Source organism: Mytilus edulis, chromosome 11 (genome assembly GCF_963676685.1).
Source record: "Mytilus edulis chromosome 11, xbMytEdul2.2, whole genome shotgun sequence".
NCBI lineage: Eukaryota > Metazoa > Mollusca > Bivalvia > Mytilida > Mytilidae > Mytilus > Mytilus edulis.
In genome coordinates this window covers 45,952,838-46,017,136 of record NC_092354.1, presented here as the reverse complement: position 1 = coordinate 46,017,136, position 64,299 = coordinate 45,952,838, and the positions used below count along the sequence as shown (strand labels likewise).

The following is a 64,299-nucleotide window of genomic DNA, read 5'->3' as shown; positions in this document are numbered from 1 at the left end:
GTACAATGATAATGGACGTCATACTAAAATCCGAATTATACACAAGAAACTAAATTTAAAAATAATACAAGACTAACAGAGGCCAGAGGCTCCTGACTTGGGACAGGTGCAAAAATTGCGGGGGGGGAGGGGGTTAAACATGTTATTTGAGATCTTAAACCTCCCCCTATACCGCTAGCCAGCTCCAGACTCCAACTAAACTGATTCAAAGAGTATGTTTTCGTCATAAGAATTTCAGGCACATCACGATATAATAAACGAGACGTTTTTTTCAAACACAACCATGACAGCATTTTGTCCAATCACGGAAAGGATTTTCGAGCATGCGTATTCTGTTGCCATAGATAAGCGTCCTTAAGTTCAAAGGGTACAAACCGAAATTATACCGACTACGTCGGAAAAAAAGTCGAAGTACTTGCCATTACCATTCTCACGAGAGGTGTTTTCACCGACCCCTCCTATTACAACGAGTTGAATTTATTGATTTGCAAGCCAACAAAACAGCCTATTTTGACGATTAAAAAAGATTACAGCACGATTCCTCTTTTTAACTTGGCTTTTGGTTAAAATCGTAGCTGATGTCCCTTAAGTTCCTCCACATAATAAATAAATTAGAACTGAAAGAAATGCAGGAAAATATTAATATGTAACCTATATTAGAATTTTGGCATGGATTTTTTTTTACATTGCTACATGTTTATCATGTAGAGTGGAGATCACTTCTAACCTCTTATCAAATTTGTCAGAACCTGCCAGAAGAACTGTTCTAGGACAGTGTGTAGAACTGCCAGCCTGACACCTTTTAGAAAGTTCTACCCTAGAACAGTTTTAGACAGTTCTACATACATCTACCAAATCATTGGTCAGTTCCACTTCTAGAACAGTTTTGCGATTAGAAATGAGTTGGTCAGTTCTACGGCTAGAATTGATTTATAAGTTTTAAGAACCCTTTGTCTTAGATATAAGGCCGTGGCTATTTTGCTCAAATAAGACCGGAAAAATAGCAAAACTCTATATAAATCGCTATTTTGCTGAACCCGGCAAAATAGCGCCAAGGAAGCAATTTTGCTGGGTTCAGCAAAATAGCGATTTATATAGAGTTTTGCTATTTTGCCGGTCTTATTTTAGATTTTTAATCAAGACAAAATGTTTAACCCCGCCATATTCTGTATGTATGTGCCTGTCCCAAGTCAGGAGCCTGCAATTCAGTGGTTGTCCTTTGTTGATGTGTTCATGACATATTTTTTTTTCGTACATTTTTTGTACATAAATTAGGCCGTTAGTTTTCTCGTTTGAATTGTTTTACATTTGTCATTAAGGAAGTCAGGTAGCTCGTAAAACAATTTTTTTTGACCTCATTAACCAAATGCAATCCACTGTAAATAAATATGTTTAAACTAAAACTGACCATATTTGCACTTCATCGTGTAAATTTATATACACGAGGCTGCACAGTATTACAGTTATATTTTTTTGGCCAGTATGGACTGTAGTATACAAATTACACCAATATTGGAAATCAATGACTACAAAATTTTGTTTGCATCAATTTATAATCCCAGCATGTTCTTTTTTATTCACAATATTGAATCGTAAACAAATATCAGTAGTTTTCATACCTCAGACTGACTCGTGTAACAATTTGCAGGAGTTTTCATACCTCAGACTGACTCGTGTAACAATCTTTTTAAGACACAATGACTTACTAAATTTTGTTCGCATCAATTGAGAGTGGTACCATGTCCTCTTTTTTATTCAAATATTGCATCATAAACAAATATCAGAAGTGTTCATACCTCCGACTACCAACATTATTTGACCGCATGATACCTTAATCTGAATTATCTGCCCTTGCATTTGAGTTGCCTTCCAATATGTAGCAAAGTTGGAAAAACATTAATCAAACAAAAGTTTTCTGTTTTTTGTAAAATACAACCATAAATATAATAAAATATGTCATTTTTTATATTGAAGTGAAAGTTCTTACACATGAATCACCCACTACTCTAAAACTTAGCACATTTTATGAAGATCTAGAACTTGTTTTCTTGTATTTCCAAATCCAAGATGGAGGAAGACACCCTATCTACCTTAATATCATGTAAATATATGGCCTCATTGTACATCAATAACATCTCTATGTCAGGATGGATCGTATGATAAAGATGACACCAATTTTGGAAAACAATGACTACCATGACTACAAAAGAGTTGTCCACATCAATTTAGAGTGCAAGTATGTCCTCTCTGTATCCATAACAATGAATCGTCACTAAAGTCATTGGTTCATGAGTTTGTTTTTTTAAACAAAACTATTTAAATGAATCATTCAAAACTCACATGACTGATTCATATACTTTAAAATGAAAAGTACATGCATGAGATATTCTATTCTTTGAATGGTAAACTGTTAATATATTTTGTAGAATGATTGATTTTGTTTGCAGCCTAACGTCCAGGGGCAAATATTTCATTCATGTTCAGATCGAGTATATTTTTTCGGACGTCCCAGACTCCCAGATATCATTGATAATCGTTATTGATAAGTCTGTCTAAATTGACGAAATAGTAAAAATGTACATACTTATACAACACTTATTTCATTAATATCCCTATATATACACTGTACAGTTTTCGTTTGAACATTTGGAAAAACAGAATCTTAGATCATAAATGTAAATCCAAGGCAAAACAAGGTAATTTACGATTAAAATTCCATGTATTAAATGCATAGAGTTATATTTAGGAAGAGACTATTAAAACGGGGAACGAAGCAACGTAAACCATGATGTTTATATCCAATCATATTGTGTTAGGATGAACTGTTCTATGACAGTTTAGAACAGTTCTATGACAGATTATTCTGACAGTTCTTATGAGAGATTAGAAGTGATCTCCACTGTATTTGTATTAAAGTTTTAGTTGCATAAAATCCTTCCTAATGTTAACATGTATCCTGGCAGTATTTTGATCATACCTGGTTTTTTTTAAATATTGCAGATATATATTTGGTGTACAAAAACCATTTGAGTTATTTTGCTGTGACGATTTACAAGAGAAATTAGGAATTTGCAAAGGTACTAATTTTCTAATCCTAAATGCCACTTTTAATTCAACAAATTCTGTGAAGGTATAAAACCACTAAGTCATAGCCCAATTGCTTTCTATGTTAAATTCTGCAATTTTAAGCATTAGTTGCTACTTTATCTTAAGTTCAAATAAAGTGGCAGTTATTTCATGTGAAAACTGTACCTTATCCTGGCTTGTGCTGAAAATATTAACATACCGTTAATTGCATATTAGAGCGTACTGGTTCCCGGAAGTTTGATAGTACAAAAACAGGAACTTCAGTTCTGAACAACAGGCCAAATGTGCCCTCCTATCATAATTTCATTAACTTCTTTATTATTTAAAAAAAATCTTTTAACAAGGGTTCTACAGTGATCCCAAGTCACCAAGATTTCATTTGATACAAAAACTACCCAAATATATCCGCTATTGACAGAGATACAGCTATGCGTAGAAACTATATTGTTTAACATATGTACTACTTTCATGTATTGTTTTTCCGACCGGGCCTGAATTAGTGGTACTATACCTGAAATGATCAATGTAATCAAGTTATCAAATTAAATGACCTGTGCTTTTAGCATATCAAAAGGTAATGCTTGGGTTTATAGTAAACAAACAAGTATCATTTTGCATATTTCGCTAGCATAGGGAGAAATATAGATTATATCACTACAACAAGTATGTTACAATATTTTTTCACTCGAGACAGTTCTATTTTTATATTTAAAGCGCGAGGCTTGTTATGCTGTTTAAATAATTGAAATTTAACCGTTAAGAGAGACGAAATATCATCATACACGAAATATTATGGTGGAATCTGTTCTTCTTGATTTTTATCCTTCCAGTTCAAAGATCTGCAGAAATCTGCGTTCTTTATATAATAAAATTAACGGTACTAATTTTCTTGCACCATATGCGCATGTGACGACATCAGGCATGGTTGCATTTTTCATGACGTCACAATGGAAAATTCATAAGAAACCGAGAAAATTAGACGTCATACTTACATTCCGACCAATCATTTACTGAGACCAGATATTTCACTAGTGCTATTATTGAGGGAGGGTAGGAGGGGTCCTGATCCCGAAATCCCGGGCTTAAAAACACGACATCCCGAAATCCCGGGCTTAAAAAACACGAAATCCCGAGGTCCCGAAGTTCGAAGAAAGAATTCCCGGATCCCGAAAGGGTCATCCCGAAATCCCGAGCTTAAAAACACCCGATCCCGGAGTCCCGATAAAGGTCCTATCCCCCCTCATTATTGGATGAGCGTCACTGATGAGTCGTATGAAGACGAAACTCGCGTCTGGCGTACTAAATAGTCCGTTTAAAAATTTTGAAATTATCAAGAAACTAAAGTTACAACTTCAGAAAAGCGCTTTGGACGCAAGGAATTATTAAACGCGTTGTTTTTAATTTTTTACATCACTGGGTCGATACTGCTGCTGGTGGACTATCAGTCCCCGAGGGTATCATCAGTTCAGTAGTCAGTACTTCGGTACTGACATGATCTACCAAACTGGACTGAAATTGAGAAAGGAAATGGGGAATGTGTCAAAGCGACAACAACCCGACCATAGACTAGACAACAGTCAAAGGCCACCAATGGGTCTTCAATGTAGCGAGAAACACCCACACCCTTAGACGTCTTTCAGCTGGCCCCTTAGAAAATATGTATACTAGTTTAGTGATAATGGACGTCATACTAAACTCCGAAATATACACAAGAAACTAAAATTAAAAACATAAAAGACTAACAAAGGCCAGATGCTCCTGACTTGGGACAGGCGCAAAATTGCGACGGGGTTAAACATGTTATTTGAGATCTTAACCCTACTTTTGTCCGTTTTAAAATTTTTGAAATTATTAAGAAACTAAAGTTTCAAATCCCTCAGACAAAGATGGCTTTTGATGAATTTGGCTATTTATTTTAGGTATTGTTGACATATAGCTCTTTAACGGTTTCGGTACTTATACATCTTTGGATTTCAAATATTTGGCTTTGAGAGTTCCTGATGAAGTTAAATCCAGAAAAGCGCTACGGACGCAAGAAAATATTAAACGTGTTATTTTTAATGTCATTTTAAATCGTTTCTCCTGATAACTCTGTTGGAGCAGTGCCTGGGTAAGGAGCACACTCCTGTAAATGAAGTCAGTATAGTGTAGGTATGCACTACATTGTAGCATAACGTTTAAGTTGAGATTTGTGAACATTACGGAGCCGAGTTTGTCAAAACACAAAGCTTAATTATTCAATACTAGTATTTTGCAAAAGAGTAATTTATAAAATCAATTACAGCTATGATTCATGGTACTTAAAACTTTCATTGTAGAATGTTATCCTGGCTTTAAATCACGGAGAAAGAAATATGAGTACAGATGTATGAACTGGCGGTGTATTTGCAAGGATAATCAACGGTACATGTATATTAACTATCTATTTTCTAAACAATCCAACTAGAATAGATAATTTCGCATGTTGTATCTTTGTTTATTTTCCAGTATACTTACAAATGTAATTGTTTAAAATTATATAGAATTGATTGGATTTAAAATGTACTATGATCAAGGTGGAAAAAGTTCAACATAATTAAAAAAATGAAATTCGTTATTCATATTATTATAAACAAAAATTTCTTATTGAAATATTGGGTAATTGTGTACTTGTGGAGTTGATTTCATTATAAAAAAAACTTCTGCTGCAACAATTCATATACACCTCCTTAAGCTTCAATAGACTTGAAGAAAGTTGAAATAAAGCCATAGAAAAAACCTTGTCACAGTTTGTTAGTCATTACTAATGGCTATTCAATGTTAACGTCATGATTTATTGTGTGACACAACAGTAACCGTGTATAACGCCACATGCGGGGTGTCGGCTTTGAAGCAAAGAAAAACGATCAAGGTAAGTACAAGTATCAATATTTATTTTTATATAATTGTTAGTACCATAGTATGAATTGCGCAGAAGGAACAGAAACATGATATATTTCCTGCAAGCAGAAGCAGACGTTTTCAATGCTCTGTTTTCTCATACACTTTTCTCTAGTTTTCCGGGTTGTAGATTTTGAGGCTTCATATACTAATTTCTGGATAAATAAAAAATCATATCATGTGTCAAACTTTGCGTCTCAAGGGGCAGAGCCATTTTTTGAAAACTTTTGCTTATCGATCGACCTTCATCTGGTTCGTTGTTATTGAAACACACATACTCTGTTATTTTAATATGGATTACAAACTTAATGTATTTAATGTTGCATATATGTTTCTGTCTTTTAAGTAATGTATGTTTTTAATGTTGGAAAAAGAGAAAATAGCCTTAAATAGACAAATAATGGTATATGGAGAGATGTAAAATGTTACTTATTTTTGTTTTATACCTTTTCAGTACAAAACGTTTGAAAATACACGTATATACGCAAAAAAGGTGTACCCGATACATAATCAGATTATTACTTTTTAAATTAGCTTGCATAGAAAGAAATTCTAGTTAATGCTATGAACAGACCAATCTTTTATATTTCCGTGACTTTTTTCAATGTTGTTAATGCAAATGTAAATTTAAGATCAGAAATGATTTGCACATATATCTTTAATCTCAATATACCATATTTGTTTTGTATTTTTCGAGATCGTAAATGATTTGCACATATAACTTTCAGCTCAAAATTCCAAATTTTTTGGTATGTTTCGAGATAGTAAATGATTTGCACATATATCTTTAAACTCAATACATCATAATTCATTCATATTTTGAAATTGTTAAAAATAGATCTGTCATCGTTTTCAAGTTTTTTTCAGCTGTACTGTCATTTGATGATAAAGATGTCGGTTAGTATTTCTGTGGAGAGAGTAATAGAATTAATTTTTGGAGTGAGTGCATTTTGCGGCGTGCTCGAATGTTTTTTTTTTAGGAATCACATGATGAATTTGATAGGGTTTGACTGTTGGTGGCTTCATGCAAATCTTATATGGAGGCATCTGCTTCTTATTACAGGAACAATTTTATGTTTCGATTTCTTTCGTGTAATACGAGATATGGTTCTAACAATTCTCAAAAAGAAATTTTTATTCAAACATAGCCGATAACCCGCATGTTGTGTTATGAACTGTGAAAATGCCGAAGGAATTGTTATTATTGTATGACATCAATAGTTAAATGTGTCGCAGGATCTGAAATAGCAATTCGGTTTTATGGAGAAAAAATTATATAACATGCAAAAAGTATCGAGAATCGGAAATAATAATGATTGCAAAAACATGAAGGACATAAATTATAAAAAAAAACTGATGATAAAAGCTTGAATTAAAAAGGGTAGTTTAAAACAAAACAGTAAAAGAAATGCATAAGAGGCGTTAAACTGATTAGCCTGATAACATAAACATACTTACATATATATCCCGTTTCTGAGGGGGATAGAAAGATTGTTCACTCGACAAAATTCATATTCACAGGAGCTATGCACGAGTGATGTAGGACTATTCGATGGTCAAGTAGTCTTCATATTTCATGAAGCAAAGGGGAGGATTATTTTGTTCCTCTGCATTTAGTTTAACTTGTGTTTCCTCAACTTTCAAAACGTTAAATACATAAACCGCGCTAAAAGTTAAACGAGGAAGTCACGATGATCCGGGATTGGGGGGGGGGGGGGGGGGGGGGGGGGGGGGGGGGAGGGGGGGTATGCTTCTTCGAGGTGAATTTGAGGTTCTGTGGAATATGGTGATTAATAGTTTCAAATAATCAAATGTTTATGAAGCTATTTAAATGGGGATACAGTGGAAACACACTTATTTCTCAATTTCTCAGAAGGCTTATAGTATTTGAAAGCAAGTACAACTAATTATTTATAGCTGATGTAAAAATGTCAATTTATAAGATATATCTACATATGATATAACACGGCATGCACAGTGCAGGTAGACAACGCCCAAATAAACATCCTTAATATCTGTTTTCAAAGTTACATTGAAACACAATGGTCATAATTATTAATTCATATTTCAAACTACAAATGCGCACACCAATGGTCCACTAAGATTGTTTCGTTTGTCTTATTTTAACTTTCATGTGAAAAATATCACGCGACAGTTAAACGAGAAAATAAATAATTGAACTATAGCAAAGAACAATCCCGACGGTATTCATTTCGAATAATGATATCAAAGTTTAAACATTTCGCCACAAATCATTGTAGTTTTATAACGATTTGAAATTTTAAAATCAAGTGTTGTACTTGCGTCAAACAATGACAACATTAGGAACTTAAATTATGTTTCATATTATGTTGAACATTTTTGATTTTAAAATATATTTGTCTACAGTTGCCACAATGAGCATGGATGTATAGACGTTAAGCCATTGTACACAGAAGTTGACAGCAAACATGGTAAAGTTAATAAATCCTTTATTTAAACTTTATTCGAAGCAACATTAAAAACAAATGTTTATGATATGTTGTATAGTATGTTGTTTTTATATTTGTATTCTATATTATGAGGGCTTAATGAGAACAGAATTGGTGTGTCTCTTCCTCAAATCTGTAAGAATACTTGTAAATTTGCAGATAACAAGACTGAAAGTTGAAGACAATTACCTGTCCAAATGATCTAGGAATTAAAATTAGGTTAATCTTATTGTGCGAAAGATTGTAAATGTAAATATTGAGTTGTCTCATGTATGTCCTAAAACTTTTTTCAAACATTTATTATTGTTTTCTTTTGGTTTTCATCAATTACATATTATATTTGTATCATCAAATATCTTTTGCACATGTTTAACTAAGGCACATCACTTATGACTATGACATTCTAAGTTATATTAATGTCTTCTTTATCATAGCAATATTTTTATATTATAGAGATATAAACAACTGTATATATACTTGTACCTAAATATTAAATTGTAACTTTCTAGATTTGTTCAATCCAAAGACCTTATCAGAATGTATATACGTACCTGTACCAATAGCGTTCAAAACCAAACATTGATGAGAATGCATAACTACTCAAATATATGAATAGTGATATGATAAAAAAAAGGCCTTAAGCAAATAACTTGATCACAACAACCTTATAAATAAAGGCAACATTAGTATACCACTGTTCAAAAGTCATAAATCGATTGAGAGAAAACAAATCCGGGTCCAAACTAAAACCGAGGGAACATATCAACTATAAGAGGAAAAAAACGAAACACCAGATACACTGGAGTACAAAAAAAATAATAACGAAAATGCGACACACACATCAACTCAGGAGGCAATCTATAACATTAGACATGATTTTTTAAATCCGGAAGTTGTCTTTTATTACACTTTGATATAATGTAAAAAAATGTAAGGGTTCCACAGAATCCAGTGTCTGGCCTACTTTTGCTGTTAATCGCAGGCTCAACAAAAATGAGGGGAAAAAATTGATAATATTCCTCTTGATAGTATCTTTTGATTGAAGGAAGCTTCTGTCCAAGTTTGGTAAACATCCAGGATAGTTTAAGAATCTTTTAAATGTTTTTTTTTTAAACTTTATTAACTGCAGACTGCATGTAATGTTAACTGCAAGAAAAACTAAGTCCATTTATAAGTCATACAGGGAAAAATGGAATCCAGGATAGTTTAAGAAAGTTATTAAAATTTCAAAAACTTTAACTAAAGAGTGAATATTTGTGGACGCCGCCGCCGACGACGACGACGCCGAATATAGGATCGCTATATCTCGCTTGTTCGCCAAAATTCGAATGCTCGACAAAAAGTATTCTCTAAACACAAACATGTTTGAATCTGTATATATTCGGTATATTTATCATGAATATCGTTTAAAGTCAATACAATTCATTGTGTGCGCTTTATAACCAACATGTATGTACTTTAATATGACTGCATGAGGTGAATAATTGTTGTATTCCAGACGGTTTTACACCACTGACATTGACAAATGAACAAAGTGCTCCAACACCAGTGGCGGCAACAACATCTTTAACGAATGCAAGTTTAGGTAAGTTTTCAATTTTCGCTTTAATTTTTCTTACTGATAAAGCGAACTAGATATTTGACCTCTTGATCCCATGGAATGGGCTGTCGAATCCTTATTACTAATTATACACTTTCTACACTCCGTTTATTTAATAGAAAAACCTGACGAATAATGCACAAAACCTTTTATAAGAAAGAATACAAACAAAATAACAAAAACTAATTTCAACAGTCAACTAAATGAAATAAAACACTGTTTTATGCACATTTCGTACATTTTTTTTAAATGCCTCTTGTAAAACACATTTCATTGCCTTTTGTGTACGTATATAATGTGCACGGGGCACTAGCTACGAGATATATAAAACATCAAAAGTATGATTTTTTTGTTCAATTAAGAATTGAATGCTGCTTTTTGTAAATTTATTGGGGTGTAAAAGCGTTGACTGAAGTACATTTTGTATGAAGCGGGGAAGCGCTTCATACTAAAAATGTGCGCACGGTCAACGCTTTTACAACCCTATAAAGTTACAAAAAGAAGCATTCAATACTTATAATTACATTTTTTTTAACTAGAATCATGAAAACACGATTTTTATCAAGTTTTCATTTAATTTACCTGTGCACTTTATTGTGGGACCTCGTGTCATCATGAATGAGAAATGTTATTGTCTAATACAATTGTTTCAGGAATAGCACGTGATGTGCAGTTAGCCAATCAGAATAACGTATTATAATGAAACATACATCTAATGTAATTATTCATTAATGAAAGTGAAATAGTGAAATAATAATTTGCTTTTATCAGCTAAAATGGTTCAATTTTGTTAAATTTAGCTAATAAGCATTGATATTGAATTATTCACTTGCAAGTGAATTATTCGACCTCATTAAATCCGTATTCATGTGAACTTCATTTTAACCTTGTAGAAAGAGATAGAATAACGCGTGCATTGTCCGTATTCATAAAACATGTGCAAACAGAAGGAACACTGTAAGTCTGTTCTTTCATACTCATTATTTAACACTAAATAACTATTGTTTTGTAGGTATGGTAAAAACAGAAATCTTCATTTATTCGTTGTTTGGAGTCGGTACATTTTTTATTCTCTGTTTTATCATCGGTTTATGTGTATATAAAAAGTCTCACAAGGAAAACATTAACTCAAATTCAGAAACTATCCAAAATACAGGTGTTATCAATCGCATATACGAAGAATCCAATAACGTTGAACAGAACCAACTCGTCTCAAGAGAACGGGCAAGTGATAATGAATACGTAGCAATGTAGTGAGTTGTAAAATGGGTATTGGTTTTGTTTTGTGTGAAGACCTGTCATTCAAAGTCACAACTCTTGTTTCAGAGTAAAATGAATGGTGTATTTATATTTGAAATTACAACCTAGTTTGCAGCAGCTGGAAAACGTTTGTCAGGATTCGTACGAACATAATCATCCCTTTTCAGGGAACAGACAGTTCCCGATTAAGGGACCGGTCAAAATTTATCGTCACATAGGACCGGTGCAAAAAATAAAAACATTTAATAAAAGTTACAACCCTATCGCTTTCTGACTGAAAACAAAATGATGTCCTATGCCAACTTAGTAATAAAAAAGTCGGTGTCCTATTCTACTTTTCCAATGTATTGTAAATAAAAATATACTTAATAGAGGCATTTAACATATGTTGTCTTTATAATATGATCAAAAGCAACAGTTTCATGTTTTATTTTGTTGATTCACATACAATTACAGGCATGGCATTATCATAAATTATACTATGAATATAGCATTGAAAAAAACAAAGACATTTCATTTCATAATGCAATCAAACCACAAATAGGTGTTTGTTAAACTGAAAAATTAATGAAGCTGCATGTATCTTATATAGAATTTTATCAATACCTTTAAATATTAATTATAAAAACAAGCTTCAGGAGAAACATGAAACTCAATAGCATTTGGTTTACTCTCTATATATATTTTAACCTGAAGACCCATAGGTTGCCTTGGAATGTGTTTTTTATTGGGAATGGTAATAATTGCTTTAACGTTTTCTCATTTACAGAAAATGTACCTGATGTAACCCCCGAATTTTTGCTACTTTGTTGGATGATGTAATGTACATGATGTACATGATGTATGTTTGTTGCACTTCACCATATAAGTGAAATTAAATTTTACAGCAAAACATCAAAAAACTAATAGGCGAGTGTAATATTTGAAAAAGACGTCTAGTTAAGGACTTTAATGCACCCACCTAACACACGGCTAATTTTTTTTTTAAATGAAAGAATAATGATTAAACTTTGATTTTTGCCCGGTCGTCACAAAATCGTACGGTGCATGTTTTGTAAAATTGACGTTTATTTCAGAAATTAGTTGAAAATTATAAAATTACGACATGTTTTTCAAGCAAAGGAAATAAGTCGTATCTCTTCTTTTAGACATAATAATTAAGTGAATTAGATTCTTAAAATAATGAAAAACAATATTTATAACTGTAACTCCGCATGCTTTTGCATTCCTTCTAAATATTTGACATTTTGTACCAAAATTTTCATAATCCCGACCTTTTCGTATCTACAATTAAATGTTTATTAAATGTTTTTGCTCTCTATCCGTTTTAGAACACACCAAATTACTCGTCAGTTATCGTTTTTTCATTCAATATCAAGACTTTATCTCAACATTTCTTAAAATCACGAATTTCTGTAATTTTATGATGTTGGGTAAAATCACTATAATTTCCGGAATCGCTTATCTATTTCGTTATCGTTTTTACTGAATATATTAGTCGATTTCCGTGTACTTAATAGTGCTTTTAGAGTACGATAAATCATATTTAAACGGCTCTATTTCTATCTTTAACTTCAGTGTAGCTTAAAAAGATATAAAATCGTCCGAAATAAAGATCAAATCAAAGTAAAACATAGTTTTTGAGTTCTGTAGAATTCACCCCTTTCTAAATAAGGAATCGTATCGGAAAATTGTAGAAAATCTTCCGAGTCGTGTCAAATTTTCACAGTCCAGTTCACAATGAAACCCTTCCTTTGCTAAAAAGCAAAAAAAAAATATCCATTTATTGACACAGATGCATAGTCTGTCATGTATTTACTACATAGCAACTATGTAGTTAAACACTTAAATGAAGATACAGTTGTATTGCCGCAGTGGGAAAACTAAAAGAGGAAGATACAGTTGTATTGCCGCAGTGGGAAAACTAAAAGATAAAGTTTACAGAAGACTGGTCGATGAATATGAAAAAAATGAAAACATCCCATTTGAAAATACAAAATATCATAAGAGTTGCTATAAATATTTCAAAAGTAAGCACAACCTATCATCTTCTGTTTAGTCTGTACAAAGACTTTGTACTACATGTACCAATTTTACCGACCAGTCTCTTCTCATATATCAACGAGGGCAGTAGATCTACAACTCATTCTGATTTGTCTGTTTGTATATTTTGCAAATGTGTAAAGCCTATAAGCAAGTTACACAACTTCATAAGGTATCATCTGAGGAGCATACTCAAGCTGTTTTGAGTGTTACTACATATATCTCCTACAATGATCTGATTTACAAAATAACTCATGATAATTTTACTATTAAATCTTTATACCATCGAGCTTGCATCGCTAAATATTTGCTACAAAATTTGAAATCAGAAATTAAAGAGCTATTTAGTTCTGAACATAAAACAGCTTTTACTAACATTTCGACGATTAAACATGACGTGCCTGTACACAAGGAAGTATTCTGGTTAACAACTTTAATTACTTGATCAGTGAACCGGGCTTAATTTCTGCCCGAGGATCGCCGCCGAGAAAACTACACAACATATGATCAGCTTCAACAAAAACTAAAAAATCATGGTCAATTTATAGTTGACATGTATACAGCTCTAACAAGGCCAAGGTGCATCCAATATTGTATACAGTAGCTCTATAATTTGGTCTTATGCCGTAATGACGGAAAATTACCCGTTTAAAATGACTGTGATTACGGTCTGTCAAAATTAAAGATCTGAGCAGTGACTGCGAAACTTGTTGCAAGCACTTTATGCACCTACTAGTATTTTACGGAAGCAGATGTAGGGTAGAGTTGTAATCCAATCACCTTATCCATTATCTAAAACATTTCACTGGATTATTCAATTGAAATTATGCCATCTGATTTAAAAACATTTCTGTATTGTCTTAAGCTTTTAGATGATGACAAATCTGCGGCAGTTAATAAAGCGTACGATATTCCTATTGACAAAGTTCTTAGACGTATGGCTTTAGTATATGTATATTATCTATAAATATTTTTTTTACTCTTTTTCATATAGGTTTATCACTACAAATGCACCGTATTTATGGACACACCTTTGATAACTATCAACAAGTTTGACTGATCAGGAGATTAGAAACAATAAAAATGGGGCATCCATTCTACATGGCATTATTTTTCTTCTGGGGGTTAAAATTTTATCCAAGACAATGTCGACCTAACTACAGAAACAATAACAGATCTCCGTATGACTTTGGTTGGCTAAAAGGCAACATCGGTCCGGTATGATGTAATTCAACTGTCTACAAGATTTGATCTGTTCACTCATTGGTATAGGTATAGGGCCGGGGGAGGGTTGAGATTTCCAAAAACATATTTAACCCCGCCGCAATTTTGCGCCTGTCCCAAGTCAGGAGCCTCTGGCCTTTCTTAGTTTTGTATAACTTTTATTTTAACTTCTTGAGAGTATATTTCGAAGCTTAGTATGACGTCCATTATCATTTCAAACTAGTACATTTTTGTGTAGGGGCCAGCTGAAGAACGCCTCCAGATTTATTGTTTTTTTTGCTGCATTGACGACCCATTGGTGGTTTTTGGCCGTTGCCTGCTTTTAAGCGCGTTGGTGTCTCTTTGACAAATCCCTCATGTCCATTCCAAATTTTTAATTCAATCTGTATATAGTAGATCTTGTGTCCGCTTTGAGCAAAACCTCTACTGTACTGATATATGCCCATGCCAAGGAAGTTGTCTTTGTATGGATATGTTGACCGATAAGAATGATGAGATTACAAGTTTAAATGAAGCTATAATATTCCGATATCGCAATATTCCGACACCTAAATGGTCCAACATCCCATTGGTCCGACGTTTCGATCATTTAGGTTATACGCTAACGGGATTTTAACATCAGAAAGCCAAATAAAAGGTTCAATGTTACGATAGCCTTGTCCTCCGTTTGAAGCGGTGAAACAAGATTAAAAAAAAAGTAATACTTAGTGCCAAAGTAGCCGAACTTCATCACTAGCGTAATTTAAAAAGAGTACAAACTACTTTGTCAAGTGTTGTTTGATTAATTATATATCTGAAGATACACGGCGGCCGACTAAAGTAAAATCAAACACAGTTTGACGTACAATGAGTGATCATATTTTCCTTGTGATGTTTTATATTAAAACTATCAATTTGTTGATATAAATATACTAGTAGCACTTTACTCATTTTAGTTATGTTTGTTAGTACTCTTATCATATCTGATTTAGTGATGTATGAGTTGTTAATGTCTGTGTCATTTTGGTTTTTTGTGGATAGTTGTCTCATTGGCAATCATACCACATCTTCTTTTTTATATATCAACATATTGCACTACAATAATAAAAGAAAATCTGCTCTATGGTTGTTTGATCTTGAAGCGGTTGGCAGGCTTTCAAACTAACAGGAGACCATACGCTTCCTCAATTTTAATGAACAGCTCATCATGGGACTTTTCTAAACAATTAAAAATACGTCATATGTTATATTTTCCTCTTGCTTCAAATATTTTGTTTCGGATTATTTATATCAAATTTGCAGATATATGTTTGTAAATACGTGCAATCAAATGATATGGAGGTATTATAAGATTTAGATAATGCAATGGCGACTACAGATACATTTGTGTGACTTAAATAGTTGATTTTCAAAGACTCCGAGAGAAAACGTTATGTAACATGTGTTACCGTTAAAATCAACCAAAATTAATTAATATTATGATAGAAATATATTTTCCCAACAGTAATACATCATTCCTATAAAATTGTTTCGTTTTTGCATTTGTTTTGACTCGATTTTAAAACTGGAAGTATCCGTGAATTGAAATTGCACCCATGACCTTTGACCTCGATTTAAAAAAAAATGCACCATAATTTCTTTTGACGACCGGGATATTTAGAAAGTACACATTCTTAGCTTTCTAATGATATATAATTTAGCCGTGTGTTAGGTAGGTGCATTAAAAATGTAAATTTGGCTCTCATATCACTCGCCTATAAATGACATGGGATTCAGTTAGCTTGATATATATCTAAGATAGCTGCATAGTTTGTTGAAAATCTAAGTTGAATTTAAAAAGTTATAAAAAAAATTAAAGTGTACTATCTCTATTTTGTTCGAACTGCAACTTCTAGCTTTTTTTACCTAGATTTATTTAATTCTTGAATTTGACAGCAATACAACAAAAAACAAAATGACATGGGATTCAGTAAGCTTGATATATATCTAAGATAGCTGCATAGTTTGATGAAAATCCAAGTTGATTTGAAAAAGTTATCAAAAAAATTAAAGTGTACTATCTCTATTTTGTCCCAATTGCAAATCCTAGCTTTTTTTTACCAAGATTACTTTAATTCTTAAATTTTACAGCAATACAACAAAAAACTAAATGAAATGGGATTCAGTAAGCTTGATATATATCTAAGATAGCTGCATACTTTGATGAAAATCCAAGTTGATTTGAAAAAGTTATAAAAAAATTAAAGATGCCTATCTGAATTTTTTATAATAATTTTTATTTTTATATATTGTATATTATACTTGTTATTTCAAGTTTTGTTATAAATGAATTAAAAATTATTTCGAAGTAATAGTTTGAAAAAAAACTTGTGTACTATGGATATTATCTGTGAAAAAAGTGATGTCCCAACAAAAGCAATTCCGGAAAAAAGTATCTGTCCTACTGCACTTTGCACCGGTCCTATGTGTAGATAAATTTTGACCGGTCCCTAAGTATAATTATCTTGAATCTGACATATTTAGATTTAATACAAGATGATACATTGTACCTAATGAAGTGGAATATACAACTGCTAGTGTTCAATGATCATATAAACTGTCATCTATTTATCGTCTCGTGTGTTTTCTGTTTGCAAATAACTTTTTTTTCTTTTACTTATTTATTGCTGTAAATACATACTTTTTTTTATTAATATATTTCATTTTTCGTTCCTGATTTGTTTCACTCAAAAGTTTATTTCTATCTGTAATGGAAGTTTTGAATCATTCATTGCAATATTTGAATTACTAATGCATGTAATGTATTTAACTATAATATTAGCTGACATTTTATATACAGTAACCTATCATTCGTCTTGTTTATACAGTCTTAGTCAGTATCACTGTATTAATAGATTATTTGATTTTGGAAAGTTGAATTAAAATGCATTTTGTTATGGGTTTACTTTTCTACATTGGCTAGAGATATAGGGGGAGGGTTAAGATCTCACAAACATGTTTAACCTCGTCGCATTTTTGCGCTTGTCCCAAGTCAGGAGCCTCTGTCCTTTGTTAGTCTTGTATTATTTTAATTTTAGTTTCTTGTGTAGAATTTGGAAATTAGTATGGCGTTCATTATCACTGAACTAGTATACATTTGTTTAGGGGCTAGCTGAAGGACGCCTCCGGTTGCTATAATTTCTCGCTACATTGAAGACCTGTAGGTGACCTTCTGCTGTTGTTCTTTTCTATGGTCGGGTTGTTGTCTCTTTGGCACATTCCCCATTTCCATTCTCAATTTTATTTGCTGAACACTGATGTTTAAAAATTAATTGGGTGGTGGTCAAATACAAAACAATGTTCTTTTTCCTCTTGATTCTGCCCATCCCAGTTGTGCAATGTAGACGATAAACATTTGAACTTGAAACAATCCACAGTTTGAAGTCTGGTGAGCGTCAACATGAACGTTCAACCACCCTTTATTTGATCGATATTGAAGAACCAAATATTGAGCTCAATAGCCGTTTGATACGTCTTTTTTTTTCTCTCACGTGGAATATTTATTAAATATTTCCCAAATTTAGAGACTTTGCATAAACATATGTTCACAATAAACGATTTTAACTCTAACTTTTCGTATCTTTTATAAATGTTTTGTTGATAATTGTATAAAACTCTGGTGAGAGACAAACAATTGTTCTGGCATAGCCTGTTTCTTACATCAATATATGATAATAAGACAACTGTGAAAATGAAAATAGACGATGTTATGAATCAGCTGTCAGAAACAACAAACCTAGTGTTTTAATATCAAAGATTTCTATCACAATCATTTATTTATTTTCATCTGGGTCGACACAAAACTTGTGACATGTAAATCTGCAACATTTCCGTTTTCCGTTACACTGTCCATCCAGCTGACATTCAGATTGTTTTAAGAGACAAGTTTTTGGTTTTGGATCTTCAGGGCAATCACCAATTTTCGGTTCTAAAATGGAAAAATTGTAATATATAAATCACTTATTAAAGATTTTCTTATCAAGACATAGATTACTTAAGCTGTACGTAACATAACATTTCGAAATTTTGTGTCTTCTTTTCTTCGTGCTTTATTTCATTTTTTTATTCGATCGTCATTTGTAAACGACACATATGTCTAGCGTATAATATTTCAATCCTTGTTCCTATGATACGTTTTATCAAAATAACATTTTATAAATTCCGTGCGTCCAAAAGCTTTTCTCCCAAGATACATTGTTGTAAACTTTAACACGTTATGAGCTACATGTATATATCCAAAATGGACCCATACTGATTAGCCAAATTCAGCTTATGAGTTTTAATGACCAATTATATGCATACGAGTTATGTTGCAGAAGTCCAATAGTTTGTGTTGCAAACGAGTAAGCATGTGTTTACAAAAGTGACTCCATGTCGTTAGTACTTAGTCTCAATCTGTGATTTCACTATCGTTGAACAGAGGAAGAGATAATGTCCACATCAATTTGGATGTATAGATCTGTGTTCAACTGTAACACGGATAAAACACTGATAAACAACTTAAATGATGTCGCTTGTTAAGCAGTCGAAAGGAATATTTTAACTTAACCAATAAACAACATGGTTTGATAGCTTCCTTGTGAAAAAAAACCCGGTTACCATGTTTACATAGAGGTAAAAGTATTTAATCTGAAATCAATAAAAAATAAATTGAAAAAGAATTATATATATTTGCATATACAGATACAAACTTAAGTCAATAATACGAATGGAATTCGCAACCCCTAGTTGTGGACAGGTATCTATTATATTGGAGATTAAGCATGTATGTTGTTGCTAAATCCGACAAAAAGTGATGTTACTGTAAAACAAAAGCACTGTAAAATTCAATTAAAAAGAAATATTTGTATAAATTGAACAAAGATTTAAAGACATAATTGCAGTTGATAGAACAACATTTGCATGAACTTTTTTGTATAAGCAACGTGTTATAATTTTTACTTTTAAACTTATAATAAAAAAAAAAAACATCAGTCAGTCTCCTTCGGAAAACCTTCCATACATTTGCATACATCTGTTAGATTGTTTCTCAGTATACATCAGTAAATAAAGGCAACAGTAGGATACGACTTTTTACAATTCATAAATCGATTGAGAAAAAACAAATCCGGACTTATACTGAGGGATAACAACGACACAACAGAAACACAACACTTAAATGCAACACACTCAGAAACAAATATGAAAACATTTCATGACAAGAATAATAGTTATCAATGAAATCATTTGCTTGATCTAGTGCGTACAATTTTATTTTAACGTCTCAAAAAGCCATCCAGATGTGGATGTGGTATGATTGGGAATAATACTATATTCACCAGTCACACTAAAAGGCTCTTAAGATTGTTTTTTTTATATATTTCTAATGATCTGCATGTCATAGAAGTACAAACTAAATTTTCCTAAAATGGGAACCTGACTAAATTAATATGATAAACATCGATAATGAATTTTTGTTCCTGTAATTAGATACTACTTACATGGAAATTAAGTTCAGTTATTTACATGTTCTGAATTAAACCGATATTGGATTCGGAAAAGCAATAGATTTTATACAAAACTTACCTAAAATTGGATCCCGACAACATCCTCCGCTGCAACACAGTTGATCACCAGGACAGTCTGTGTCATCTCCGTTGTGTCCTTCGTTGCATGTGTTACTACACGGGGAAGGTGTTGCACTTGTCGGACAGGAACCCTATAAATTAAATATACGATACGTTATTTATGTTATGATAGTTCAGTATTGCATTTTTATAGTCGGTTGGAAAAAATACTATTCATAAAAGAAAGAAAAAATAATGTAGTTTTGTAAAGACATCAAAGATGAATAGAAAATTTCAGAGAATGTAAAAAAATGTGCTATTTCAAAATGACAACATTATATGTACCAAAGCAAATGAAGTAATTGAAAGTGTAAACCAATTCGGTATAAGACACAATACTTTTTCGTGCACATAGGATAAGTAAAATTTTAAACATCACCAAACAAGGAATCATTGAACTAAATCCCGAATGCAAATGCTACATAATATGTAAAAGCAAGTGATATCAAAATACGATTATTGTCGTAACAGTACATAACTAATATATTATCGATGGTGTTTCAAACGAGAGAGTGTTTCTCAGCTACAATCTTATCGAAACATTTTATGTCAGATTTAATTTTTTTTTATCGCTATTTTGCCTACCAAAGCCCTTGATGTTTACATTGACGATATCACGTGCGCCCTTAATTTATGACGGTAAATTTCTTTCTTGAGCAGGTAGCTTGACATGAAAATATATCACAAACAACATGAGTAAAGATCAGAGAAAGTATACATAAAATATGGAAGGAAAAGCATACAATAATTCCAATACTTCCTTTAAGTCGGATGTTAAAAATACCATACGGACATTCACTCTCACAATTCGAAAATATACTGAAAACTCCACGATAAAGACGTGAAAAAAAAAACAACAGTTAAACAATAGTACACTTAACACTTTTTAGAAAACTAACGACTAAGCAAAACTCGGAGTGTCTCCATGTGCTTAAGAAGAATAATAGACCCAGCTCAACATGCAACACGAACCCAACCAACAATTAGACATTGGACAACCCGAAAAGATAAGCTGATTTTGATCCATATATATCACAAGAGGAGAAAATCACGAAAACGAATAGCAGTCTGTAAAACTTAGGCTGAGAAATATTTTTAATAAAAAACAATACATTCCATACTCTGTTGGTTTGGTAAAGAATTTAATGTAGTAAAACTGAAAGTTTTTACACAGTAGAATACAATGTATATTTAACCTCTTTACATTTTCGGAGCATCGGTGGCCAAGTGATCTAAATAATTAAACGACTCCATCACTAGCCTAGCACTAAGATTGAGAGTTTGAATCAAACACGTGGCAGACGCACTAAACTCTAATTTTAAATTGACTAGGATTGTCTGTAATCATACAAAAGGTCAGTGGTTCAATCTGAACACTGAAGTTTCCTTAACCAATACAAATTTACCACAATATACTAGCCAATGGTTTGTAAAAGGGCGTTCAATACCAATGAATCCATCAGCATGTACAGTTTCAATCTAAATTTCATAATGATCCGTAATGAACAGTTTAATGTGGAACACGGCTTTTAATAATATGCACACACACAAGTCTGCAGAAGCTGAGATTCAAACAACTTGCATATTGTTATGGATTTATGAATGTTTCGATCGACAGTTTTTATCCATTCGTTTGATGTGTTTGAGCTTTTTTTATTTGATTACGTACTTTCCGTTTTGAATTTTCCTCGGAGTTAAGTATTTTTGTAACTTTACTTTTAACCTGTTTTAGAAGTATATATTTATTCATTCGTCAAATAATCAAACTGGGATATCCCTTTTATACCATGACATTAATCAAATGGAACTTAAATTTACAAAGGATATAAGCATGATAAACGGATAAGGTATTTGTCATAAACAGAACTTACATTCATTCATAAGTGTCCATTTTTAGCTCACCTGGCCTACAAGGCCAAGTGAGCTTTTCTCATCACTTGGCGTCCGGCGTCCGTCGTCGTCCGTCGTCCGTCGTCGTCGTTAACTTTTACAAAAATCTTCTCCTCTGAAACTACTGGGCCAAATTAAACCAAACTTGGCCATGTGTCCGGTTACCCGGCCAACTATCCAAGATGGCCGCCATGGTTAAAAATAGAACATAGGGGTAAAATGCAGTTTTTGGCTTATAACTCAAAAACCAAAGCATTTAGAGCAAATCTGACAGGGGTAGAATTGTTAAACAGGTGAAGATCTATCTGCCCTGAAATTTTCAGATGAATCGGATAACCCGTTGTTGGGTTACTGCCCCTGAATTAGTAATTTTAAGGAAATTTTGCTGTTTTTGGTTATTATCTTGAATATTATTATAGATAGAGATAAACTGTAAACAGCAATAATGTTCAGCAAAGTAAGATTTACAAATAAGTCAACATGACTGAAATGGTCAGTTGATCCATTCAGGAGTTATTGCCCTTTTTAGTCCATTTTTAACCATTTTTCGTAAATCTTAGTTATCTTTTACAAAAATCTTCTCCTCTGAAATTATTGGGACAAATTAATCCAAACTTGGCCACAATCATCATTGGGGAATCTAGTTTAAAAAATGTGTGGCGTGACCCGGCAAACCAACCAAGATGTCTGCCATGGCTAAAAATAGAACATAGGGGTAAAATGCAGTTTTTGGCTTATTACTCACAAACCAAAGCATTAAGAGCAAATTTGTGTGGTAAAATTGTTCATCAGGTCTAGATCTATCTGCCCTGAAATTTTCAGATGAATCGGACAACCCGTTGTTGGGTTGCTGCCCCTGAAATGGTAATTTTAACGAAATTTTGCTGTTTTTGGTTATTATCTTGAATATTATTATAGATAGAGATAAACTGTAAACAGCAATAATGTTCAGCAAAGTAAGATCTACAAATAAGTCAAATGACCAAAATGATCAGTTGACCATTATAGGAGTTATTGCCCTTTATAGTCAATTTTTAACCATTTTTCGTAAGTCTTAGTAATCTTTTAGAAAAATCTTCTCCTCTGAAACTACTGTGCCAAATTTAATTAAACTTAGCCATAATTGGGGTATCTAGTTAAAAAAAAGTGTCCGGTAACTCGGCCAACAAACCAAAATGGCCGCCATGGCTAAAAATAGAACATGGGGGTAAAATGCAGTTTTTGGCTTATAACTCAAAAACCAAAGCATTAAGAGCAAATCTGACAGGAAGTAAAATTGTTGATCAGGTCATGATCTATCTGCCCTGGAATGTTCAGATGAATCGGATAATCGGTTGTTAGTTTGCTGCCCCTGAATTGGTAATTTTGAGGAAATTTTGCTGTTTTTTTTGTTATCTTGAATATTATTATAGATAGAGATAAACTGTAAACAGCAATAATGTACAGCAAAGTAAGAACTAAAAATAAGTCACTATGACCAAAATAGTCAATTGACCCCCTAAGGAGTCATTGCCCTTCATAGTCAATTTTTAACAATTTTCTTAAAATTTGAAGATTTTCAATAACATTTTCCATAGAAAGTACTGTTATAGATAGATATAATTGTAAGCAGCAAGAATGTTTAGTAAAGTAAGATCTACAAACACATCACCATCACCAAAATACAATTTTGTCATGAATCCATCTGTGTCCATTGTTTAATATTCACATAGACCAAGGTGAGCGACACAGGCTCTTTAGAGCCTCTAGTTTTATAAGTAATATAGCAAGCATTAGTTATGGTAAATATTTATATTTTAGTCTGTAAACCGGGGTGAACATCTGCTGTTTAATAACTATTTACAGTAATTTTTTTTGCTTGTTTATAGAAATAACACCAGTTCTTACAATATATTATTAAACATTGTTTACATTGCTAAATATCTGCGTAATACATATTCTTTTTCTGTTTTTACGACTAATATATAAGCCTTCTTTGCAAATAATTACTTATACATGTATGTATATGAGTAACATTACAAAACACATCTGCAGCTAAATCTATTTTTTTTTATCATGTATTTCTCATAAAGTTTTCTCGACTTCAATGATCTACTAAATAAAGTTATGTATCGTGATTTATAAAACACAAAGTTACTGATTTTGTACTGTACAGTTGAGAGACTTTTATTACAGTTTAAAAGAACCCTCGTGAAACAGAACTTACTTCGGTCTACACACAGCGTCATAATAAAAACGTGTCTTTGTGACCACACAAGGACATCACACGTTGTTTAAGGAGGTAGACCTAGGTTAAGGGAAATATCTCTTAAAATCATCAGTACTTTTATGTCAACCATTTTCATCAAAATATTCTAAGCTTCTAGGTTACATAGATTATTTCCAATCTGTTTCAGGTAAATGCTTAAAATACATTGATGAAACTTGACTTTTACAAACGCATCACTGAATTAAAGAGTTATCTCCCTGAACCAAGGTCTACCCCCTTAACTTGTTGCTTTACATAAATTTATGAAAGATCCCCTAATTGCATGTAACTAACTCTAATATGTAAACTCATTATTTACCCCTCCAAAACATTTCGGTTTGCTGAGTTGCATTGCCTTGTCACAGGTTTATCTTGAATCTTACAGTACAATATACCTGCACGATAAGGTTTAAGATATGCATTTTTATCAGGTTGAGGGTTTTGTGAGTAAATTACAACAACTTCTACACAGTCAATGACATATATAATTAAATCAAAACTACCAATGGTGCTAATGCTGAATGTACCCGATTAACCTCTTTAAAATTTAACTTTTGTCGTTTAGATCATGAGTTAAGTTAGAATTAAACTATTTTCCGTAACAATTAAGGATGTCTGCTGCTTTAATTTAAAATAACAAGGATTTCATGTGATTGCTTAAAATGAAAACAACTTTGATATTTAAACAAAATAAAGTAATAAAATCGATAGTCTCGTGTGTAGTTTTCAAAATACGAGACATTTAGAAGATGGCAGGAAAAGGGTTTTCTTCAGACTTTACTATTTGTTAACATTGGAATTGTTTTTTACCCTTTAAACCAAGAAAAAATAACAAGGATTTCATGACAAAAATTCAAATGGTCATAAATGATCTATTGAACAGATTTATGAAGACAAAAGTGGGGTCTCGTGTAAAAAAAAATTTAATACATTTGTATGGATAAAATCTGAGAAAATCGAAAATATGACAAGAATTCAAAAACATGACCAGCAGACATCCTTAAAATGCCAGCAGACAGTTTCGGAAGTAGTTTGCGCCGATTTGCAAAAAGTAAATAGCTTGAATTCGATTAAAAATTTACATTAATGAGAGAGAAGACCAATGTTGATACAGTGAAAAAACTGTCTAAACTCAACAAAAGGTTTTCAAGGTTTAACAAGATGAGGCTTTAATTCGGTCCTAGTTTAAAAAACGTTTTTATATAATACAATTCCAACCTTTATAATTTATGGTAACTATAATTATTATATTCTACTAGAACACACCCAGCGAAATCGCGGGCATATACAGCTTGTTAAACTGTTGTAGGATGAATTTTTGTAAAAGATATTATGACTGTAGAATTTCATATAAGGTATATAGCCCTGTCCTTTTTTCCCAAAGTCCGTTATGTGTTTCTTTTCTGTTCAATTCAATTATTTTTCGTGTTTCTGGCCTTATACCATAATTATTTTCCCCTTTGCTACAATGCATTTTTTGGTAAAAGTCTATTTAAATTAAAAATGTGCACCGCTTAAAACATGAAATAAATGAAACTTCTTATAGACCATTATTATTCTAATATGATTGATTGTTGGTTGCAGAACGTCCAGTGGCAAATATTTCATGCATATTCAGGACGACATTATTCTAATAAAATGTGCTTCTAGGACAATCCATCAGTGCTTTTTCTTTTAAGAGCCCTATAAGCATGCCAATGGTAGGATTTGAATCTGGTATAAATGACTAAGGCTCATTTGAGGTGTGGTCTGAGGGGCCCTAATCCCGAAATCCCGGGCTTAAAAACATGAAATCCCGAGGTTCGTATTTTAACGAAATTCATATCCCGACATCCAGAAATAAAAAAAAAAATATTCCCGCATCCCGTTAAGATCAATCCCGAAATCCAGAGCTTAGAAACACCCGATCCAGACGTCCCGAATAAGTCCTGCCTCCCTCTAATCTCTACCCTACTTTCATTTTTTGCCAAATTACTACTTTCACTTTCAACAATTAATATTTATGTCCCATTTATGGGAAGTATGTTTTCTAGTCTGTTCGTCCGTTCGTTCGTTCGTCCGTCCTTCTGTTCGTCTTCAGGTTAAAGTTTTCACTTTCAACAATAAATTGTTATGCCCCATTTATGGGAATTATGTTTTCTAGTCTGTTTGTCCGTTTGTTCGTTCGTTCACCCGTCTGTCCCCATTCAGGTTAAAGTTTTTGTCGAGGTAGTTTTTGATGAAGTTGAAGTCCAACCAACTCGAAACTTAGTAAATATGTTCCCTTATAATGTTAATGCCACATTAGAGATTTTACCCCATTTTACGGTCCACTTAACATAGAAAATGATAGTGCCGATGTGGCATCCGTATACAATGAACACATTCTTGTTTCCACATGTTTTACTTATTTCAATATATATATATGTAACCGGTATGACCCCTTAGATAGTAAATATTTCAAAAAAGGAGACATAATACAGAGAGTCTCTGTATTTTATACAATGTAGTAGTATAATCGTAGTTTACAGGTGGATAAACGCGAAAACATAATTGTCTCTAAGGAGGTATAATAGTTGTGGTTCTTGCGATCTAAAAACCATGATATGGAGAACGCTCTGATTGACTTATTTATTTTTCATTTTTGTAATCTATCATACTATTGGTTGTTCTTGTGCATGTTTACAACCGGAAGTCTTATCTATGACTAAAAGTCTGATAACGGAAACAATATCCGGACATCTATTTTGTCGTTTTTCTCCCAAAATAACTCAATTTGAATAATCATAAGAATGGATGACAAATGCGACTATGCATGCTACATAAAGAACACAGAGGCATGATGATTGATTTATTGTGGAAGGAAGAGAAGCGACACACAAACTGAGGTCTTCTCGTTTAATAGTATAGATGATGGACACTTGTGAAATAATGTGTTGTATGGTACCTCGTTGAATATTTTTTTATATTTGAATTATTGGGATAGTTATTCTAGAATAAAATAAGTTATTTTATAATAACATAACCGGTACAAATTTTGTCTGCACCAGATGCACGTTTCGACAATCAATGTCTCTTTATTGAAGTTCAATGCCAATAATGTGTAACACAAAGCTAGTTAAAAAGAGCTATAAACCAAAAAAAAAATGACAAAAATGTAGAGTAGAGCCAAAACCCGACAAGGAATCATCACTGTAAAACATATTGTCCATAGAATCTTAAATGATACAAGTAACATACATTATATACTCCTATTAGTACTATTTCCCCTATGTATTCTGTTGAATTGTTTCAAATGTTAAATTAAAGTTGCATTTACATTTTATGTGATACAAGTTTGTAGACTATATAATAGGGTTCATGCATAACTTTTTTACACTAACGACTGTTCGGAACACTTTATCCCTTTAATAGTTAAAATAATAAATCCAAAGAACATGAGTGTCTGAATTTAACCAATAAATTACCTTTTTACACCTTGGATATTTGCACCCTGCGTAACATTTCTCTCCATTGATGATTTCAAATAGAGATTCCACGCAAGTACCTGGCGGAGGTCGAGCGCAATCTCGGGGTGGCCCACAAGAATCTTTCTCTACAAATATAAACATCAATATCAAATCTGTAGTACAGGTATACACTTATATTTCGACTCAGTCGTAAGGATTTAACTCAAAATGAAAGTTCCGTAATGTCATGTTTATTGTTAAACCATATGCTGGGTGTCAAAATCAACTTTTGAAGTGTTTCATCTTATCAGAGATTGGTAACACTAAATTCTAGAATCTGGCGGCCCTGTGCATAGTAACAAATCATTATAGGGGTTTTCAAGATTTTGTCTGTCTTGATTTAATTAACGAACAAATATTTGTTTTCATGTTTCCTTTCCAGTAAATAATGTGACACAAAAGTGTATTAAAATGAGTTCAAAGGTTGATAAACGATGGTCAATCGTTACCAAGATGAAAGGAGCTATTGTGAACACGGTGAAGGGTAAGCCAAAATGTATAATTGAACTTTAACTGATCTGGAATACACTTGCACTATTTGTCCCCGGATATTTAGCCGTAACAAACAATTAATTAGTCAATTGACATATAAGAAAAAAATATTCCATACTTACCGATGCCTTGACATAGTCGTTCACATTTCCTTTTGTTTCTAAAATTATTCTTATTGCGTTTTCCTCTTCTATATATAAACTTTTCACACTTCATACTTTCTACATTGTAAAACCATCTTTGAATAGACAATGGACCCGTCCCACTTAACTTTAGTAGTGTACAAACTGAAAATGAATAACTATCGATTAAAAAATTATTTGGAGTATATTATTTTGATATAATCGAAACCTGTATCTGAGATAAGAGGAAACAATAGTTTACCGATGTTTTAATTTTATGTATGAATTAGCCACAGCAACACAAATTTACCCAAAACAATCGGTGTATTTGCAAGTTATTCGGCGGTTACATCATTTTTTTTTGGCGTTACAAGTTTTGTGGAATGAAACACAATTAGATGTATTACACTTTTTTGGGTACAACATATCAATTGAACGACATATTTTTCGAACAAATGCTTTACTCGTTCGTGTTGCTACAGACCCACAAATCGTGAATGACATCAGTTATAGTCTGACTTCGTCGATCAAATCAAAAGAAATTTATCAACATAGGAACAAGTGAAAAACAACTGCTATATACTGGTACATGCATTTTCGAAAGAAAACTAACATAGTTAAACAAAAATATAGAAAAATCAAAAGACACATAATAAGAATTGAAGCCGTATGGACCTTTAAAGAGATATGTCGGGAGTTCTTGTATTTTGAAAAAATCTCTTATTTCTGTTACCATTTAACAAAACGTATATTTTAAAACAAAATACAGGGTCCAAACAGTTTTCAACAATAGTCATTGGCTTATCCTTACTTAACTCTGTATATATTGTTTTTTAATGTGTTGCATCATCCTAATATGATCAACAAGTTATAAAAGAAATAATTTAGAATTGGTGTGTTAATAAATGACACAGGTTCACAATGCATACAATTTGATATGACGGTGCTTTAGAAAATGTTTGGTTGATACAGTTTTTTGGGTAACGCAGGATTCGGTTAAGCCAGGTTTCACTGTAAGTCCAATTTACCTCGTATCCTGCAGGTGGTAAAACAGTCTTGCCTCGTTTTGAAATTGTTTTCGTTTCCATCACACCCACCATAGACAAACTTTTTACACCGACCAGTTTCTACGTCATAATGAAATCGTGGCAATTTTGCATTACATGGTCCAGCAACTTTCGGTAGGTCACAAATATTATCCCTCGATATTACACCAACAACCTTCAATGTTCGAATGCACATTTAGTAGCAAGACAGGATCGCAAAGATATTACTAGTAAGTCACAAAGGATGAACTAGCATTTTATGACAAATTTGACAAATAGTGTCTGTTTTCTTTGTTGACATATATGTTTGTTTTTAAAGTGATTAAGATTATTACACAATGTTGGTTGTTGTATCCCTTATTGATATTTCTACCTGTATGTCTGTTTGTAATGTTCACTCATTTTTATCAATATAAGAGGTTGTATGCGACTGTCATACAAGTAAGAGATTTTGCTAAATGTCAAACAAGAATTTCTCCACAATTATCTACATATGGAATTTGCTGTACCAATCACGAATACGAGATTTATTTTCCAGTCGTATGTTGTGTTTGAGCTTTTGATTTTGCCATTTGATAAGTAACTTTCTGTTAAAATTTTCCTTGGAGCACGGGTTTGTTGCTATTCTACTTTTCGTTATACTTAAGGAATATATGATAAGCCATGCAAGGCTTCAATATTCTCCAAGAATGTGTTTTCTTTACAGGGGTATATAGTATTTTGAAATTTTAAAGACCCTCTTGAAATTTAGAAGGAACTACGAGTACCAATCACGGATCCGAATCCTTTAGGCAAAGTTACACTTAGGGGAAAGTTGTATATATTTGTCTTTAAGCGTAATAGATCCATCCTATATAAGGTATCTTTATGTTCACGTTTATGTGTTCAACTTAGCTATATAAGTAATTTTAGAATTGAAACACGCTATTTCGAACTGAGTTGAGCATTTTTTTCCATTCTTTCATCATAGAAATTTATTAGACTTTCGTTCCAAGAATTGATAGTAGTCATTTTATTTGTAAAGGCCTAAATAAAATATTTCAGTATGTTTTCAGGTGACGAAACGACTCAAATAAATGTATATAATTTGTTTATACATGTTATAGTTATATTACAGTAAAATACCAGAATTTGTTTTTAATGAACATTATCAAGGGACAATGCCATATTACAGATAGAAAATAACATGACATATTTCATAAGGCGACGAATTTCATTCATAGCATTCTGTTCATCACCGTTATCATAATGTATTTAAATTATAGGTATAGGATGAATGTGGCCTGCATTTTTACCTCATTACATAATATAAAATTTCACCGAAATCCAGACAAGTTACAGGCAAAGCTGCACATTTGTTAATGAAAATAGAACAAACTTACCAAAACGAGAATGGCAAGAATCAGAATAATATTTCTGCGCATCCTGCTTAAGAAAAACACATCAACATCCCCTATTACATGAAATGTGTTAATTTTAGTAATATTGTGCACATAAGCTGATTTGCAACACGTGTCCTTTTTCATATATACTTATTTAATAAAGTACATACAGTTTCTAATCTTCTTAATTATTAATTTGACACCAGAAAAAACTGGATGAATCAACTTTTTTACTTGAAAATGTACTTATGAAACTTTCACTTGCAGATCGCTAGTGTACAAGTTGTAAGACGCAATACCGTTAAGAAAAATAAATATATATTAAAGGAGATAAATGTAGTATGCAAGTTACTTACTAAGGACTTCTAACCAAGGCATAGATTACTCTAGCTGTATTTGGTCCATTTTTTTCGAAAATTTTTGTCCTCAAAGCTCTTAACTTCATTTGATATTTTTTATTCTGGCGTCACTAAATAGTTATTAAAGGTTTCAGGCTTATAATTTGATACGTCAAACGCGCACACAAGTCTACACAAGACTTAGATCAAAATATTTAGAAGACAAAAAACTAAGCGCAAAGTTAAACACAATGTTGAAGAGCATTGAGGACAAAAAATCGTCAAAGTTGTTCCAAATACGGCTAAAACAATCTATGCCTTGTATAAGAAAATCCTTAGTTTATCGAATAACTCATACTTTTGCAGTGAATTTATTAAAATGACCATATCATTGATATTTATGTCACTATCGAAGTGCTGACTATTGAAGAGTCTTTTATAAAGGTCTGATGTAATTTTACTATCATAGTTTCTATGATGCGTTAAATCACGATAATATTTTATAAATTTCGTGCATTCAAATATGTCTAAAATCAATAATAAAAAAATCACAGGTAAACATTTAGGAAGATTTACATATACAGCTGTATAGTAAAAATTGAATTCGTTACTCCTCAAAGTGGTCAGGATATATATAATATTTTGAAAAAAAATATCGCTCGGGCAAAAATAATAACGAATATAATGCTTACCCTTGTTAAAATTATAATAAAGTATAGCTTGCATCAATTTTCTGTAAATATGATATCAAATTAACCGTGAATTCAGATTCTAAATTGTATATAAGAGCAAGTCATATCAAAATACGATTATTGTCTAAACGGTATATTATCCATGGTGTTTGATACGAGAGGGTATTTCTTAGCTAAAATCTCACTGAAACATCCTATGTTAAAGATAATTTGGTTCTCACTAATTAAGACACGCCTTATGATTAGATTGACAACATAGCGGCCCTTCTAATTGAGGATTAAAATTTCTTTCTCGAGCGAGTAGCTTGGCGTAAAAAAAGTTTTCAAAAATAAGATCAGAGAAAAAAACATAATAAAGGACAAAAAAAAAGCATAAAGTTGCTGATGAAATATAAAATGATTCCAAAATACTTTATTAAAGGGTAGCTGAAAAATACCAGACGTGAAAACGCAACGATAAAGAAAGAAAAAGACAAACAACAGTAAAGACACAACACAACATAGAAAACAGAAGAGAAACAAAATATACCAGAGTGATATTCAAACCCACAAATTGAAGGTAAACTGTCAAAGCTATGGGTAAAGAAAAAAAGACCAACAGTCAAACAACAGTACTCAAAACACTACAAAGAAAACAAAGGATTGAACAATACGAGTTATATCAGGGCTCCGGAAGGGTAAGAAGATCCTGCTCAACATGCAGCACCCCTCGTTTTGCTCAAGAACGCAAAACACGAACCCAATCAACAATTAGAGCTGATATCAGACACTCCGAAAAGACAAGCTGATCCCGTCCAAAAGAGGAAAAGACACGCATGCTAATGGCCTTGTACAAAACACCATACGAAAAACTTAGGCTGCGAATAACACACCAAATAAATGCCATGCTCAGTTGGAATGTTAGAAAATCAAATGAAGTTTTTACACGGTGGAACACCCAGTATTTTAACCTTTTTACAATTTCGGAGTCTCTGTAGCCAAGTGATCTAAACAGTTAAACTACTGTATCACTAGCCTGTCAACACTGAGGTTGAGAGTTTGAATTCTGCTCGTGGCAGATGCATTCATCTCTAAACTTTATTGACTAGGAGTGTCAGTTTTCACACCAAAGGTCAGTGGTTCACTCTGAAAACTTAAGCTGCCTTCACTAACGAAAAAAGGGCGTTTAACACCAACATCAACCAATCAACCTCTTTAGTTACAACCTAAATTTTGAATAGATCCGGATTGAATAATTTGATTAATGCGAAATAAGAGTAATAATTAGCCCATCCCAAGTCAGCAAGGAGCCTGTAATTCAGTGCCTGTCGTTGGTTTATGTCTTACATATTTTTTTTTCGTTCATTTTTTTTGTGCATAAATTAGGCCGTTAGTTTTTTTGGTTTGAATTGTTTTAAATTGTCATGTAGGAATCTTTTATAGCTGACTATGCGGTATGGATTTTACTCATTGTCGAAGACCGTACCGTGACTTATAGTTGTTATTTTCTGTGTCATTTGATCTCTTGTGGAAAGTTGTCTCATTGGCAATCATACCACTTCTTCTTTTTTATCAACACGGTTCCTACAAAATATGCACACACAACTCTACAGAAACTGAGATTTATTCAATTTACATCTTGTCTTGGATTTTTAAATGTTTAAATATTTTAAGAAGTATATATTTCATCATTTGTAAAACAAAACCTCCCTTTTTATACCATGAAATTAACCATATGCAAGTGATATTTACAGTGCATATCAACATGATATACGGATAAGCTATTTGCCGTACAAAGAGCTTACATTCATTTTTAAGTGAGAGATTGGCATTAGTTATGGTATGTATTGATATTTTTATATCTATTAACTGTGGTAATCATCTGATGTTGTATTACCATTTACCGGAATATTTATTTGCTTTTTGGAATAACACCAGTATTTATGATATATAAGGTAAACATTGTTTACATTTTTTATTATCTTCCTAAATACATATTTTCGATTTTACAAATTATGGAATATAAAGCTATTTTACACATAATTGTTGATATTTCTTTGTAGTCCAATGGCAAAATCCAATTTCAGCAAATTCTTTTTTTTCCCACTATTCTCGATAAATTTTCTGGACATCCTTCATCAACTGGATTATATATCTGAAACTATACAAACATCAAAGCTGCTGATTTTTTTTCTGTACCATTGAGTGACTTTATTTTTGTTTTCTTAAATCTAAAAAATGAATACAGTATGAACAAAACTAGTCTTTGTGATCACATTCAGAAATTAAACATGTTTGAACTTTTTTCGCATTACATGATTTGAAAAGAGCAACCAAATACATGTACGTATGCTTACATGTCAATAATTAGCTTCCTTTTAACTTTGAGGTTTGGTAAAAATGTGTGTTTAAAGCATGCAAAACGTAATATGTTCATACGCATATTACATTTGTAGTGTTAAATTCAATTAGCTTAATGTTATAATAGACATGTTACGAAAAGGTCTATTCACGACGCTGAGGTTGACAAATTACACTTTAAATGTGGGGACTGTATCAAAACACAAAAGAGATTACCTGTGTATACATTGAATATTATTTAAAAAACTGCATTCATACTTTGGGAGGCCATTCCGCCGTATGGAATGTATATTCAGAAACATTTTTACCATAAGAAATATAAGAAATAGATATTTATAAATTCCATAATATTTTTAAGAAGCTCTAATGCAAAAAAAGGGGGGCGGAGCGGTCATGTAATTGCAATGGAGACACGGGATACATACGTGGGTAAATATTTTAGCGAACCCTTGCACAATTGATAGACCTTGCACATAATCTTAAGTATTATAATCTGCTTTATACCTTCTCGTGAATATATATGTAACATTCATTTTTATATAGTAATGAAAAGCACACAAAGAAGTGTATGTATTTTGATCCAGTTGTTTGCCACCTACATTTTTATCTAACGGAGTCTGTTTTAAAACACATAAACATGATTTTTATACAATTTTAACTTGAAACATGTTGCATTCTAGTTTAGATTTTTTTTACTCCCGGTCACATAGCTTTGAGGGCATGTATTTTCTTCCTTTATTTCTTTCCAACTTTGTCTTAATTTAAACAGTTTTAGCTCAATTTTTATTTTCTTTATAAGGTGTTTGTGACTTATTGACTATTGGTTGCATAAAGTCCAGTGGCAAATATTTAATGCCTGTTCAGAACGATAAGAGGTTTGTGTAAAATATGACTCACTACTCACCAGTTGAAAATTCCCGCAGAGTTTCAAAAGCATTACATATTTACTTACACCTTAACACCACCTTATGCAGATATTTTGTATTTTGTAAATTCCTGGAAAGTTTTGTTGAAATTCGCCAACCGTTTCATAAGAAAATGACAATAGGAAAATCAACACAAATGACCGATGGGTCTTTCCTCTATTTAAGCTAACAATGCTAGGGGTTTCCTAAAAAATATTATGTCGTTTTAATAGATGTGTACCTATTACTTCTCCACGGAGGTACTAGGTTTTTTTTCATGGAGAAGGAGGGAGGCTAGGATTAGATATAAAAAAGGCATTACCTAAGAGCTAAACCACGAGCAGAAAGAAGAAAATGTAAATCAAATAATGTGTGCGTATATCAGAGTGGCGGGTATATGTCGAACACGATATAAGGCGCTTCAAAACTTTCAGGGTCATTGGAAGCTGATGGAGACACCCGATAGAATAAATCATTCAGACTGTAGAGCTTTGTGCGAGATTAGTTTAGCGATAGATTGAAGTTTTTCATGAACTGTAATACAACAATAAATCTATTATCTAACTGGCTTACTATGTATATATTATCAATCTAGAATCGAATGAACTTTTGTAACTCTCAGCCTCCCTTTTTCTAGCCGACCCACTCTTGCACGCGTACACCTTTCATGTCGTATGATAGCCAACAATATCACAAAAGCAATTGTCATAATACATGTAATATTAGGATGTTACATAATGATGTTCTACATAAATGTGAATTGAATTAATCAAAACGCACATGATTTAATTTTAAACTATAATCATTGTTTTGACACCGTCCCCAAATTTAAAGTGTAATTTATCAACCTCAGCGTCGAGAATATACCTTTTCGTAACTAGTCTATTAGAAGAAACACACAGGTCACTTCATTACACAATATATTAAGTATTGCGTAGTAAAGACGACATTCCTAATGTTCTAGAAGTTTACTCCAGACAATATCCATGTGTTTAAATTAACGTTTTTTTTGCTTTACAAAAGTCAATCAATTTAACATTTTTTAGTTGTTGACTTTTATTGCCATGTCCAAATTGCATCTTATAACTTACACGTGTAGTCTATGTTTTATTGTATTTACAACAAGGCTTTCAAACGCGAAAGAAGAAATACATATTAGAATTAAAAACCAATTGTTCAGAGAACAATTGAAGGTCTTTCCACCAGTTAATATCTATTTTGATATTAAAATATTTTTAAAAAAAATCAGTCTAAAATTTCAGTTCAAATGGCTTCATGATTACAGAAAAGTGGAAAGACCTAATAATCAGAAGAAAAACAATAAGTCTTTCCACAGAAAAGTGGAAAGACCTAATTAAGACATAATTTCTCCATGCCTAGCTTTATGCTCATTATAACATTGGTAGGCATTATAAAATTTCACCTCACTAACCTTCGTAATGTTTGTAAACAAGATATATGTTTTATCAGGTCGATATTGTTGCGGGTTTGTTACAGCAGTCACGTCAAATATAACGATATGCATCATTATATCAAAACTACCAATAACGCTACTGTAGAATGCTTCTGATAAACCTATCATTACTTTACCTTATGTTGTTTCAATAATGAGTTAAACAATAATCAGTCTATTTGCTATTACAATTATATAAGATCAGATATTTCCGGAAGTGCTTTGCGCTGTTTTGCAACACTTTAGTAACAAGAATTCAATTAAAATTATGTATTATTGAGACAGAAAACCACTGTTATATTGATATGTAATGTTAAAAGTCAACATACGATTTTCAAACCTAAACAAGATTAAGATCCAATTCTCCCCTAGTTTAAAAAAGGAAAACTTTTACAGAGTTTTTTGATAAATGATCATATCTCAAATCTACAAAATTTATGGCAGCATTTTATCGCATTCTACGCGCACTCCTTAAGAAAAGTGTTGTTCTGTCGCACATTTTTCTATATCTTAATTTTTTGATTAGTAATTCTATAAAGGATATCACACAGCTTATTCCCAAGCATTACTACTCCAATAAATTCTGTTTGATTGTTTTAAATATCAAATTAAAGCTACATTTACATTTTGTGTCATGCATGAGTGTTAACGATCACATGTGGTCATATAAACTTCATTTAAATTTTGATGGATTGTTGTTTCATTGACAAACATACTTGACTTATTTTTCAAATGCGTGCACTTTTTTTTTATATACTAATGCCTTTTCAGAACACTTTTCGTTTACTAGTTTAACAATAAATCACAGGATCATAAATATAACCTTACATCATCACACATTGGATATTTGCACCCAGCGAAACATTTTTCTCCATTGATGAATTCATATACAGATTCCGCGCAGGTACCTGGCAGTGGTCGAGCGCAATCTCGAATTGGTCCACATGGATCTTTCTCTACAAATACAACATGTATCAGTATCAATATATAATCTGTTTTAAAACCAATAAATTGTCACGTTAGTAATCATATAACCCAAAGTATCTGGTATATCATGTTTATAGTAAAAACATTCTGCAATACGCCTATAGTCAAAACGAAAATTACAAGTGTTTCATCCGAACATAGATTGATAATAGCATTTGTCTCTCATTTGTATAAACAAATATTGAATAAGATTTTCTGAGTTATTGACATACAAGTTTTCCCTATGAGTATTTGGAGGTTTTATCTGTCTATTAGAAGTTAGAGGTTTAGCTTGCTATAAAACCAGGTTTAGTCCATTTTTCTCTACATATAAAAATGCCTGTAACAAATCAGGAATATGAAAGTTCCTTTTTTTTTCAACTTGCTTAATGTGTTTAAGCTTGAATCCTGTCATTTTCTTAGGGACTTCCTGTTTATAATTTTCCTCGTAATTCGATGTTATTGTTATCTTACTTGTAACAGCAATTCTACAATGGAAATAGCAACGGGATGAGTTATTGCTTGGAAAAAAACACTTTTAAAAACACACAGAAATAAACACTAGTTAACTATATTTTTTTGTTATAAAAAAAACTATAACCCGTCCATTTTGTTTGGTATTAATTGATTTTTGGTTGCATGACGTCCAGTGACAAATATTGCATGCATATGAGGATGAGAATAAAATGACAATATAAACAATAGAGGATCTTCTGGTTGAAAGCCTTAGAAAGTTTGATTGCCATTGGAGAACATCGGATATTTAGCAACAACAAAAAATTAATCGGTCAATATAAAACATATTCCATACTCACTGATGCCTTTACATAGCCGTTCACATTTCCTTTTGTTTCTAAAACTATTCTTGTTGCGTTTTCCTCCTCTATATATAAACTTTTCACACTTCATACTTTCGACATTGTAAAACCATCTTGGGATAGACAATGGACCTGTCCCACTTATTTTTGGCAGTGTGCAAACTGAAAATCAAAAAAGTATCGATTAACTTCGGAATCATATTTTGATTCCATCGACATCCGTTGATGTCAAAACGTATAACTTAGTGGAAACAATGGTTTACCAATATTTTAATCTCAGGAATAAATAAGCGGGAAATTTAGTGCAACTAAACCATTGCATTCATGCTTCAATTTAACCGGTGGTGACATTGCTTTTGTTTTATCCTTACAAGTTTCAATAATAATTAGTCTGAATATCAGTCCATCAATTTTTGTTCTTCACTGGTTGGGATTCGAAATCATGCTAATACAATATCGTGGCACCAAATCGTCTTGCACTATGCCCGACGAACTAGACCACTCTACCACCTAGCCTTTTTTGATTTTTTGAAGCCCAAACAGAAGTGATTGACAGCATTTATGGTTTACTTTGTCGATCAATTAAAAGAAAATATTAGTATATCAACGAATATTGAACTTCTTCTTTCGTAATAAAAACATTTAGAAGGCCCAATGTGTAAAAAATAAACCTTTATCAAAATCACATAGAAGTGTGTAAGATAACTTGTATTATTGATTGAATGTTTTTCCCTCTGATTTAACAAATCAGAAAGGAATCAATTCATTTACTATCAAAGGTAATGTGAAAAAGTGGTGACACGAAAAGTACATGTAAAGATTATCATAAACAGATGGTATTCAAAACCTTAAACTTAAGAACTACGTACTACCTGGCTTCGTAAATGCATAGATCAAAGTCGATGATACATAGCTTTAATTGTCAAATAAGGGAAACTCATGTTTAAATGAAAACACAGAACATTAAGTGCACAGTGACAAATCTGGTTTAAGATAACTGGCTGATACGAAATGGGAACACCTTTCGACAGGATAATGGGATGCTCATGATTTGTTAAATGAAACCTATATTCACCATTCAGATACGTAAGGAGTCATTATTCAACGTTTAAATGGTCATCCTGGCAACTGTATAGAAGATCCGTCATGTACATTGTAGTGCAGGTATACAAAAACATCATTTTATAAACACTGAAGAACTAGGACGATGACAAATCATAAAAGGGTCAAATGTACAGGGATATTATGTAACGAATAAAAATGAAACCACCAAGACCAAGTAACAGAACCCATTCTCCAGTATATGACGCCTGTATTAGAAACAAACAGACGGACTTTTTTTCTACTGAGTGACGCCAACGTCATAGGATGGGGTTAAGTAATAAGTAAATCGATCAATTTGCAAAAGTAAACACAATATAATATAATACTTAACTCCAATGTAGATTAAAAAGGGGGAGGTCCATATTAAATTGAAGCAAGTTGACAAGAAACAAAACACCAACTGCCATATCCCTAGTGAGGCATTCTCAAAAGAAAGCTAACCTAGCTAAACCACAAATATATGAAAATTTATTAAAATGTAACGAGAACTTTTGGAAGGTTGGTTGACAGTGAAGGCACTTTGTCGGGAGTGTGTGTGTATTTATAAATAAATCAATATTTTCCTTAACAATTTATCAATACACACAACCGTCTAAAAGACTTCTAGACAATTGTAAACTATTGTCATTACCTGATCCGTAGTTTACCCTTAACTTCTAGTGTTTTATGTGTTGCATCACATTAATAAGAAGAAGACGTTCTATTTGAAATATTAATATTTATTACGAGGCTCACATCATATGGTTATATTAAATAGTAAGCCAAAAAATTGTCCTGGGACATTTTATCTGTTTGCACAAATAAAAGTATGTCTTTAAATATGTATGAGTTACAATTTACCTCGTTTCTTGCAGGTAGTAAGACAGTCTTTTTTCGTTTTGAAATTGTTTTCGTTCCCACCACAACCACCATAAAAAAACTTTTTACATCGACCAGTTTTTACATCATAATGAAATCACGGCAACCTCGCACGACATGGTCCAACAACTTTCGGAAGGTCGCAAATATTATCACTCGAATATACACCAACAACCTTTAATGATTGAATAAACATTAAGTGGCTAGACAGACTGCAAAGTTATTAAGTCACAAGTCATGACATGTAAATTTTAGAATTTTTAATTTATAGTGTCTTTTTTTCTTTGTTGACTTTTTTGTTTGTTTTTAAAGTGATTACGATTACAACACAATGTTGACTGCTGTACCGCTTTTTGACATTTGTGCCTGCATATCTGTTTGTAATGATCACTCATTGTTTTCCAAATAATGGAATTGTTTGCAACTGTCATTGTGAGAGGTTTAGCTACGTAGCTACCTAATATTATTCAATGAGTTTCTTCATAAGGAAAAGTCATGAATGCGAGAGTTGTTTTAAGTCGTATGATGTGTAAGAGTTTTTGATATTGCCATTTAATAATGGACTTTCCGTTTACATTTTTCCTTTGGGCTCTTTTGTTATTTAACATTTTTGTCTTTAAATTAAATTAATCAGATGATTGATATGTCGATCCAAAATCACCCAGTCAAAGCTACACTTAAAGGAGATTGGTGTTTTGAGGTTTCAAGTAGTTTTATATGTTTTCGTACTTGTACATCATATATTTGTCTATCAGCGTTATCGATCTATTCTGTATTATGTGTCTTTATATATTTACATTTGATGTATTTTACAAAGCTATATCAGTTTTCATTAGGAAAATTTTTTCAAGAATTCATTATAGTCACTTTATTCGTAAAGGCCAAAATATAAAATATTAAAAGTGATAAAAACGAAACAAAGATATCATATCTACTGCCAATTTTGATTATTGTTTAGTTTTCGTGCAGTAAAATATATAAATGTTTTATGGTTTTGAATCATGTCATAATGCAACAATAATGGTAGCAATTTACTTTGGCCTATTTTATTTCTAAAGCGACACACCATAGCCATAGCAAATAACCGTTAGTATATGCATTTAAAAGAGCGGCGAAAGATACCAGAGGGACGGTCAAAGTAAAGGCTTAATGTTGCCTATATAACTCAAAACATCGGTCCTACCTTAACGGATAACCTTTTTTCAATCCGTTCATGTCCGTTATATGTCCGTTGTTATCCGTTCATGTCCGTTATATGTCCGTTCTTATATGTTAGACATCCGTCCATATCCGTTTTATGTCCGTTCTGTCCGGTTAAAATTTTGAGCATGTTCAAAACTTTGAACGGACGTCCAACGGATGTTGAACGAATGTGAAACGGACCTCTACCAGACGTATAACGTCTAAAACGGATGATTAACGGATCTTAAATGGATAAATGCAAATTGTACATTTCGCGTCAGAAATGCCAATTATTAGCATGTCATATTTTCTGAGTGTCATGAATTCTTATTATTCATAATCCATCTTGAAGTAAGGGCGCTTCTTCATTATCAAGCAGCTCTTATTTAGGCCATACACCACCCTTTGGTGTCATTTTGAAGAACAAGCCAAAACACGTTATACAGAAACTTTTTGAATATTGATTTGATTTACATGTATTATTATTGTTGTATTTATTTCTTCCATATATCTTGTTCATTTGTTTTATCCGTTAGGTGTCCGTTGTATGCAGTACTCGTCCATTGGATGAACGTTCGACACGTTTTCGTTTCTTGTACGTTGCATATGGGGTTCGTGTTGTTTATTGTTTAGCTTTCTATGTTGTGTCGTGTGTACTATGGTTTGTCTGTTTGTCCTTTTCATTTTTAGCCATGGCGTTGTCAGTTTATTTTCGATTTATGAGTTTGACTGGTCCTATTTAATCTATCGTCTCTCTTGCATATCCGGTGTGTGTCTGTTATGCATTCGTTATGCATCCGTTGTATTTCGTCAGTAAATCAACGGATTCCCAACGGATAATAAGTTTGCCAACGGAAAACATTTATTTGCATCCATTAGGTATTCGTTCGTGCTATCCGGTAGGATGTGACCACAGCTTAAAACATCCGTTGAAAACCCACGAGAGTCAATATAAGGTAACATGTTAAGCTGCACATTTGTTAATGAAATAGACCAAACTTACCAAAACGAGTAAAACAATAATCAGTTGAAAAAAGCGCATCCTGCTTAAGAAAAACACACTATTAATTCAAAATAGAACACTACAAGATTCACTATAATATGATAAAATGCACATATAAGTATTAAGGTACAAATAAGCTGATTTGCAACACATGTTTTTGTTATTATAACTATACTGATTTATTAAAGCATATACAGTTTCTAATTTTCTGTAGTATTAATTTGACATCAGCAAAAACTATACAAATCACATTTTTACTAGAAAACGAGGAAACGTTGGCTTGGTGACAGTTGGTGTCAAAGTTATATGTTGTAATGTCTAGGAAGAACAATATCTGTATGTATGTCTAAATCAATCTTATTTTTAAGAATATGAATGAGGAGAATGAACCCTTTAAGCGTTGGTTACAACTGCTATTTTTTATTATCATATTACGTGCGAAATTCAGACACATCTTTTTTTAAAGTTAATGATAATTTTGGCGTTGCAGTCATTCATTTTATAGTAGTGGCAATCTTGCTCCCTAATGAGTTCATGCAATTCCCTAAAATATTGTTTGTAACCGTTATATGTATCTCCGTAACCGATACATACGGTTTCATCATCAGAAATATTGTTCATTGTGCCAAAGTTGTCAACACCAGACATACATTGAAATAAGGAGGTCTTTATTTCTTGGCACTCATACCACATCTTCTTTGACGTTAAATAGACGAAAAAACACAAAAGGACTAAAAGTATAGGAAATCGCGGACGATTAATCAAAACTTTCAAACAAATGACATTCGAACAATATTCTGATGGCCATTGAAGTACCCATTAGACCTGACTTCAGAACTTGTGATACCCTCCTAGCCTGAAAAAAAAACAAAACATGCATTCCCAAAATAATAACAAGAATTCAGATCGTTGCTTGAGTTAGTTATATTATTTAATACAAATGTAATAATAATAATAATAAAAAAACTAAAACAAAAAGAATGTGTCCAAAGTACACAGATGCCCCATCTGCACAAAATCATTTTCAAAGTTTAGTGGACGGTGGAATTGGTGTTTTAAATTTGATTTCGCATTAAAATAATAAAAAAAGATCATATCATAGGGACCATATGTACTAGGTTTCAAGTTGATTGGACTTCAGTTTTATCAAAAAACTACATCGACCAAAAGCTTTAACATAAAGCGGGACAGACAGACGAATGGACGGACGAACGAAATGACGAACAGACGAACGAAAGGACGAACAGACGAACGAACTCGCACACCAGAAAACATAATTCCAATAAATAGGGCAAATAGTATGCAAGCATTATCTCTACTTTTATGGTAGAATTGTATTTACACCATTTGGTCGATGCCACTGCTGGTGGACGTTTCGTCTTCGAGGGTATCACCACCCAAGTAGTCAGCACCTCGGTGTTGACATGCATATCAATTATATGGTAATTTTAATAAATGTCATGTGTACAAAACTATGAATGTTTTGAAAAACTAAGATTTTCCTCATCCCAGGCATAGCTTACCTCAGGCGTATAAATATCCAAGTTTAGTATTACGTATATAAAAAGTTAAATCTCAAGTATACTGAACTCTAATGAAATTTCAAATGGAAAATCCCTAATCAAATGACAAAATCAAAACCCCAAACACATCAAACTAATGGATAACAACTGTCATATTCCTGACTTGGAACAGGCATTTTATTATGTAGAAAATGGTTGATTGAACCTAGTTTTACTGCAAGCTAAACCTCTCACTTGTATTACAGTCGCATCAAATTCGAGTTTGACGTAAATAAACGGATACATTTTAAATTAAAAAAAAAATTTAATTTGAATCATTGTTAATCACAATCACTTCATGTTGATCTATAGCGTCGACACAAAAATTTCGACATCCCAATTTGCAGCATTTTCGTCTCCCATTACACTGTCCATCTAAATGACATTCAGACGGTCTAATTATAGAACAATTTCGTGGTCTCGGATCTTCAGGGCAATCCCCATTTTTTGGTTCTAAAACGAAATATGTATAATGTTTGAATAACAAATAATAGATAAACATGTCTCTAAAACAATGAACATAACAATTTTATTATAATGTGAAATGTAAAGCGTGCGAATAGGAAATATATATTGTGAGATAAGAAACATTTCAGTTTTCATTAAAAAAACCTTTTCTATTTTATTTGCATTGACACGGAAAACAAGTAAAATACATGACTCAATAATACAATGAATATTAATATTGAACGTTAAAATCCTGATTATTCAAATGCTTGTTGAATATCATGGTAGATTACAGGCTGTGGATTAAAATCATAGTTTTGTCTATCCATTCTATTGTTTTTAAGTGAAAAAAAAAAACAAACAATTTAAAGATTTCAACAATAGAAGTACACGTGTCAATAGATATTTACATCGTTCACAATTGCACACTACTTTATGATAGAAGTCTTTTGCATACAATTTTTTCGCTCATTTGATTTTTGCGTAGGCTTTACAAAGTTCAATATTTGTGGACACAGTCAGTTAATATTAAAAGTTCCTTTTATCCTCCATAGACTTTACAGCACCTTTTCTAACCACCTTTATATTTCTGTTTACCAATCTTTCAAAGAACAATTGTCACATGTCTTTCAAATCAATGCCAATACATGCAAATCTTTTGTCAGAAGTGATAAAACAACAAAGGTCAATAATACGAGAATTTGAAGGCAAATTTTCTTTGCATGTTTGACTGAATCTTGAAACTTACCAAAAATTGGATCCCGGCAACATCCTTGTTGGCAACACAGTTTATCATCTGTACACTCGTTGTCGTATATGCATCTAGAACCACATGGAAGCAAAGGAGGACTACTTGGACAGGAACCCTGAAAATGTGTATAGTTAAAAAAAAGGAAAAGTACTCAAACATAACAAAACACGTAAAAAAATGTGGTTAAATACAAGTAAAATTAACGCAGTGAAATATCAACAGTAACTAAATGTACATATAAAATGGAGTTGACATAAATGCAGTTTTATTTAAAAAAAAAATTCTTCAAACCATAAGGAAATATGATTGATTAATTGTGGATGAACGCCACTTTCAGCACTATAACGTTTTGGACGACGTGGTTGAATGAAGCAAGAGTGTACGCAGAAAACATTCAATTTACGGCAATCCTGCCTATTGAAACTGAAATAAAGAAAAAAAAAGAGACACAAATCACGTCTATTTGGGTTCCTGAATTTACTCAAAGGTAGTCCAAGTACAAATACTACTTAAATATATTATAAATGTTATTATAATATCTTCTCTGTAACTATGTAATTGGTCCATATTAATAAAAATCATCCTACTAATAGATAAAACTGAAATACTATCTTTTGAAAATATGATCACAGAATAACATGAAAGGACTAATATAACATTATTTGTTTTCAAGTTGTATATTTGTGAATGTCATCAATGCTTTATATATAGAGTGTAACAAATTCATATCAACAAATTTAATTGGAGGATTACTTACTTTTACAAAAAAACCTGCTTTTTTTAGCAATTCTACTTGAAATTCATGTTTTTGAAATAGTATTTTTTCCGTATACATCTATTCATAGTATGCAATGATTTATCTTAAGATTTACATATGAGATATCTATTAAACCGGTTAATCGTTTTGGCGCAACTGTATTGTAACTATATGTAAATTGGTCCTTCTGCTTTAAATATTTTTTATTCCAACTGTTTTACAACGTCGTCATTACACAACATAAGTAGTTTCTGCACTAAAACTAACAAAATAATGTACCAAAAATTGGTCGAAGAATATTTATATTTTATAAAGTGCTTCATTAAAATTTAGGGTGCGCATCCTCTTTACCGAAAAGTCTAAGTCTGACACTGAAAATTTTCTTTATAATGATAAAACAAAACCTGCAGAAATGGACAGAAATTCAGAATTCTAAAAACAATACAACTTCAATGATATTAAATCGTGCTATCGTGGACTTTCAAGAACACAATATTGCTAGAATTTTCTGAACGGAGTTGGGAGTTTATGTCATATTTTTTTCAAGTAATAATTAGTATTTATTTGTAAATCGTTTTCAAAGGTCGAATACCTTATTAGCTAACAACTTATGTTAGTGTGTGCTTTCTGTTCTCTTTTTCTTAACACGACTGTATTTCACGTGATTGATTTTTCAACGAATATATATGATGTTTAGTTCGTTTTTACATGTATAAATGTATATATGCACGACAAGATAAACAAATGTTAAAACAAACAGTTCACGTTAACGAAGATTAACTTATAATAATACAAAATAATCACCGTTTTACACTTTGGATATGTGCAACCAGTATAGCATTTCTCTCCATTGATAATTTCATAACTAGAGCCCGCACATACATCTGGCGGAGGGGGAGCGCAACCTGGAGGTGGTCCACATGGATATTTCTCTACAATTGTTCAAAATAACAAAATGTGATGTCATGCTTTTTATAAATCTACATGTGCACTGATTAAAGTACAAGCGGACAAAAGTTATCAAACATTCGTGTCACCAAATCATACAACTGTACTCTTACATGAGCGAAACGACGGTGAATGATTTGCTTCTCATTCGAATTTTTAATACTGACCCTATTTTTGATGTTGTATTGCACTGTCTTTAGTTTTCTGTTTCCTATTTTTTAGACTTGATTGTTGTTTTTTACTTTTTAAGCGTTTTGCACTGTCAGTATCAATGTATTGTCTAATTATTAGTATGAACGTTCTTGGATACATTCCGCCTTTTTCAGTATAAACAATAACTTGTCATTAAGTTACATCAACGTAATTTGGTAGGAGATTTTGGAAAAGTTTAACTTAATTGTTAGAAATGTTTTTTGTCTCTAAACTTTTTTTATGTCATGATTTTTAAATAAATTATGATGCTCACGTTAACTTTACATGTTTTTATTAGAAGAAGACTGACTGAGATTGCACATTTTCATTAAAATTATAACGAAAAATAACAAAAGTATACTGACGTAAATCTAATGAGTAAAGGTGGTCCGTATTTTCTATTTAATGATTTTTTCGTTCGTCTGCTTTACTTTCATAGGAATACATACAAAGCAAACCCTACATCTCATACGAAATTTATGCAAAAAAATGATAAAAGCGTGCACAGAAGACTAAGTTTATGATGGTTGTCTGCATTGGTTTAAGAATTAGAATAACATTATTTTTCACTGGTCACTCGTTTATTATGACTTAAATGAGTCCCAATACCAATTACCTTGTCTGTTGTGTTTTTTTTTTATTAATTTAATTTCTTTTTTGACATTTATTCGGTTTTGTTTGAAGAACTTTTAAGACTATGTTAGTGTATTCTACTACGAAATGGGTTATTTTTTTTTTATTTTTGTACTTCGTGTCCTATGCTGAGTGTACTACTTATATTTTAGGTGAGAATAAATTAATACTTAAAGATGTAGATAACAAAGGAAAGGATGAATGGGAGAAACGGCGGGGAATTTCATATTCCGTTTGCTAATTATGTTTCGTTTAACATGTTAAATAACGAAAAATTTACAGCTTTCCATCAGTCACAAAAACAATTATTACAAGGTTTTGTTACACTTGCAAGGAATGCCGATTTTAATGTTTCGACTACACGTCGCTGATTATTTATGAATGCCACTATGTAGAACGGATGTTGATGTTTAGCAAATGATTTACTACAGAAACGTGAGAAGCTCCGAACTTACAATATTTCAATACCTGACTGAATTTTGAAAATGTAAAAGTTTGCATTTGTCTATATTATAGTTACTATTTAAATGTATTTTTACGATCAGATGCTTAATATTTTATTTTGAATGGTTTCTGTGTCATCAACAAAAAAAACGTGAACACTTGCATCCATATTTAAAAATAAAAAACTGTACTCACTTACACCGTTACAAATTCGTTGGCATCGTTTTTTCGTTCTAAATCTATTTCTGTTGCCAAGTCTTCCACCATATATAAAACTTTCACACTGCATTGACTTGGTATTGTAAAACCATCTTGACATAGATGACTGACCTTCCCCAATCAATTTTGGCAATGTGCACACTAAAAAGTAAAGTATTGTTTTCATTCAGTAATGCTATACATGATACATATAATTCTTACATTGATAAAATTGGATAATCTGATTTATCCGATGGACATAGTTAATATCGATTTTTAAGTCCAAGCCTTAATTGAACTATCGAGATTGGATAAATCCGATAATTCAGGAGAAATTTGTAAGAATCCGTTTCTCTTATGATTATACACTAATGTTTTATTCTAGGTTAAACGGAAATCCCTTTCGAGTGCCTTCCACATTCCACATTGTTGTCAATTTCATCAACACCTGTTATTATATTTGATTCATCCAGTGTCTTACAAAGGTTATGACCCTTAAATCATCCAATCATCTTCTTAGATCACCAACAACCACACGTTGATTAGATGTTTTAATACAATGGGTGCAGAAAGGGATAAATTTTCAAACAATTAGAGAAAATTATATATCGTTACTATGAAGATATCACTGATAAAATCATGATTCATATGTGTAAAAAAGCATAGTAGATATTTTGCGTCAATATCACCAACATTCTAAGGTTAACATCGTTGTCACCGCATTTGTGGTTTTAACAGAACCAAAACATACTTAAGAATTGATCGCCAAATTGACTATAATTAAAAAAAAAAAAAAAAACCGCATCAAATAATAGAAAATATCATTGTCTCTACTTTTGTAAATGCCACTAAATGCATGCAAACTTGCACTAATTATTCCGAAAATAAAAAAGAGAAGAAAATTGTGATCCAAGAATTGAATAAAGTATGTTTGAAGTAAAAGCTGTTTCCCTCTTGGGTCAAGATTTATACTGCACATATAAATTTAGGCTGGAGGTCTTTCGATGCAAAATCATAAACAAACGTGTTCATTAAAATGCACTACATCAGGACGGTCTCAAACAGTGTTGTCTTAGCCAAAATTAGTACATGGTTAATGAGTTGAAACTTAATTTCTAATATTTTTATTATTTTGCCAATTTATATTCCAATGTGTGTATATTTCTATTAGTATCTTTTGCTGATCCTTTAAAGTAAATAAAACAAGTTTTACCGGATGTACACGTTACTCAATAAAATTAGATTTTTGAAAACATTCATGATTGTACCTCGTACAATGTGCAATCATATTGTGTTGAAAAAAATGTTTTATTTACACACAAACGTAATCACTGTCTAGTTGAGAGACTATATTCACAATACAATATAAGTACCTCGTTTTCTGCATGCAGTAACACAATCTCGTCTGGTCTTAAAACTATTATTGTTGCCCTCACAACCACTGTAAAAGAACCTGTTGCACCGCCCAGTCTGTACATCATAATGAAATCTTTTTATCGATGCTTTACATGGACCAACGACTTTTGGCAGGTCACAAATATTATTACTCGTTGTAACACCAATTTTCTGCAATTATATCGATAAGTATGTCTAATTGAATAGTATATAACATTCATTTAGTCGTATTTGCATGAAGAATATCACACCCCTCATTTCCATATTACTTCAGAAGATGTACAATGAAATAAAACCCAGTATTTTATCATCAATTTTAGATCGATTAACGAAGGAACGACATGAAATCGACTGGATCAAAAACTCCTGCGAAGCATGCATCAAAGTGAATTAAGGTAGTACCTAACATTTTAACTAAAATTGATTTGGCTCGTTTCATTTTCATAAAATTTTGACAAAGTATTTACTTTGACCCTTTGACAAACATATAAAAATTTCAAAAAATTTAAACCAATCTTTTAATCAGAAAAATTACACTGGTTATATAGCAGTTTGACAAACACTTATTTTGATCATTGATAGGCTTTATATTCCCTTATGAACACAACGTAATTAAAACGTTCTGCTGATTTTACAGAGTTATCTCCTTGTAGTGTTAGGTACCACCTTAAAACTAATCTAAAAAAACAGGCAACCAATTCGGAATCGCGAGCATAACACATGTTTAGTGTAACGATCAGACGTTCTTCCTTATAACTCTGGTTGGTCACCTTTTTGCTTGATGAGCACACCAAGCTAATGAAGTCGGTATAGTGTGAACATACACGATTAAAATCCTGAATTTTAAACGATATTTTAATAATTAAAGTAAATTTGCATTGACCATTCCCAAGTATTACGAACACTCTTGCAGTACAAAAAGGTGGTCTAATTAAATTGAGAATGGATATGGGGAATGGGAATATTTCAAAGAGACAACAATCCGATCAAAGAGAAGCCGAAGGCTACAATGGGAAATCCCGCACCCGGAATACATCTCATCAACAGACTGACTGATGTCTGATGTAATAAATATACTCATCATAGATACCAGGATTAAAATTTTATATTTACGCAAGACACGCGTTTCGTTTAAAAAAAAAACACATCAGTGACGCTCAAATAAAATATATTTAAAAGGCAAATAGAGTACGAAATTGCAGATTTTTCAAATAAATCAAGAAGTAATATGAGCAAGCTCTACTGAATGAACCCGTGAAGTTTATGTATACTAATAGTTATATCCAAATATCTAGAATAACATGTACTTTAGAATGTATCTCACACTCACTACAATTTTGCAGGCCTATATTTATAAATACTGTAGATTGAAATAGAATTGAATCCCCATGTTGTTAAAGCTTTTCAATAGTAAAGATAGAACGCACTGTACACTAAAAGTAATATACGAACATTGAAAATAATTTAAAGTGATTTATTAACGCACTAGTCTTTATTATGTATACATTTTTTGGTGTCGAAACAATACGTTTAAGTTGTCAAATGAGTTTTATGAATTTTTTTATCGTCTTAGCACGTGAAAAATGAAAAAAAAAAACTAAATCATAGTCAGTATAAAGTTGTGAGTGGTGATATTCAAATTTATGATTAACTTACCAAGGCGAAAACTACGAATATCATGTGGATACTGGACTGCATTTCGAATAAAGAAAATCCACAATTATCCCAACATAATATAAAATGTATAATATGTACTATTTCATAAAAAAAGTTATAAATTGTACAGAGACGGCACGAGTAAGCGGATTAGCAACATGTGTAGTTTAAATATCACCTAATGCAGATATGAAAAAAATATATTAATATATTTCCGTCTAGGATTAAGAGGGTTTTTATGTTCTAATTAATTTGAGTACGGAATGTTAAAATTTGCAGACTAAAATATTTCGTTTTATTTTCTTTATATAATGTAGTTACTCTAAACTCATTTTGTTATATTAATAACAAAAAGGAGGTGTGGCATGATTGCCAATATGAAAACTATCCACAACAAAGACAATAACTATTAAAAAAAATATGTATATGATGCATTATTATCAATCAATACACAGTAAACTTCCTATGTTAAGACGTCATTAACAGGTATCGACATAGTTTAGTATCATGAAAGTACATATGTGTTATATTTAGCATGGATTAAATTGACTAAATACAAAATCAATATATGATGTATTTATATAAAAAGAATAACACTATTCAAAGATTTGATTACTGTGTTGAATCGGTTACCTTTTAGAAAAAAATTGAAAAGTTAACCCAGATCGTATCTCAATTTTCTACAACATCGTCGTAAAATTTAGGATGTGCTACTTTTATCAAATAAGCTTGCAGATCAAATCTTGTTTAATATTCATCATGATCTGTCTCTCAATTCAAGTCATTATCATTAGATATGGATTTTCAGTAGCCACTAGAGTATGGTACTTTAAAATTGAATATGATTGACAAAATTTTAAATTCATCGATAAATTATACGTGTTGGAAAGATATAAATAAATCACTTTTAATAACAAAACGTAAACGGAGAAAATAGATAACCGCTTAATTTTTGTAAAATACATAATTATGCAAATGTAAATTATTCTAAAAGTGGAAAAAAGACAATGCACAAGCACATATTGTGAAGAGTTCATTTAATGTGATATGTATGCGTTCTCGATTAAACCCACGTTGGTATTCGATTTTTCTCATGTTAACCGTAGGACCAAATTCGTAAATGATAGAACGCACTTGTCTTTTCAAAATATTGGCTTTCCGTTTATATGATATGCTGATGTTTCTGAGGCACCTGAGATCTTTCCTGAAGATATTCCAGTTGCTTTTTTTTATATAGTTTCTGAGTTGTGCAGTTGTATACGCCTTATCTTTGTCGGTCGTTCTTATTGGTATGCCTAGCCTTGTCAGTGGGTTATCTTCATAACCAAGCATATTATTTGGTATCTATGACATCTATTTATATAGACTTAATTTCTCATTTGGTTAATATTATACATCTATAATGACTGGGTGTGTGGGCAAAAGAAAGTTTCATGTCCCTTCGCATGTCAACTGTTGCTAGATGCGAAGGAACAACAAACTTGCTATCATCCGCACAACCAGTCATTTGTTTATGTTATTTATAAGTGTTTCTCGTTTTATATATAGATTAGACTGTTGGTTTTCCGTTTGAATTGTTTAACGCTAGTAATTTTAGAGTCCTTTATAGCTTGTTGTTAGGTGTGAGCCGAGGCTCTGTGTTGAAGGCCGGACATTGAACTATAATGGTTTTCTTTTATAAATTGTTATTTGGATGTAGAGTTGTCTCATTGGCACTCATACCACATCTTACTATATCTACATAATCATTAAGTGTTCATTATACCAATCTAAAAGAAAAGACAAATACCACATGATTTACTTATTTTCACATTTGTTTTTTTAAAGTTCATGTTGCATTTGTAAATATTTCGTCAATGGCCATCAAGACTATGAAAACTTGTGAAAACCTTTCTGTGCATACAATACATTCTAGCTAAAGTACACAAAACGCAACATACAGGTCTAGAAGACGACGACAGACCATACTATAAAATAAGTACTATATTTCAGATCTTTACAAAATGCATTGCAAATATTTTTCAATCTCTTTTATAATTGCGTCTTGTAAGTTAAATTACATTCAACACAAACATATTATACCGTTTACGATACAAGAGTTTGACGTTGCGAAGCACACAACATCCAAGTAGAATAGTTTATTACGTCATTATTGACTATTGTGCAATGAAAAATAATCGTGAAAAAGTACGGGAAATATTATTATAAAACTATTAACCGGGGTAAAGGTCTTTGAAAGTATTGCCTGGCAAATAGTCTTTGGAATGAAATAGCACAACTTTAGTTACAAAAAACATACTGAGGTATAATAAATACATGTGTTAATTGTGACATTTTACATTTCAATTAATGATTGGTTCACGCAACATAATAAGCGGTTGAAAGCAATACTAAAAGAAACCGACATAAATATTGCAAACCCTTTACAATTTTTCCTCACAAACATATTAAAGCAATATTGATACATGATTCAAGAAACAAAAGGAGTAGGTTCAGTAAGACCCCTTTTTGGCCCCAAAATATAGCAGTTTTAGAAAATTGTGAAAATGTAATCTTTAAGCTATATTTTGGAAAGTAAAATGCTTCTGCTACACAAATATGAGCTGTTTTTGCCACATACAATGCACAAATATCGCGTTCTAGCATCATTAAGTCATGCTACATGACTGAAATCTTCCAAATTTTAGCATTTTGGTTAATTTTTAGACGGTTTCCGTCTAAAATGAAAGTGGCCGCATTCGTGTTCATTCATAATATTGAAATGTAAGTTGTATTTGATGATTATACAAAACATATATAAAGGTTGAGGATGAACACGGATGCGGCCACTTTCATTTTTGACAAAAACCATCTGAAAAGTGACGCTTTTTGGCATATTTGATAGATTTTTCATATTTAAGCTTGAATCAGAGCGTTTTTAATGACTAAATCAGTTAAAATCTTTCACATAAACTAATCGAATCAATTGAAATAGACACTTAAGTGTTTAAAAAGTGTCCAAAAACTTTCGTTAGATGGACCTGAAATTTGAGGCCAAAATCGGCCCTTACCGGACCTACTCCTTTAACAAAACAAGGTATTTAACAGTCACGTAACGGCAGTCTGTTTCAATTAATCTAACACGATTGGAAATCGTCATAAAAATATTTTGTTTTCACTAAGCGACGTTTAAAAAATGATTATAACTTTATCATTCTAAACACGCTGAAATAAAGTATGCATATATATATTGTTAACTTTGCGGATCTATACTGATAAATATTGTCTGCTTGGGTATTTTGTAGCTAATGATTTTGTTTATTTGAAGATTGATCTGAAACTTAACAAATTCTACAACTAGCATGGGAGTTGATGAAGAAATGAAAAACTTTACAGTTTTGACAAAAATATCATAGCAATCGAAGCCGTACAATTAGTATGCAATGATTCAATTCCTGTATAAATGTACTTGGACATGCTTAATCTACACATTTTTAAGTCAACGTTGATTGTCATTCAACATATAAATCAGGACAGGGACAATATACGACATCAATATTAAAACGAAACATACATTTAACTCTATAACATCATGGTATAAACATATAATTTGTCATCGAAAAATAAATTATATCATGTTTTGTTAAAAGCAAAATGACCACCGTTGTGCATGTTTTCTTTCTTCGTTTGATCAGTGGTTAAGTGTGGTAATTTGGTAGAGGGGTTTGTGAATATTAGTTTGACAAAATATACGTTCGATCAGAGTACTAGCAACTATATGTCTTTACACTGTATTTATATGAACATGTACGATCTATAAATACAGAGACTTCTACACTGCTCATGATATTGGTGCTAGGCAATTCATAATGTAATTTAATGTAGTTTTTTTATTTCCTAAACATCTTATATTTTTTTGGTAAACATTACTGTTTTGCTATTTCTAAACATATACTTTATGAGTTGTTTTAACTACTGTTCTGAAATGCATTTGATGGAAGTTCATATTTGAATTTCTGGTATATAATTGTTGGCATTTGGCAAATATAATACAAAAAAACAATTGCTTTGTCTCCAATAAACTTTAAAAGAACGTTTAATGATACGTTTGGATTGATTAACATTAGTCATTCATCTATGTCATGTAAATTTAAGATTCGCGAATTGGATTAGAAAGGTCTACATGCAAAATCAAGTTTCCGTGAAAATAAGTTTGATTGCTGTATAAACTTTTTTTTTTCTTGTTTTTTTGACATACTTAATTTGCAAACTTACACTAGTATATCATAATTTTTCGTCACCCCTAATTTTTTTTATAAACACACATTTTATACAGATTAGACCTTTGGTTTTCCCGTTTGAATGGTTTTATACTAGTAACTTTTGGGGCCCTTTATAACTTGCCTTTCGTAGGAAGCCAACGCTCCGTGTTGAAGGGTGTACCTTGACCTATAATGGTTTACTTTTACAAATTGTTATTTGGATGGATAGTTGTCTCATTGACACTCATACCATATTTTCCTATATCTATGAACATGGATGATAGTGTTGTAAAAAAAAGGGAAATATAAGGGGAAATTGAAAACATTACAGCTAATTTCCTAATGCATGTAGAACAAAACTTTGGTTGGCTTGCTTGCTTTGTTTGTATAACTGTTTATTCAAGCTTTGTAAATAAGATTGACATCTTTAAACAATGTTTATGGACATAGTTTTACCTGTATATATCATATTTGAATTTAATTGGGTGTATTCTAATGATTGTACAATATACAAACAAAGCAAGCAAGCTAACCAAAGTTTTGTTCTACATGCATTAGGAAATTAGCTGTAATCCTTTTTCAGACAGGGCAATCGCTCGTTTAAGTTAAGAATCTAAAGCAATATGTGCCTCGTCATTTGTATGTGGATGATAGTTATAGCTGTCTCTATTGACGGATACAATGGCAAACCCATCCTGAGCGAATGCAAAGTACATGCAATTGTAACTACTGACTGCAGATTTAATAAAACAAACCGTCTATTTTAGGTTATTATATTTAAGTATTAGTAGAGAAAATAATAAAACAAATAAGCCAAACATAATCATTTTAAGATAAATTAAAACATATCTCAAGTTCTAGAATAAAGATTTTTTATTCTAAACATTTATCATAATAACTTTATGTTCATATTTAGGATCAACACAAAAATTTTGACATGAAAATCTGCAACATTTCCGTATCCCACTACATTGACTATCTGATTTGCATTCGGAGTTTCTTAAAACACAATTTCTTGGTTTTGAATCTTCGGGGCAATCACCCCTCTTCGGATCTGAAAATATAAAATAGATATATTGTTTCCAATAATGACAAGGACACAGAAAGTTTTTAAATAGCAGCGAAAAATCATATGCAACCAACGATTAGCTATAGTGGAGGGTTAGAAAATGGGGATTGCCATTGAAATCTGTAGATTTTTTATTTTCAGTACAAACATGTATAACATATGATAATATGTCCTTTTCGTTTACAATTGTTAATGATGAAAAAATGAAACTAAATCTATTAAAAAAGATGAACAAAATAAACTTTTAGCGAAATAAGACATGTAAGAGGCAATTCAACATAAGATTTCGGCAATCATATGATTTTTCATTATATGAGGCAATTAAATATTATGAAAAAGTGTACATGCCTTATCAGATTGTTCGTCCACAATTTCAATATGCCATCATAGGTAGAAGACAAGTGTGCGAAAGATCTCCCAGATAATGCACAATGATGCACTTACCATTATGTATGTTCAAGGAAAAACTCATCACTAATAACAGGATATTAGGTTGGACGCAAAACGTTCATTTCGTATAAATGACACTCGCCAAAGTTTTTAATGTCAACATGATTTTAATACAGAGCCATGTATAATACTAGCAAAAAAATTAACAAATAAAAAAATCAGAATTTTTTTGCCTATCTCTAGACTCATCCAACATTAAAGTCAGAAACAAACTGCTTCTTGCATGTTTAAAATATTTAAAAGTTTTATATAAGTAATAAATTTTATCAAACAAAACTTTATCAAACAAAACTTAGCAATTCTTATCATTGCAGCTTAAACATTTTGACTACTAGGCTTGCTTCAAAAACTGATTAAGGATCCATCTTCTTTTTAACTTACATAAGATTGGATCCCAACAACAACCTTTGCAACAGAGTTGATCCCCCGGACAAAAGTTGTCAGTTTCTGGTTTGCATCTTGCATTACATGGAAGGTCTGAGGTGCTAGAAGGACATGAACCCTAAAAAATATCCATTGTTTTTAAAATAAAGAAAAAAAATACTTCCATAAAGTTAAGTGAAAATGAAACAAGCATGACCTGTTAATTTCATAAGCTTTAGATTAATATGTTTTTTTTTTGATTAAGCACCTCCTTTTTTTAAAAGAATTTTAATGTTATACAAATTAAATTACATTTCTAGATGAGACACGTGCATCATGGTATATAACGGTAACAGTAGTATACTGCTGTTCAAAACTCATCAATCCATTGACAAAAAACAAAATCGGGGTAACAAACTAAAACCGAGAAAAACGCATTAAATATAAGAGGAGAACAACGACACAACCCTAAAATGTAACACACACAGAAACGGACCAAGCATCAGACAAAATCCCACGAGAATAACAAATATAAAATCAAAACCAAATACATGAATTTGGGATAGACAAGTACCGTGACACGTCTTATCGCAATGTTAATTTACACTAAAAATTAAGAGAAAACAAACGACGCAACGTTAAATTGTAACACACACAGAAACGAACTATAATATAACAATGACCATATTCCTGACTTGGTACAGGACATTTTTAAAGAAAAAAATGGTGGGTTGAACCTGGTTTTGTGACATGCCAAACCTCGCACTTTAATGGCAATGTTAAATATGATAAATAGGAGAACGTATGAGACAAAGAAACACATGATTTATAGATAACAAAAAGCATCAGGTTTAAAATTCAATACGCCAAAAACGCGCCTCGTCCACACAAGATTCACCAGTGACGCCCAGATATATAAAAGATCGAAAGTGAAAAAAGTACAAAGTTGTACAGCACTGAAGATCAAAAGTTGAAAAAGGTTGTGTCAAATACGGCTATGTTTTTATGCTTGGGATAAGAACATCCTTATTATTTAGAACAATTAATGATATTGTAAACAGTACATTTTATCAAATGAATATAAATGATATACATAATGAAACTGAAGTATTAACTAATTGCAGAAAACAAAACCCGAATACATAATGCAAAAACCAACACAGAATAGACACACCCGACTCAGTCCAGGCCTCAACGCAATAAATCATAAAAATGATGTCACATACGATGGTGAAAAGGTACAAAATTTACGTCACATTTGAATTTATGAAATTTCTGAAACAGCACAAAAATGACGTCACATATGAAATAAAATTGAGAATGGAAATGGGGAATGTGCCAAAGAGACAACAACCCGACCATAGAAAAAAAACAGCAGAAGGTCACCAACAGGTCTTCAATGTATCGAGAAATTCCCGCACCCGGAGGCGTCCTTCAACTGGCCCCTAAACAAATATATATGAGTTCAGTGATAATGAACGCCATATTAATTTCCAAATTGTACACAAGGAACTAAATTAAAAATAATACAAGATTAGCAAAGGCCAGAGGCTCCTGACTTGGGACAGGCGCAAAAATGCGGCGGGGTTAAACATGTTTGTGAGATCTCAATTCTCCCCTATACCTCTAGCCAATATAGAAAAGTAAACGCACAACAATACGCACATTAAAATTCAGTTCAAGAGAAGTCCGAGTCTGATGTCAGAAGATGTAACCAAAGAAAATAAACAAAATGACAATAATACATAAATAACAACAGACTACTAGCAGTTAACTGACATGCCAGCTCCAGACTTCAATTAAACTGACTGAAAGATTATGATTTCATCATATGAACATCAGGCACAATCCTTCCCGTTAGGGGTTTAGTATCATACCATCATAACATATATGAGAAGAACATAACCCGTGTCATGCTAACAACTGTTTTTTTTAATAAATGTGTTTAGTTCCGATACAAAGACCCTATAAGTGAATCAATATTAACGCCAAAATATGCAATCTTTAATGACCTGACAACAGTATCGTAACTATATCCCTTCTTAATAAGTCTATTCAAAGGTTTTGTTAGTTTTTGAGGTGAATACTGACACCGTTGTGCTTTATAAAGAATATTTCCATAAAAAATTGGATGTGAAATACCTGAACGTATAAGAAGTCTGCATGTTGAGCTATATTTACGAATGATGTCCTTATACCGATGATAAAATTTAGTAAATGTTTTGACTAGTTTGTGATATCGAAAACCCTGGTGTAATAATTTTTCAGTAATACATACATTTCTCTCGTTAAAATCTAAAACATTGTTACATACACGAGCGAATCGTACAAGTTGAGATATATAAACACCGTAAGATGGTGACAAGGGAACGTCATCATCTAAAAATGGATAATTAACGATAGGAAATGAAAAATCATCTCTTTTATCATAAATTTTAGTATTCAGCTTTCCGTTAGTGACATAGCTATCAAGATCGAGGAAAAGGCAGTGGTCAGTGTTAGTATTAGCTTTATTTAAAGTAAGTTCAACAGGATAAATTTCTTTAATATACATACTGAAGTCGTCATTATTGAAAGCCAAAATATCATCCAAATATATAAAAGTATTATTAAATTTGTTTATCAGATGTTGTTTCGATGGGTCTTTGCTTATTTTTAAACTATATCTCAAAAGTAAGATAGAATTATGATTGATTTAAGATTATAATAGAACTAAATACTGATATTACATTTAAACACAATGCATATTGCAATACTTATTAATAGCAATTAACTTTAATATATATATATATGTAATTGTATACGAGTTATTATTCATAATGACAAATTATGGGACTACGTGTCTAATTGGAACGTCCGACGCGCATTTCGTCTACATAAGATGTTGCGATGTCCAATCAAATACGAAATGAAAGAAAACAGAGCGCGTCACTAACAAGTCAAATAAGATTTGTTTTAACATTTGAAATGAAATGACTTATATACTTTAATAATCATCAAAACTTGCAAAAGAGAAGTAACCGGGTCATGATTACAGCTTTTTCGGAATTATTAGTGTCGTAGATACATTCCAGAAATTTTGAATCTCAAAGGATACAAATGAATTTACAATAATTCTTATCCGTTTCCTATACTGCAATGTTTTCCAAATACAGTTTATGGTATCATTGTTTAATATAATCACCTTTTTGCATTGTCGATAAATGCACCTTGGGAAACATCTGACTCCGTTGACGACGTTATAAATAAGTCCTCGACACATACCTGCATCAGGCGCAGGACATCCTGGGTGTGGTTTACATGGATATACTTCTAAAATTATTCAGAATAACAATTTTGAAAAATTGTATGTCTCAATCTACTCGTACACATATCAGCGATCATACATCGGAATGTACCAATATCATACGTTTTTCACTTACAAGAAGAACTAGTCCAAACATATGTCACTTACAGTATTGTTGAACAAGTTTTTATGTTCGTTCTTTTCAGAAATTTTGAGAATATTGTTTTCCTAAATATTTGAGTTATGTATTTGCTTCTTCGAAACAATTTAAATATTACACCTTGTTATGACACAACTTTTGTTGTTATACCATGAATGATAAAATTAAATTTTCAGATTTAAATGATGATCTGTTTGTAGGATATACTTGTTCTTTCGGAGCATAAAAGATAACCTCCAGTCTTTTTATATAAAGATGTTAAGGGGGTCTATAATTCAGTTTGACAGCTTCGGACAATCTCATTGTTTTACCTATTTTTACCCGAATCAGATCACTCCTTAAGATAAAGAAACATAATCCAATTTATTTTCACACGTAATTTCATCCCTTACTAAACATTTTATGCATAAAATATAAAGAACAAAACTTGAAAAAACGAAGTAACAATATGAGGGTTGATACATCAAACGAATACTATTCATAACGTATGGAACTTTTCGGTCATTACGACCATATTTGAACATTTCTATTTTTTGGTATACTCATGTACTTTTTGGTTTGTTTGTCATTGACATATACTCTCAATTATTTTTAGATTCGTTTTAAAAATAAGTATGTTCATAATGTACTCACTAACGCCATTACAGAGTCGCTCACATCGTCTTTTGGTTCTAAAATTATTCCCATTGCCCTGTATTTCACCAAACATGAACCTTTCACACTTCATTAAGTCGGTATTGTAAAACCAGCCGGTTCTAGAAAATGGACCATCCCCAATTAACTTTGGCAAGGTGCACACTAAGAAATATACATTTCAATAATGTTGACAAAATGTATTCAGTTCTATATCTAGACTATCGGAACAGCTTATAAAAGTTGATCCGCAACACAACACTCTTCGAGGGAAAAAAAACGGAAATCCTATATCAGATGTCAAAATCAAAACCTTAACCACAAGTCAAACACATCAAACGAATGGAAAACAACTTGTCATATTTCTTACTTTTTACAGGCATTTTGTTAAGCAGATTGTGGATTAATCCTGGTTTTATAGCTAGCCAAACCTCTCACTTGTATGACAAAATAAACATTTATCATCGACATATGTTAGTGTCAAAAGCAAATGCACATCATCTTACCCATGCGCTTACAATTATTACAATTTCTATCATCAATAGGTGCGACTAGGGAAACATTTAGCCGAGGCTTTGTATTGAACGTCGTACGTTGACCTTTAATTGTTTAATTTTCACACATGTATGCTATAAAAATATTATCATGTTTTATGGTTCAATCTTCTTAAACACAAATACACATGATGATTATACATATAATGGAGTCCATGCATTGTTACGTTTTTATAATACATTTTGTTGTAATTCGAGTATACGGTTCGATATATTATAAATCAAATCTGAGAATTGGAGTATACTTTTGAAAATAAATTTAACAGTAAATACACCTCTAAGTCTTCGTCCAGTTAATTATTTAACTTTGGTACCATTTTACGTAGGAACGCACATGTTCAAATATTATAATGAGTATTTTGTACTATTTTAAAAAAGGAATCGAAAATCATGTCATTCGATTTCGTTAATGTGAAAGAAAAAAAACACATAAATTTTGTAATAAGCACTTTTAAACTCCAATATAAACTTTCGGTTCATAATCATGTTTACATATCTTCAAATAAGTTATCTGTAATTGTGTTTAATTTTAACTGCTTAAATGTACAGTTGGGTGTTGACAAATAAAATTTCGAATGGAAATGGGGAATGTGTCAAAGAGACACCAACCCTACCATAGAGCAGACAACAGTCGAACGCCATCAATGGGTCTTTAATGCCGTGAAAAACTGCCGCAAACGGGGGCGTCCTTCAGCTGGCCCCTAAACAAATATAGATACTAGTTCAGTGATAATGCACGTCATACTAAACTCCGAAATATACACAAGAAACTAAAAAATAAAAAAATGGCTTAAATACCTCGTTTTTTGCATGAAGTAACACAATCTTGTCTCGTTTCGAAATTATTATAGTTGCCCTCACAACCACCATAGAAGAACCTTTTACATCGCCCAGTCTGTACATCGTAGTGAAATCTTTTTATCGATGCTTTACATGGACCGACAACTTTTGGAAGGTCGCAAACATTATCACTCGATCTTACACCAACTACCTTCAATGATATTAATAATTATGTCAATGATACACATACAAATGTTCTAGTGCTAAGCCACACTGTGCTCTGATTGTTAATTTGATTTAATTTGATTTTTGTTTGTTTGTCCATACATGTACCACATAGTCAGCTATACAAGGCCCCGAAATGACAAATATAAAACAATTGAAACGAGAAAACTATCGGCCTAATTTATGTACAAAAACATATATTTTTGAATGTATCTCCTAATTGTAACAATATTGCATGCATATTTTATAAATGAAGTGGTCGATTAACCGATAAAAGTTTTTTTGATTAACACCGGGCACACTTCATTATGTATGGACACAGATAAGTTACTTTCTATATGGTGAGCACAGCCGTGGAACTCTTGAAGTTTCAATGAAAGCATGTGTTATACAATAAACTTAAGATGAAGAACTGATTTCAAAGCATTTGCGGTTGTTGTATTTATGATGCATTAATTGTAGTAGCAAGTGTACCGTATGCTTTGTTGTGATGCCAACTCAATACACTATTGATACATAATAAAGAGGTAGCAAATAAACGCCGTATAATAGCTTTTCGCCATGTTTTTTTTCTAGATTAACAGTAAGTAGATCGACACATTTATATCCGAATATAAGAACCATTTATAAGTGATGCAAATTCGATATTTCACAAAATTAGTAACATATTATTATAGCGTGTAAAAAGTCATACAATCATACCATATCTTCTTTTTTATATAAACGATTATATATCAAAGTCAGTATAACGTTGTGAATGGTGATAATCAAAAACTTACTGAGGCGAGAAATATAAAAATCAGCTGTAGACTTGACTGCATCTTGAATAATAAAACAGCTATCCAGAAAAAAACCAGAATACAATATGCACTATTAAATACTAAAAGCTGCAAATTATACAGATAAGGTTTGAATAAGCGGATTAGCAACATCTGTATTTTTTAATATCATCTAATGCAGATAACAAAAATATATAACTTAGTGAACTTCCTTTTGATGT

At 31.9% G+C, this 64,299-nt stretch overlaps 4 protein-coding genes and 1 pseudogene across 5 annotated transcripts; 1 reads left to right on the top strand and 4 right to left on the bottom strand.

Annotated features, from left to right (window-relative positions):
• Window positions 1–2,147: 2,147 nt before the first annotated feature.
• On the top strand, window positions 2,148–11,616 carry LOC139494315 (uncharacterized). Its single transcript, XM_071282482.1, has 6 exons — window positions 2,148–2,236; window positions 3,001–3,077; window positions 5,406–5,490; window positions 8,395–8,459; window positions 9,976–10,062; window positions 11,090–11,616. Exons 1-6 carry the CDS (start codon window positions 2,148–2,150, stop codon window positions 11,329–11,331), a joined length of 645 nt encoding a protein of 214 aa, XP_071138583.1. The 3' UTR covers window positions 11,332–11,616.
• A 6,748-nt stretch (window positions 11,617–18,364) lies between these two features.
• LOC139494865 (carboxypeptidase inhibitor SmCI-like) lies at window positions 18,365–42,650 on the bottom strand. Of its 2 annotated transcripts, XM_071283022.1 has the most exons (7): window positions 42,614–42,650; window positions 30,897–30,957; window positions 29,497–29,689; window positions 28,469–28,633; window positions 27,813–27,940; window positions 20,188–20,320; window positions 18,365–18,550 (listed from the first exon to the last, which is right to left on the bottom strand). In XM_071283022.1, exons 2-7 carry the CDS (start codon window positions 30,936–30,938, stop codon window positions 18,396–18,398), a joined length of 816 nt encoding a protein of 271 aa, XP_071139123.1. In that variant the 5' UTR covers window positions 30,939–30,957; window positions 42,614–42,650; the 3' UTR covers window positions 18,365–18,395. The 2 variants fall into 2 exon arrangements, with proteins under 2 accessions (XP_071139123.1, XP_071139124.1); XM_071283023.1 differs by lacking the exon at window positions 42,614–42,650 and having other exon boundaries at window positions 29,497–30,540; window positions 30,753–30,957.
• On the bottom strand, window positions 37,435–40,566 carry LOC139494314 (BPTI/Kunitz domain-containing protein-like; annotated as a pseudogene).
• A 1,552-nt stretch (window positions 42,651–44,202) lies between the features above and the next one.
• Window positions 44,203–51,601, bottom strand: LOC139494864 (putative Kunitz-type serine protease inhibitor). The gene is made up of 6 exons (XM_071283020.1): window positions 51,539–51,601; window positions 49,861–50,053; window positions 48,485–48,649; window positions 46,877–47,004; window positions 45,313–45,430; window positions 44,203–44,570 (listed from the first exon to the last, which is right to left on the bottom strand). Exons 1-6 carry the CDS (start codon window positions 51,578–51,580, stop codon window positions 44,383–44,385), a joined length of 834 nt encoding a protein of 277 aa, XP_071139121.1. The 5' UTR covers window positions 51,581–51,601; the 3' UTR covers window positions 44,203–44,382.
• Window positions 51,602–56,657: 5,056 nt separating this feature from the next.
• LOC139494313 (carboxypeptidase inhibitor SmCI-like) lies at window positions 56,658–64,162 on the bottom strand. The gene is made up of 6 exons (XM_071282481.1): window positions 64,079–64,162; window positions 63,093–63,285; window positions 61,741–61,905; window positions 60,846–60,973; window positions 57,680–57,800; window positions 56,658–56,833 (listed from the first exon to the last, which is right to left on the bottom strand). Exons 1-6 carry the CDS (start codon window positions 64,118–64,120, stop codon window positions 56,658–56,660), a joined length of 825 nt encoding a protein of 274 aa, XP_071138582.1. The 5' UTR covers window positions 64,121–64,162.
• Window positions 64,163–64,299: the final 137 nt, after the last annotated feature.

Coding starts and splice junctions, on each gene's coding strand:
- LOC139494315 (XM_071282482.1), top strand. CDS start 2,148: ATGGATCGTATGATAAAGATGACACCAATTTTGGAAAACAATGACTAC. Junction 5,491..8,394: donor ATTTGCAAGGATAATCAACG/GTACATGTATAT, acceptor ATTTGTCTACAG/TTGCCACAATGAGCATGGAT. Junction 8,460..9,975: donor AGAAGTTGACAGCAAACATG/GTAAAGTTAATA, acceptor GTTGTATTCCAG/ACGGTTTTACACCACTGACA.
- LOC139494865 (XM_071283022.1), bottom strand. CDS start 30,938: ATGCGCAGAAATATTATTCTGATTCTTGCCATTCTCGTTTTG. Junction 29,690..30,896: donor TTCTTGCCATTCTCGTTTTG/GTAAGTTTGTTC, acceptor CGAACATTGAAG/GTTGTTGGTGTAATATCGAG. Junction 20,321..27,812: donor AATATCCAAGGTGTAAAAAG/GTAATTTATTGG, acceptor TTTAATTTATAG/GGTTCCTGTCCGACAAGTGC.
- LOC139494864 (XM_071283020.1), bottom strand. CDS start 51,580: ATGCAGTCCAGTATCCACATGATATTCGTAGTTTTCGCCTTG. Junction 50,054..51,538: donor TATTCGTAGTTTTCGCCTTG/GTAAGTTAATCA, acceptor ATATAATTGCAG/AAAATTGGTGTTACAACGAG. Junction 45,431..46,876: donor CATATCCAAAGTGTAAAACG/GTGATTATTTTG, acceptor ACACATTTTCAG/GGTTCCTGTCCAAGTAGTCC.
- LOC139494313 (XM_071282481.1), bottom strand. CDS start 64,120: ATGCAGTCAAGTCTACAGCTGATTTTTATATTTCTCGCCTCA. Junction 61,906..63,092: donor TACTTCATGCAAAAAACGAG/GTATTTAAGCCA, acceptor TATATTTCTTAG/TGTGCACCTTGCCAAAGTTA. Junction 60,974..61,740: donor GCGACTCTGTAATGGCGTTA/GTGAGTACATTA, acceptor GAATAATTTTAG/AAGTATATCCATGTAAACCA.